At 39.5% G+C, this 72,089-nt stretch overlaps 1 protein-coding gene across 1 annotated transcript; it reads right to left on the reverse strand.

Annotated features, from left to right (window-relative positions):
* Positions 1 to 18,726: 18,726 nt before the first annotated feature.
* Positions 18,727 to 21,673, reverse strand: LOC145029804 (uncharacterized). Its single transcript, XM_078978263.1, has 7 exons — positions 21,168 to 21,673; positions 20,706 to 21,073; positions 20,557 to 20,651; positions 19,142 to 20,302; positions 19,052 to 19,071; positions 18,852 to 18,996; positions 18,727 to 18,759 (listed from the first exon to the last, which is right to left on the reverse strand). Exons 1-7 carry the CDS (start codon positions 21,671 to 21,673, stop codon positions 18,727 to 18,729), a joined length of 2,328 nt encoding a protein of 775 aa, XP_078834389.1.
* Between the last annotated feature and the right edge of the window lie 50,416 nt (positions 21,674 to 72,089).

Here is a 72,089-nt window from a genome sequence, read left to right on the forward strand (position 1 = left end):
TAATGATATTTACATAGGGTGTACTCTCACTCTAGACAACCATTTGTTCAAAATTGACCTTATGCCGGTCACCATAAAAAGTTTCGACATAATCATTGGTATGGATTGGTTAAGCCTTCATCGTGCCGACATTCTATGTTACGAAAGGGCCGTCTGCCTCAATCTGTCGAATGGCAACATTCTCACCGTTTATGGCAATAAACCTAGTGCGAACCTACAAATCATCTCTTGTGTTAAAACCCAAAAGTACCTCCGAAAGCAATACCATGCATTCTTAGCCCACGTCGTAGACAAGAAACAGGATGTGAAGGACATCAAAGAAATTCCAGAAGTATGCAATTTCCCTGATGTTTTCCCAGACGATCTGCCAGGTGTACCACTCGCACGACAAGTCGAATTTCGGATCGACTTAATCCCAGGAGCTACCCCTGTCGCCAGGGCTCCATATCACTTAGCACCGGCAGAAATGCAAGAACTATCCAGCCAGTTGAATGAACTATCGAGCAAAGGATTCATCAGGCCAAGCTTCTCGCCCTGGGGAGCACCAGTCTTATTTGTAAAGAAGAAGGATGGGACTTTTCGCATGTGCATAGACTACTGAGAACTAAACAAACTCACTATCAAGAACCGTTATCCCCTACCCCGAATCGATGACCTCTTCGACCAGCTCCAAGGAGCCAGCTACTTTTCAAAAATCGACCTGAGGTCGGGCTATCATCAACTACGAGTTCAGGAAGAGGATATCCCCAAGACGGCATTCAGAACTCGCTATGGGCACTATGAATTCGTGGTGATGCCATTCGGGTTAACAAACGCGCCTGCGGTGTTCATGGATTTGATGAATCGAGTGTGTCGACCCTTCTTGGATAAATTCGTCATCGTATTCATCGATGATATCTTGGTCTATTCGAGGAGCGAAGAAGAGCACAGACAACACCTACGACTAGTTCTGGAGATTTTAAGAACCGAGAAGCTTTACGCCAAATTCTCAAAGTGTGAATTTTGGCTCCGTGAAGTAGGATTCCTTGGCCACGTAGTAAGGAAGGAAGGAATACATGTGGATCCCTCAAAGATCAAAGCAATCGAAGATTGGTCAACACCTACAACGCCAACAGAAATCCGACAGTTTTTGGGACTCGCAGGCTACTATCGAAGATTCATACAAAACTTCTCCAAGATCGCTAAGCCTCTCACCACCTTGACTCAGAAAGGTGTGGTGTTCGAATGGGAAGATAAACAAGAAGCCGCCTTCCAGACACTAAAGCAAGCCCTATGCAGCGCACCAGTCTTGTCTCTTCCAGAAGGAACCGATGATTTTATGGTGTATTGCGATGCTTCGAATCAAGGCCTTGGCTGTGTGCTCATGCAAAGGGGAAAAGTCATCGCTTATGCATCAAGGCAACTGAAGACACATGAAGTTAATTATACAACCCACGACCTTGAACTGGGAGCGGTGGTGTTCGCCCTGAAGATTTGGAGGCACTACCTTTACGGCACCAAGTGCACCATCTTCACTGATCACAAAAGTCTTCAGCACATTCTCAATTAGAAAGAACTTAACATGTGCCAAAGAAGATGGGTGGAATTACTGAATGACTACGAATGTGAAATTCGCTACCACCTGGGCAAGGCCAATGTAGTAGCCGATACCTTAAGCAGGAAAAAATACTCGGGTCGCCGAGTAAAATCCCTAGCCATGACCATCCACTCCCAACTGGCCACCCAGATCAAGGATGCCCAATTAGAAGCCTTGAAACCAGAAAACGTGGCAAGCGAAGCACTAAGGGGGATGGACAAGAACTTGGAAGTCAAAGGGGATGGAACTCGTTATCTCATGAATCGAATCTGAACACCGAAGTTCGGTGGGTACGGAGACGTTGTAATGAACGAGGCCCACAAGACTCGATACTCCATTCACCCTGGGTCAGATAAGATGTATCTAGACCTCAAAAGGTTATACTGGTGGCCAAACATGAAGGCTGAAATTGCTACTTATGTGAGCAAGTGCCTCACTTGCTCCAAGGTCAAGGTGGAATATCAGAAGCCATCAGGACTACTTCAACAACCGGATATACCCGAGTGGAAGTGGGAGCGAATAACCATGGACTTCATAACCAAACTGCCTAAGACATCAGGTGGGATGGATACCATATGGGTGGTTGTGGACAGATTGACCAAGTCTACGTACTTTCTGCCAATAAAGGAAACAGACAAGATGGAGAAGTTAACCAGGACGTACATTAAAGAGATCGTGCGACTACATGGTGTACCAACATCCATTATCTCTGATTGAGATAGTAGATTCACCTCGCGATTCTGGCAATCCCTACAGAAGTCTATAGGAACTAGGCTTGACATGAGTACGGCCTACCATCCACAAACTGACAGACAAAGCGAGAGAACCATCCAGACATTGGAAGACATGTTGAGAGCCTAAGGCATGGGATACCCATCTACCGCTTATCGAATTCTCTTATAATAACAGCTATCACACTAGCATTGGAGTCGCTTCATTCGAAGCTCTCTACGGTCGCAAGTGTAGATCACCACTGTGTTGGGCCGAAGTTGGGGATACTCAGCTAGCCAGAGGGCAAGTCCCTGATACCACCCTTACTGGGCCTGAAATCATAAGGGAAACCACAGAAAAGATCATTCAAATTCGGGAAAGACTGAAAGCATCTCGTGATCGACAAAAGAGTTACGCGGATAAGCGACGCAAACCTTTAGAATTCCAGGTCGGAGACCGGGTACTACTAAAAGTTTCCCCCTGGAAGGGGATGATACGTTTCGGTAAACGAGGGAAACTAAACCCAAGGTACATCGGTCCGTTCGAAATCCTTGCTAGGATTGGTCCTGTGGCGTACAAACTCCGACTACCACAAGAACATAGTAATGTACACCCTACCTTCCACGTATCCAACTTAAAGAAGTGTCTGTCTGATGAGACACTCGTAATACCGCTCGAAGAAATCGAAGTTAATGAAAATCTCCACTTTGTGGAGGAACCCGTCGAGATCATGGATCGAGAGATCAAGAGAACAAAACATCGTCGCATTCCCATAGTGAAGGTTCGTTGGAACACGAAACGAGGGCCTGAGTTTACCTGGGAACGTGAAGATCAAATGAAGCAAAAGTATCCGCATCTTTTCCCAAACCCTTGCAGTCCCAGCCGAATTTAAATTTCGAGACGAAATTCCCTCTAACGGGGGGATGATGTGACAATCGTCAATCTTGAGTCAAGTCAAGTCATCAAGTCTAGCCGGTCAACTCAATTAAACCTTGTGTATTAGGGTTTGTGTTATGTTCATACTGTATAACTTGCTATATTAATGGGAAAACATCACTTGAGAGAAGTCTTGTGTTAAAATTTCCTAAGCCCTAGTGCTAATCAATGAACTAAACTGATAAAAACCATGTTGCATACTCATCGGGAGTGTGTGGGATCCTTAATCATGACTTAACGGGGCTCAAGAAACTTGCATTGCGGAGCCAAACACTCACAAATGCCACACTTGAAATCTCTCTCAAATATCACTTTGTATGAGAAATCTCTCCAAGAATGTCGGATCTCTCCCAAATCTCTCCAAGTATGTGAAATCTCTCTCAAATATCTCTTTGTATGAGAAATCTCTCCAAGAATGTCAAATCTCTCTCAAATCTCTCCAAGTATGTGAAATCTCTATCAAATATCTCTTTGTATGAGAAATCTTTCCAAGAATGTCAAATCTCTCCCAAATCTCTCCAAGAATGTGAAATCTCTCTCAAATATCTCTTTGTATGAGAAATCTCTCCAAGAATGTCAAATCTCTCCCAAATCTCTCCAAGTATGTGAAATCTCTCCCAAATCTCTCAAAAAAGTTCCCGTAACTTTTTGGAATCATTCGGGTCACACGAACCCTTAACCGGGTCAAAAACGGCTTAAAACGGGGCGAAAACGAGATAAATAGGCTTTAGGAACCGAAACCAGGAAGAGAGGCCTCTAGGACCAGAACCGAGCGTCTGTTGGCTGAGGCATGCGAGACCGAGCCATACCTCCCCACCTTACCTATGTCACTTCAATGTCCCTTACACTCAAACTACACTCACTCCCACATTTTTTTTGAGCTGGAACAAACACCCACTCTCCTCATTTTCTCTTATTGCTCACATTCCACTAAGTAACAAACACCACTTTTCTCTCAAACTTTTTCTACACAAATTTCGAGATTCAAGGCTGATTTCAAGTGTTCTTCCACTCTTAGTAAGTAAAAATTCATCCTCCCTAGTATTATTTCACTTCATTCTACTCAAATCTTTGATTTCTTACACAAACTCCATAACTATAATGTTAGATTCTCGAAAATCTTCAAGGAATCTCCAAGTGTTCTTGAATTAAACACTTCCATTCTTCAACAATCATCTACTAAAATCACTTAAGGTGAGTTCATACCCCTACATTTTCATGTTTTCTCAAGTTTTCAGGGGGGAATACAAGCTAAAACACTAAGAATATAACTAAATTTTTCTAACAGCCTTCATCAGAAAAGTTCAACTCCATTCACGGACTGTTTTGGGCATCTTAAACATTTTTGTTTTCAAAACTGTACAAGGTGCAAATAGTTCAAGTTCATAGCTTTAAAATGGCTACTTGCACATCTCCATACGATTTTTCTACAATTTATGATGATTTTTACAAAACTGCCTATCATTTCAAACAACAATCCGGACCAGTCTATGCTTTTGGACTTATTCACCCAGGTTGGAGGTCATTAAAAATCGTGATAAAAATTATGAGTAAACTAGACACATTTTGTGAACTCTCAGAATTTACGGATCTAGTTTTCGACTTCGTATGATTTTTCTATGATTTTTCCAAAACAGGGCAGAATGTCTAAAGTTAGCCAACAACATGTAAATATCATAACACTTTGTATTATGTTGAGCAAAGTGTATAATCATGAGTTCTAATTATTGAATGTGTTTCCTTGTTAATTTGTCATCATGAACTGAAACTAAGTAATTCATAATAAATATTATTCATTCATTTAGAACGCGTATATTAAACAATAAAAAGTATAGTTTGATAAATTCATAACACTAATACATATCTATAAAAGAGTTCATACATATTACATACATTTTAGATAAACTATAATAGGTATAGTTCATGATACATCACTCAACACACTCGTACAAAAAGGGTACATTCATACAAGAAAGATTTATATTCACACACATTTCACGTAAACTTGTTAACCTATGTTGTAAGACTCTCTCTCTCTCTCCCCGTACGTCCGAGTGCGGGATATAATTCATGGTAGTTATAATCAGATACTCCTTGAGGGAGAACGTGATACTTGTATATAGATCTATATTGGGTTTGACACCCCACACCTTGCTGCTAGCTACAATGGGACCTGCAGGTCTACGGGTGACAAATGTAATTTCATTTTCACGACGCCTGAGAAACGTTGTGGCAGGTTCACATAGTCACAGTATGATTATAGCGACTCACCTAGGGAGATAACAATTCATAAAGTTGACGGGATTTCATAAAACCGAAGTAGGTTTTAGGTTGATTTAAAAATTTACTTTCCATATCATTTCAAACTCACGACATTTCTACTAAGTAAGGATGATTTCTTATACATTTTGGTCTTTGGTTATAAGGCTACATTATACGGATTTTAAGGAAAATATCGGATTTTTCTGAAACAAACGCGACATTTATATGTGAAAGACTTCTACTAAGTTTTATAATAAAAGCTTATGAACTCACCAACGTTTGTGCTGACACTTTTCAAACAACTTGTATTCTCAGGAAAACACTAACCATGTAATCAAGTGCTTTTGAGGATGGGACGTTAAGGCGTCAAACTTTTCATATTTTGTCAACATATTGTAATTGATTTCGAATCATGTAATTCATACAAGTGATGTAACTTTTTCAATTATATATATGTTGGTTGTGTTTGCTTAAATTACTATTGAAATTGTGGTTATGATACTATACATGAAGTCCTCCACCCCCGGACGTTTCTGCCATCCTTGGTTTGGGGGTGTGACAGATATGGTTTAAACTTAGCATCCTAGCCGGGACATTTCTCGTCTGGTGAGTTTATACCCCTACACTTTTTTCGAGTTTTCAATGTTTTCAGGGGGGGGGGGGGATGAACTATCTAGATAATTATTTAGAAAACCTTCATTAGTTACATTGCTATTTGTGAAGTGCATACCAGCTATGTGTAATCTAAACAGGATAGACCTTCGAATAAGTGACCTTATTTCCAAATTCACACAGAATAGGGGTAAGGCAAAATTATCACTGATTCTAAGTCTATATCATCCTAATTACATGTAGCCTTAGTGTATCCACTTAGCAACTATCAACTTAGAAATGAAGATCCCGTTTTAGTTCTCAAGTATAAAGTACTTATAGTAACAACAAATACTCATATAGTATTTTAATTTTAATGTTATGTTCTATTGTTCTCATTGTGGTAGGGTTGGTGAGATTTTTGCATTGTTGCAACCACACACTTAAACTTAGGCACATGCTAGTCAACTCTTGGATAATATAGGTGATCAGGCTATATCTTCCCAGTTTTGACCATATGTCTCTAAGCCCACTTGTGTTGTCCAACAATCGTAATTCTTTTGTACTGTCCTAGTGACACTGATTTTAGTATGAATGCAATACGTATACTTACTTAAATATTTTATTATTTAAAGTATAAACTCTTAGTCAGAATATTTTTAATCCCTTATGTATTTATAGTTAGTATATCTTTTATGGGTTGATATACTATATTCACTATAAACAATGCTCTGATACCAATCTATCGCACCCCAATACCAGGAACGGCGGAAATGTTCTGGGGCGGAGGACGTCATGTACAGTATCACAACAGTGTAATATAAGTAAACAAGCAACAACATCATCCATTGCATTATAAGTAAAGTTTTGATACATGTGTGTTCTTTCATTGTAGTAAGACACCAAAATATACAATCAAAATAAAAGACGAGACTTGTCTGCTCCGTCTTCTCAAAAACCTGGCCTCCGTACCTGTTTACTGATGACCTGAGAATACAAGTTATTTTGAAAGCGAGTATCAGCTTTAAAGCTGGTGAATTCATAAGTATATAAGTGTCATTGCTTTATTTGTGAAAATCTGTTATAAAGGCCATGTAAATCGTTAAATGAAAATGTTGTTGTACGTCTGAAAACCCTAGAAAAACCCTTATTTTCTATAAGTATGAAATGTAGTCTTCTACCAAGACCCGAATGTTCTGTACGTATGAAATGTAGTCTTCTACCAAGACCCGAATGTTTTGTAAGTAAAATGATAGCTTTTCCTTTCTATTGACTAGTACTAGAGTACTTAGTCTAACTCCTCATTTATGTTAAATAATCACAAAATAAAGTAAATAGGAAAAATATAATCATGTAAGTGTTAACCCTAGGTGACCAGGATTATCACGACATCGCCGAAGCGAAAGGTATACCCAATGAACATCCGAAGATTGTCCACTCACCCTCTGTAGCAGCAGCAGGGTGGAGGGGGGGTTAATCCCATAAAAACGTTAACCTAATGATCGTCCGAAGAGTTTAATCTCATCCTCTGTTGCAACAGGGGATGGAGGAATGGTTAGTTCCGTAACTGCCCTCTAATATTAGAAACAACCTTAGACATCCGTAGATGTTCATCACCCAGTGTTGCTAACAGCTGGGTTCCGGAATGGTTAGTCCCGTATAGACATCCCATTGAAGTGAGATAGGCAGGAAAATTTACACAGAAAGTACGAATAAATCTTCCTAATAACTCTAGGTACAAGTATCCACGTAAGTGAGTACAGGATAATGCATCTAAGTAACAGTATTCATGTATGGTATTCATGTATCATGTAAGTATATGTAAATGTACGCATGTATCATGTAATCAAATGTAAAGGTACTCATGTATCAGGTAATGTACTGGTATAGACTCATGAATGAACTGACTCTTGTGTGATTCCTTGTAATAGGAATTATGTTTGATATCTCCGTATTATCCCTATGATAGTTTGTTGGAAGGTAATTGGTTGTTCAAGTATGTTTATACACTCTTACTACTCAAGGGTGTGAGAAACTTAATGAAAACTATAAACTATAACATCAATACATATATAAGAACATAAGTGTACACGCATAGTTTAGTTTAATAATGTAAAATGGTTTTATAAGACATCTTATGGGTTTTGAAACAATAAGTAACAATGACTTGATGTCATTTTTGATATACATTTCAAAGGTAAAACAATTGATAACAATGCATTTTTAAGATTTAAAACCATTTCATGCATCACATTTTGTAGCATGTGAAATCTATTAAATGACAAACACAGTTAGAAAATACATAACAATGATTTAATAACATGTTTTTTTCTACTTGTGTTCCCCCCTTTAAAGCATTTAAAATCATTTAAAACATTGATTAGGGGTATGAACTCACCTGTAGTTGGTGATTGGGATGAAATGAACGGTATCGGATTGCTAGGTGTCAAGCGAGAACTTGTGAACACACTACGATCCTAATGAACATATAATCACACATATATGCACTCAATTAGACATAATTGACTAATTGATAATGTTTAAGACATCCTAGGCATATAAACACTTTATATAAGTATTTTAGGCCATAAGGATTGCATCTAAGCTATTGTGGGACAGGGTATTTGTGTTTAGGGTTTCCAAAGGACCCTATAATTGAGTTTACTCTCTATAAACAATCACACATGGAGTTTACGGTTGTAAACTCTTGAGTTTACGGACGTAAACTCCCAAACATGTGTGTTTGGTGTGTTTTGAAGTCCCAAATGCTTTCTAGAATTGTTCTAACTTAGTGGTTAAGTCCTTGGAAGGGTTTAAGGTCTAGAAGTACTCCAATTAGGAGTTTACGGCCTCAAGGCTATTACCCTTAGAGTTTACGACCGTAAACTCTAAGAAATGTGGGTTCTAGTTGCTTTCAAGCCTCTTGCACTTGTGGGATATGTTCTAGACAATTGTTTAAAGCTAATGAGAACCCTAGGCACACTTTGGTGCCATCCTTTTGAGTTTACGGCCCAAAAACATTCTCTTGGCCGTAAACTCACTTTGATGAGTGATTTTTATGAATTTAGGTTCCTCATTTTTGTAGGAAACAATTCCATGAAGGGGTCTAGGGCTTTAGGTGTCTTGAAACCACACTTTTGTCCATTCTTATGGAGTTTACGGCCTAAGCTTCTCTTGGGCCGTAAACTCACTTTGATTTGTGTCATTTGATGTGTTTAAGACCTTATTCTACTTGGGGAATTAGCCTAGATAAAAGCCTTTAAGTCTTATAGTCCTTAAATCACCATTTAGGGTTTGAATTTGGAGTTTACGGCCTATGATAATCTAGGGCCGTAAACTCCCAAACTTGGGTGGATTTTGGTTGTTTTCTTGTCCCTAACATGCATACACATGAGTCTAAGGCTTTATCATAACGCAAAGGTCGGTTTTGGCTTCGTTTCGGGAGTTTACCGCCCAAGAACACCTTGGGGTGTAAACTCCTAGATCTCATGATTTAGCCTTCTAAATCATGTTATAAACACATATAAAGCTTTCTAACATTACTATAAAGAGTTACTCACGTTTTGGTATAAAAACCCAAAGATCCGTCAGAGAGAAAATGGCTTTTCTCTAGTTGGAAATGTGAATAATGAATAAATTTGGTTCAGAAAACTATTTATAGTCCTGAAATATTTTGGCAGAAAATATTTTTATTCCTGGAATGAACTCTAATGTCCTAGAGTGATGGAATAACAGTGTTGCACAAAACCCTAGTGCACCCACTCTCCTGATATTTCCTGAAGTGAAAACCCTTATTTACTCAAACTTACGCAAAAAGTCCGAAAATCAACTTTGACTGCTATAACTTCTATTGAAGTGATATTGTTTGTACAGAATGGAAATTTCGGGTTGTCACAGTCTCTGAAGCCAATGTGTTTCGGTGTCCAGATCCGATCCATGAGGTATAAGGCTCCGCCAGCCTTGACTTCTAAATTCTTATCCATTCCTCTCAGGGATTCACCTGTCACATTTTCAGGTTTCAAAGCGTCGAGCTGAGCCTCTTTAATTTGCGTGGACAAGTGTGAATGGATAGTTATAGTCAAAGATTTGACTCTACGAACAGAATATTCCTTCCGACTTCGGGCGTCAGCTACTACGTTGGCTTTCCCCGGATGATAACGAATTTCACATTCGTAATCACTGAGTAGCTCGACCCACCGTCGTTGTCTCATGTTGAGCTCTTTCTGGTCAAATATATGTTGTAGACTTTTGTGGTCTGTAAAGATCGTGCTTTTTGTACCATACAGGTAGTGTCTCCAGATTTTCAGAGCAAATACAACTGCTCCAAGTTCCAGGTTGTAGGTGGTGTAGTTAACTTCATTTGTCTTCAGCTGTCTCGAGGCATAGGCGATGACTTTACCTCGTTGCATCAAAACACATCCGAGTCCTTGATTTGATGCATCGCAATAGACAATGAAGTCTTCTATCCCTTCGGGAAGGGATAGTATTGGTGCGGTGCACAAGGCTTGCTTGAGCGTTTGGAATGCTCTCTCCTGTCTCTCTTCCCAGTCAAAGGCCACGCCTTTCTGGGTCAGTGTTGTAAGAGGTTTCGCTATGCGGGAGAAGTTCTGAATGAACCTGTGATAGTAGCCAGCGAGGCCTAGAAATTGACGAATTTTTGTAGGTGTCTTTGGTGCTGACCAGTTCTCAATGGCCTTGATTTTGGAAGGGTCCATGTGTATTCCCTCTTTGCTAAAACGTAACCCAAGAATTTGACTCATCGGATCCAAAATTCGCATTTAGAGAACTTCACATAGAGCTTCTTCGATCATAATCTTTCTAAGACTCTGCGGAGATGTTGACTATGTTCCTCCTTACTTCGAGAGTAGATGAGTATGTCATCAATGAGGACGATGACGAATTGATCCAAGTAAGGACGACACACCCTATTCATCAGATCCATGAATATTGCGGGTGCATTAGTTAATCCGAATGGCATCACTAAAAACTCGTAGTGTCCATAACGAGTTCGGAAGGCTGTCTTGGGAACATCTTCCTCTAGCACTCGTAGTTGGTGATATCCGGATCGTAGATCTATCTTCGAGAAGTAGTTGGCTCCTTGAAGTTAATCAAATAAATCATCTATGTGGGGCAAAGGATAACAATTTTTAATGGTAAGCTTGTTGAGTTCCGTGTAGTCCATGCACATGTGAAAGGATCCATCTTTCTTCTTGATGAACAAGACTGGTGCTCCCCATAGCGAGAAGCTTGGCCTTATCAATCCCTTATTGAGAAGTTCGTTAAGTTGACTGGAAAGTTCCTGCATCTCTGTCGGTGCCAGACGATAAGGAGACCTAGCTATGGGAGTAGCCCCTAGCACTAAGTCGATTCTGAACTAGACTTGGCGTTGTGGTGGTAATCCTGGGAGTTCCTCTGGAAAAATGTCGGGAAAGTCGCGCACCTCTGGGATGTTCTGAATGTCCTTTACTTCTTGACTCGTATCGACGACATGTGCGAGGAATGCATGAAATTCCTTTCGTAAGCACTTCTAAGCTTGGATGCACGAGATGATGTGAAGGCTTGTACTCAGTTTGTCACCGTAGATAACAAAGGTTTCGTTGTTAGGAAGGTTAAGACGAACTACTTTCTCAAAGCACATGATGTCGGTGTGAAGAAGACTCAACCAATCCATGCCGATGATAACATCGAAACATTTAATCAAGACCGGCATGAGGTCTATCTTGGAAGTATGGCCATCTAAAGTTAGAGTACAACCTACGTATATGCAGTTAGTACCTTCCGTTTTCCCATTTTCCATCTCTACAATGAATGATTTATCTAAGGCACAAGGTTTTTGTTTAAGTAGGTGTGCAAATTTATGGCTTACAAAACTTTTCTCTAATCCACTATCGAAAAGTATGCAACCATATGAGTTATCAAAGAGAAACATACCAGTAACTATCGTAGGATCAGCTACTGCTTCCTCGTGGTCCATGGCCATAACTCTTCCTACTCCGCCAGCCATCCCCGCCTTAGGGCAGTTCCTCTTGTAGTGGCCTACCTCGCCACAACCATAGCAAGCTTGGCCCACACCAGCGTTAGGAACTTAGGCGGTCAGCACTGCTGGAGTCTTGCAGAAACGGGCAGTATGCCCCTTCCTGTTGCAGTTAGAGCACTGCATTTCATTGCAAGGTCCATGGTGATGGATGGTGATGGAAGTTGCATTTCTTTGCAAGTATGCCCACTTCCGTTAATAAAATTTAATTTAATTTACTTTTATTTAAAAAATTTTATTTCCGTTAACTTCTTGAGTTAAGTAATTCCATTTGGGTTATTGTCGTAATTTTATGTGTGACGGAAAACAAAATGAAAAATCACGCGAAAAACCCCGTTTGCGGTTAGTGTTGGGTGGACCTCCACCCTAGAAGTGAGCTCAACCCTATATAAGGGTTGAGTGGTCTTCACTTCCAACCTTTCCACACACTAGAACTTTCTCTCTCTACTCTCTCTCTTCAAAAATTGCAACTTAATCAAGGAAACACTCCTTCAAGCCTCTTATAAGTAAGTAAACCCTCCTAACTCATTGTTTTGCTTAGTATACATACAAATCTCGTGTTTAAACTCTCAAAAGCCCTAAGAATATGAGTTTACGGTTTGGGGAGCATTCCAAAACCGTAAACACCCAACAAAGGGGTTTTGGATGCCCCAAAACCCTCCCAATGCTTGGATTATGACCTAGAAACTTGCATAAATGACCTAAGGAACCCAAATCACGAAATGGATGGAGTAACCATGAGTTTACTATCGTAAACTCATGGGTTTACGGTAGTAAACTCCCAAGAAACATTCAAGAACCCTAAACACCCCAAAAAGGGTGTTTTGATGACCCAACTCCCTATCTAGCATGACTTATGGACTAGGAACTTGCTTAGATGATCTAGGAACCCCAAAATTCGAAGTGGATGGATAAACCATGAGTTTACTACCGTAAACTCATGGGTTTACGGCAGTAAACTCCCCAAAAATGGTCCAAGGACCGTAAACTCCAAAAAGTGGGCAATTCATGCCCTAACCACTTCCTAAACCCTTGAAATCAACCCTAGAACCTTCCTTGGTGAGGCATGAAGCTTAAAAGCACACAAATACACCCCTACCATGAGTTTACAACCGTAAACTCATGGGGGGAAATGGTCCCTAAACCGTAAACTCACCTAAGGTGAGTATTTGAGGAGTAAACTCCATAGTGAGGTCATATGATCCTTAGATGCAACCCTTGGCACCCCTACCAGCTAAAACAAAGTGTTTTCATGCATTAGGGTGTAATTACTTACTTATTTAGTGATTAAATAACTAATTAGACACCATTATGTGTCACTACATTTAGACACCATTGTCTGAATGTTCAAATCCTCATTTGACACCTAGCATCCTACCCGGCATTTTCATCCACTCAACTCACTACAGGTGAGTTCATACCCCTTAATTAACCTTTCAAATGTTTTTTAGATATTTTAAGGGGGGGGGGGATACAAGTTAAATAGAACAAGTTATAGTATCAAATCATATGTGATTTATAACTTGCAATTAAAAAGGATTTCTATACTTTTAGCTACTTGTCAACAAAACTGTTTTAAATAATTATCAAACACATTTTTCTATGTTAAATTGTTATTAAACTATTTTCAAAATGTACTTAAACTGCTTCTCTTTTAAACTATATCTATACCAATATATTTATATAAGTAAGACTTGAAGGACTTAGGACCGATAGCTCGCCTTATTTCCTGTTCTTGTTTGATTGTGGTCTTAGGGTATACTGTTATCCGTCTGACTGTCTTTGAATTCTTAGTTATATATCATATATATTTGTGTTAGATTTGAAAGTCTTCACCTTATTTAATACCTTTGTAGATCAAAGGCATGCAATCCCACACCGTATTTAACTATAATAGGTATAGTTAAGATTACTGCTCATTACCTCTATTACTATGGTACTCACTATAATTACTACTATTACAAGTTAATGCATGTTAAGGAGAACACTCTATATACTATACTAAAAGTTCACTATACTATAATACAAGAAAATACACTAATCCAGAATGTGACACACTATCCCTCTATACGGCACTCTACTGTGCAAATACCATGTAACCAGAGCTTCCCGGAAGGAAAGCAACACTACATGTATAGATCTATACAAGACGGATGCTATTACATCCCGACTGCTAACTACAGTCTGAGCCGACTAGGCCCAAGGGTGACAAAACATCGCTACACTACGTATGACCGGGAAGGTCATCGGACTCTCTATTACGCAATTTTATGATACTGTAGGTGTCTATCAAATTGTATAGAACACGCTTGTATTTACAATATATTAATGTAATGGTTGTTGTCACTTGTTTTTACTATTACGCAATTTTATGATACTGTACATGACGTCCTCCACCCCAGAATGTATTCCGCCGTTCTCGGTTTTGGGGTGTGACAGATTGGTATCAGAGCATTGTTTAAAGTGAATCAGGTATACCAACCCATAAAAGATATACGAACTATAAACACTTCGGGACTAAAACACTCTAACCAAGAATATATACTGTTAAATAATAAAATATTTAATTAAGTATATAGACATTCATAAATACAAAGGGTCAGTACCATACTAGAACAGAACAAAAGTATTAAGATTGTTGAACAACACAATTAGGCTTAGAGACATATAGTCACATCTGGGAGGATGTAGCCTAATCAACTACATTTTTCTAGGAGTGACTAGCATGTGCCTAAGAGTGATTGTGGTGTTGCAACAAGTCTATATACTTACCAACACTACGAGAAGAAGGTTAGAACAAGAATATTGTAGGAGTATTATGCATTCTATTAACTACATATGTGATAACTAAAAGGGTCGTTACCAGTAGGGTAATAGTTGCTAAGTGGATACAACACAGTTACATGTGACTAAGGCGCTATAGACTTAGAAACTGTGACCTTTGCTTCATTTCCTGTTCTTGTTTGATTGTGGATTTAGAGTTAGGGTCGCTTATTCGAAGGTCTATCTTGCTTCGGTTACATGTAATTGGTATGCACTATGCAAGTATTGGGTCCGCTAGTAACGATCATCTTATAAGTATCCTAGATTAAGTATGTATATTAACCTTTCTTTCCCCATTCTCGCGTAGATAGCATGGCTGGCTTCCACCTTCCCGGTGACCCGTATTATCCGAACCAAGGCAATGGAGGATGGCTCAATAAGGAGCCAGAAGATGATCACTCGATCCCTTTGGATGATCACCGTGCTGAAGGCTTTTTGGATAGCTCCAACAACGAACCAGAAGTCAACAACCTGCCCCCAGTAGCTCCAAACCCTAATCCCCATCCGGCATTTCAAGGTCCCACCCCCATGTGGGCAATAACCTTGAACCGATGGAGCGATGAGCAGGGTCAGCCTTTACCTTTCAACGGAGACCGAAGCTTCTACAACATAAGCGAAGGAGGATCAGCGGACCGAGTCTTGCCCATCATGGTCCGTAGGATTGCCAGGAACACCGAACAAGGTCAAGCAGCCATTGGCAGAGTCGTGGAAATTGATGCAAACTCCAGCCTTAACACTATCCGTATCCGCCAATTGGAAGAAGCCATGAATAGGACTAGGAGGACCAATGAGGCTCTGCAGCAACAACTAGCTGCATCCCGAGCCGAAGTTAGGGAACTCCGAGCGCGTCAGAGGGTTCAGGAGAGACTTCTTCAGGAAGTTGTACGCCAACTTGCTGAACTTAGGGTTCGCCCAATGAGTACCCGTCGCTAGTAAAAGATATCTACTTATCTTTCCCTTTTGTTTAAGGAATAGCCTTCCTCTTTCTCTTCTCGGGTAGAGAACTTGTCTATAAACTTTCCTCTTTTAAAAACCCTGGTTAGACCTAGAGAAAACGGTCATGAACTAAGTCCTGACGGTATTATTAGTAATACTCTCCAGTAATCTATCGGTTATTACTTTGAGGTTAGTTAATTTGATTCATTATTACAAAAGTAAATCTCTGATACCTATGTTTTGAGTTTCATGACCATAACTGATTGGATATAGCCCGCAACGGCCTGTATCCTTAATTACTTTGTCACCTACAGACCTGTCGTTCCGATTGTAGCTAGCAGTGAGGTGCAGGATTGTCAGTCCCGTATAGATCTATACACAACAGTCACGCTCTCCCTACAAGAGACTCTGGTCACAAGTGCTAGTCCTACACTCTGATTCTGTGGGCGTGTTACCAAGGACGTGTCTCAAACTTAGCCTAACAAATTTACAAGTAATAATACAAAAAATCTTGTTTATGATTTGCATGTATCCTTTATAAAATAATACATATTACTACATGATTCAGAAGTTTATTGTTCTAGTTTTGAAAAGTGTTTCTACGTGTTGATTTCTTAATCGGTTGGTAAAAATATTTTCTGTGTTTAAAAGCATACTAAAAATATAATTATCTTAAACAAAATAATATATTTGAGCACAAGTTTCCTTGTACTTTTGCTTGTATTCTGTGACAATCCGAAAACTTTCCGTCACTGTAACCCGTTTGTATTTCAATTTTTTCGATAACTTTTGGATTAAGTTAATTAAATTGAGACTTTTATTATGACCTCATGACTGTCCAAATGCATTAGAAAACACGAAAAACACCCTCGATATTCAGTTGGAAAATTTTTAGTTACGACCACATCGGGTGACGACAACTTAATCGGGTACGACCATAAGCCCCGTTTAACGTCAGTATCAGGTAGATTTCCACCGGGCCTCAAACTCAAACCATATATAAAGTTGAGAGGACTTCATTTGAAGCTTTTTCACTCTCTTTCAGTGCTCTCTCTCTCTACAATCCAAGTTTTGATCCAAAATCACCCATTTCAAGCTCCAAATTGGTAAGTATTCCATCCTAGCTGATAGTGTAGCTTGATTAACATTCAAATCCGTGTATAAATCATCCAAAAGGACCAAAGACTTGTGTTTACGGCCCAGGAACAATCCCAAACCGCAAACACCCATAAATGGGGTTTTGAAGCCCCAAAACCCTTCCAAATCACTTCTGGTGCTTAGCTATGACTTAGGGCTTACATGTACGAACTTAGAACACAAAAATCTTGACATTTGAGGAGTAAACATGATTTTATGGCCCAAGATCATGCTTGGACCATAAACACCCCTTCTAAGGCCGTAAACACCATTTAAGGTGTTAAAATGCCCCTTAAACATCTCCTATGCCTTGGAATAATGTCTAGAACTAACCACCATTGTGTTAAGGACCTTAAACATGAAAGCAACCACCTCCTTAGGAGATTACGGTCGTAAACCCCCCAAGGAATGGTTCATGGGCCGTAAACTCCTCTAAAGTGGTCAAATGGTGCCCTAACTTCCTTCCATGGCTTGTACTTTGGACTAGAATCACTTATTCTTAACCCAGGACCATCAAAACACAAAAGGAAAGGTTATATAAGAGTTTACTGCTGTAAACTCCTTGTTTACAGCCGTAAACTCCATAAAATGGTCCATATCTTGATCAAATCACTTCCATTGCCTTAGAACAAAACCTTGCATAAATCCACAAATGTTGTAAGACCTTTAAGCAACCAAGAACACACCACCCATGAATTTATGGCCTCATGGGGATATGGTCATTGGGCCGGAAACTCCCTTAGGAGTTTACTCTTGAAGAGCAAACTCCATATCTAGGCCTTACACACCCTTAGATGCAACCCGGATCACTCCTAACAGTTGAAATGAAGTGTTTCCGCGCCTCGGAGTATATATTCTTATTTAATTAGTAGTTCAAAGTCTAACTAGATACAATTATGTATCTCTTCATATTACATAGGAACCTCGCGTGTATTCAAGCCCCAAACTGACACTTAGCATCCTAACCGACACATTTCTCGTCTGGTGAATTCATACCCCTACACTTTTTCCATGTTTTCAATGTTTTTGGGCGGGGGGGGGGGGGGAATACAAGCAAAAGTATGAGAATATCTTGTACTCAAACTTATTATTTCATATGAAATGTTTCATATTCCGTATGCTTTTAACACTGGAAATCGTATTAACTAACCGTTTGACTTGCAAATTTTTTTTTTTTTTTTTTGAAAAGAGCCAAAGCTCAACAAACTTTATTAAAAAGAATAAAAGAATACAAACAAAAGAAATTATCCAGAACTAGCTAAAAACATCCAACCTATCCATAATCAACTTCCTAACCATTTTCTCAACACCATAACTAAAATCCTTTTACTCCAATAAACCCTATAATCCATTAGACTAACCCAAGGACTTACTGAATTTGGGAAAAAAAGGTAACTTTAGCCCCTTGCAAAATCCGTACCACCCATTAACCTCTAAACAAATGCAAGGGGTAAGGCCCTTAAAAAAACCCACAGTCCAAGAACTAAGTCTAATGACATACACCCATAAATCCATCATTTTCAAAAAACCAAATTGAAATTTACAAATAAAACAAATAACTCTCATCAAATTCCATGGCAAGTGTCTTAAAGACATAATCCGAAGACTCCTACTACATTTCAGCAAATCAATCCAGCAGCTCATCATGATACGCATCTGCACAGCAACCAATAATAATATCCTACTATTCTTCACTTTCCATTTGTTCAGCCTCAGCCCATTATGCACAGGAATATTCCACTAAAAAGAATTCCTGCAAAAAATGAACAAAACTCCACTGATCCACCAAACTTTCAATTCAAGTTGCATAATAGACATGGCATCAATCACATGTACAGGACTCACCATTTGAATAATCTCAAGAAAGATCATATCCAAATAGGAAGTCTCAAAGGTACCAGTTACATGGTTCAAGAGCAAGCTCTCAAACCAGTAACTTAAACCGTCGATTCCTTTAGTGAAACATTTATTCCAAAACTGTCCCCACCAACTGAAACAGAAAAGAACGGTGGCACTGGACAAAGAATTAAACCATCCCCAATTACCAAATTTGACCTTCAACCATCTAAAACACCACAAAAAGAAATCCATGATTACAGGTTATGCATTCCATGAATATCCCAAGCCTTACACACCTTGTCACTGAAACCCACAACCTTTTTCCTCAGACCCAATATCTTTAACTGTATCTCATTCTCAATACAGGAAATCAGACCAATTTGCGAATTCCTTAATCTACTAAAAAGTCTGGCATTTCTTTCCTTCCATATATGAGCAACACAGCTAGCTAAAACCCATTTATCAATTAGTATCTTAACAGGTTTTCCTTTAAGGAGACCAACCAACTTTTGAATTAAATCATTCCAATCATCACAAGAAACATTTAGATCCATCTTTTTACAAAAATGATTCAAAATAAAGCAAGAAAAATCACGTTTGAAAAAAAGATGGTCATGGGAATCCGGAATCATAGAACAAAAAGGACAAAGAAGGTTACCTGATTTCTCCCAACAATTGACTCTGTCTTGGGTCTGCAACTTATTCAGGATAGCAAGCCACAACAGGAAGGAGTTCCGATGAATGCAATTACCATACCACACAATGTCAAACCAATAAATTTTATCACCAAAATTATTTATATCTTTCCAAACTTGTTTACTGGAAAATTGTCTTTTCATTCCTTTTTTATCTCTCCACATCACAACATCTAACTGATCAGCCATATTGCAGATCATAGGAGCATCCATCAATCCAGGAAATTTATTAACCCAATCAAATGGCCAATTATAAGAATCATTAATCATAACATCACTGACCAAGGATTTGTCATTAAAACCTTCTCTAGCCCAATCCCTTCTAGGTATAATAGTACTTAAAATACCAATTGGGTGCCACCAGTCATGCCAAAGAGAAGTGTTCCTTCCATTTCCAATACAGGACACAACATGGGGTCTAATTATTTTCCTTTTCTCCAAAAACCTTTTCCAAGTCCAATTCATGCTTCTCCTTTGCCAAATATCCCAAAAATTCTTGTCACCAATATAATTCTCTTTCACCCATTGAACCCAAAGAGAATTCTTATTATTGACCACATTCCATACATGTTTAGCTAACAAAGCATCATTCCATATCCTTAAATTTTTAATTCCAAGTCCCCCATTGATCTTTGGTTTGCAAACATCACTCCATTTGACTTTGGCTTTACCTCTAACTAACTCACCATTTGCCCACAAAAAACTTCTACAGATCTTCTCTATCTCTTTAATAGTAGCAATAGGAATTTTGAAAATAGAAGCCTAGTACACATGAAGTTAAGTCAAGATTGAATTGATGAGTTGTAATCTCCCAGCAAAGGATAGCATCTTATTTTTCCAGTTAAGCACTTTCACCTTTATCTTATCGACAAGCACTTTACAATCACTTTTAAACAACATATTAATACACATAGGAATTCCAAGGTATTTAAAAGGAATTTTACCAATGTCAAAAGGTAAAATACCCAAAATAATCCTTCTCATATTAGGGTTGACACAACTGAAAAAGATTTGACTTTTTCCATACTAGCTTTCAGCCCAGACACAGATTTGAATTCTTCAAGAGCACATTTAATCACTCTAGCAGAATTCCCATTTCCATGAGAAAAAACTAACAAATCATCAGCAAAACACAAATGAGTAATTTTTTGAGATTCACACTTACAGTGGTATTTGAAATTTTGACTTTCTTCAATTTTCTTCAAAAGAATTAAATTGAATACTTCCATAACCACAGTAAACAGGTAGGGAGAAAGAGGATCTCCCTGCCTAAGTCCTCTTTTGCCTTCAAAAAATCCATGATCTTTACCATTAAAGTTCAACATAAACCAAGGAGATGTAGTGCAAGCCATTATCCAATTGACCATAATAGGGTGAAAACCAAACCCCAAAAGAATTCTATTTAAGAATTTCCAATCCAAAGTGTCATATGCCTTTTGAATATCAACTTTTAAAGTATACTTAGGCACACCATTTTTACGTTTATACCCCACCATCAGCTCTTGAGCAAGCAATATGCTGTCTAAAATTGATCTTCATGGGATAAAAACAGATTGCTTATGACTAACAATATCACCCCAAGCTATTCCTGATTCGATTAACAATTATCTTACTGATACACTTATACAAAGTATTACAACAAGCAATAGGATGAAAATCAGTGGCTTTCCTTGGGCATTCCAGTTTAGGGACTAAAACAATTCTCGTGGCATTCATACCCTTCAACAGTTTCCCAGTCCAAAAGAACTCTCTAAGAGCTTTACAAATCTCAGGCCCCACAATGTTCCAAGCACTCTTAAAAAACTTAGAAGAGAATCCATCAGGACCAGGGGCATGATTATCATCAATATCAAACTTAGCAGCCTTAACTTCTTCATTTGTGACCACCCGAATCATACTTAAAGCCACTCTTCTATCTAATTTTTTCTGAAAGAAATCATCATTAAGAATAGATAAATCAGTAATATTTTCACAACCCAAGAAATTGTTAAAATGATTAACAAGTTTCTCTTTCATAGCATTTCCCCTTATCCATCTTCCATCCTCATCAAGAATCATCAAAATTTGATTCCTGTTATTTCTACTTTTCAAACAGCTGTGAAAAAACTTGGTATTATTATCTGATCCATGCATGGATCATGAAAGCCAAAAATGTGATGGAGTAGTGATTACTAGTAGGCTAGAAGGTGGTTTGGGCTCGATGGTTGGGTTGTGCATGGTAACCCACAAATTGAATTAGGGTTGCATGAAGACTAAGGCAACATATTTAAGGCTTCATAAGTGCTAAAACCGTTACTTTTTACTTCATAAAGCCTCCTAGCCGTTATAAAGCCTCCTAGCCGTTATAAATCCTCCTAGCCGTTTTTATCACTCTTTGGTGGAGTAAGGTTACACTTTAATGCTTCTAATGGCTCATTAATGCTTCTTATGGCTCCTTAATGAAGCATAGATGTTTTTTTTTCTTCATCCTCAAGTGTCTTGGACGTTTTTTTGTGTTATTTCAAGAGTTTCCTTAATTTTCATTTACTAGATTTATTGCATAATTGGTTGGTTGGCTTGTAACCACCAAATTTGTAATAAAGGCTTCATATAAAGCCAAGTTCATGCATGGGAAAGATAATGGACGAATTTTAATAAAAAGAACCCTTTTGTTCACTTTGAATTATTGTCATAGTTCACAAATTATCATTTTTTGGACGTGATCCTTGAGTTGATCGAATTCAAACTAATAGGTCTTAGTTTGTCTTCAGATTTACAAGCTATAGGTCTAGTTTGTTTATCAAATCTATCCTTTTCATTCCATATAGTTGTGGTTGTTATTCTAGCTTAATTTACCTAAACACTACCCCACTCACTAAATCAAGCCTATACACGCATCATAAGTGGCATCAGAGCACATAATGGATTTTGATGATCCGGAGTTCCTACAAAATCTTCGAGAAGCATTGAGAAACATCCAAGAAGGTGGGAATCAAAGGCAACCCTGCCATGGTGAACATAGGGTTGTGGAAGAATTCAAGGTGTCTGAATTGCCTGAATTTTTTGGTGGAACCGATCCTGAACGCTACTTGGAGTGGGAAAGGAAGATTGAAAGAATGTTTGAGTTCAAGGAAGTGGATGACGAAAAAAGCTGCAAGTATGGCATTCTCAAGCTAAGTGGTGGTGCTTCACTATGGTTTGAAGGGGTTAAGGCCAAGAGAACCCGTGAAGGCAAAGAAAAAAAATTTGTTCTTGGCTTTCTCTAAAACGAAAGCTAAGAAAGAGATATGTTCCTTCTACTCATAGAATTACCACTTACAAGAAGATTGCTGATTTGAGGTAAGGAAAAATGAGTGTTGGAGAATACATTGATGAATTTGAGAAGTTGTCCTTGATGGGGGATATTGAAGAAATTGAAGAACAAAAAATGACTCGTTTTCTAAAAGGGTTGAACTACAACATTGCCAATGTTGTGGAGTTGTATCCTTATGTTGATTTTGGAACTCTTTGTGGTTTGTGTTTGAAGTTGGAGGGGCAAGCCAAAGCACGTTATGGTGGAAGTTCAAGTTCAAGTCTCGAAAGTCCCAAGTCAAAGTTGTGGTCCAAGCCCGAGTTTAGCAATAGACAAAATTCTGTTTCTACTCCTTCTGGTTCTAGTAATGTTCCCGTTGCTCCGAAACCTACTAGTGGTACCAAAGAAACTAGTTTGGTGAAAATTATATGTTTCAAGTGTCAACATTTTGGTCATTACCAAAATGCTTATCCAAACAAAAGGGTGGTGACTTTAAGGGAGGCCACTGAATGTTGTGAAGAGTTGGAGGAAGAAGAGAGGTTGGCGGGTATTTTTCATGATATACAAAAAGAAGAGGAAGAAGAGGAGGTAGAGTCTGAAACACCGATGTATGATACAGTTTTGGTGCTTAGAACCCTTAAAACTCAAGGGGTTCAAACTGTGGCTGATATGGATCAACGAGACCAATTGTTTCACACCAAATGTTTGGTTAGAGATAAGTGGTGTAGTTTGATTATTGATGGTGGAAGTTGTACTAATGTTGCTTCTAATGAAGTGGTGACCAAATTGGGTTTGTCTATTACAAACCATCCAAAACCATATGTTCTTCATTGGTTGGATGATGGAAGCAAAATAAAGGTGACAAAACAGGTTAGAGCTGGTCTAACTATGGGGTCTTATGAAGATGAAGTGTTGTGTGATGTTATTCCTATGGATGCATGTCATATTTTGTTGGGTGTCCTTGGCAATTTGATAGGGACGTGTTACATATAGGGAGGAGCAATGAATATGAGTTGAAACACAACAATAAAAAAATTGTGTTAAAACCCATGTCCCTAACGACGATAAGGTCCATGAATTCTAAACAAGTAAAAAAACCTAATCTTTCTGTGTTTGCTAGTGAAAGGTAGGTGGAGCAAGTTCTTGACAAAGGTGATGTGATTTACATGCTTGTGCCCAAAGAGATGGTGCATGGAGAAAACGCTACTGCTGATTTGCTTTTAGAGTTTCTAAATGTGTTTCCAAGCGAATTACCACCGGGTTTGCCTCCAATCTGTGGTATCGAACACCAAATTGACCTTATGCCGGGTGCCCCTTTGCCTAATAAAGCTGTGTATAGATGTAATCTCCGGAGGTGAAAAAGGAGTTGCAAAAACAAATCGATGAACTCATGAAAATGGGTTATGTTCGTGAAAGCCTAAGTCCTTGTGTTGTTCCAGTTTTATTGGTTCCAAAAAAGATGGTTCTTGGAGGATGTGTGTTGATAGTAGGGCTATTAATAACATCACCATAAAATACCGATTTCCTATTCCTAGAGTTGATGATTTGTTAGATGAGTTACATGGTTCTATTGTGTTCTCAAAAATTGATTTGAGAAGTGGTTACCATCAAATTTGTATGCGTGAAGGGGATGAATGGAAAACAACCTTTAAAACTAAACATGGCTTGTATGAATCGACCGTGATGCCTTTTGGTCTAACTAAGCCCCTAGCACTTTCATGCGACTGATGAATGAAGTGCTAAAATCTTTTTTGGGAAGGTTTGTGGTGGTGTACCTTGATGATATCTTGGTATATAGCAAGAGCTTGGAGGATCATTTGGTGCACTTAAAACAGGTTTTCGAGACGCTTAGAGCTCAAAAACTCTATGGGAAGCAAGAAAAATGTTCGTTTTTGGTGGAAGAAGTGGGATTTTTGGGTTTTGTGGTGTCAAGAAATGGTGTGTTCGTAGACCCATCCAAAACTGAAGTAATCAAGTCATGGCCTATTCCTACTAACATTTATGAAGCTAGATCACTTCATGGTCTTGCTTCTTTCTATAGAAGATTTGTTCGTGATTTTAGTACCATTGCAAGTCCCATAACAGGTTGTTTGAAGAAAAGAGTCTTTGCATGGGGAGAAGAAGCTCAAAAGGCGTTTGAGAAACTCAAGGAATTGTTGTGTGATGCTCCTATTTTGGCTCTTCCAGATTTTTCTCAACCATTTGAAGTAGAGTGTGATGCAAGTGGAGTTGGTATTGGGGCTGTTTTGATCCAATCCAAACGTCCTATTGCTTATTTTTCTACAAAGTTGGGTGGTGCTCGTTTGAATTGTTGTACTTATGATAAGGAATTTTATGCTATTGTTCGTGCTTTAGATCATTGGAGTCATTATTTGCGTGCAAATCATTTTATTTTGCATTCTGATCATGAATCCTTGAAGTACATCAATGGGAAACAAAAGTTGAGCACAAGACATACAAAGTGGGTTGAGTTCTTGCAATCCTTTCATTTTTCATGCAAATACAAGGATGGCAAAAGCAATGTGGTGGCTGATGCACTCTGGAGGTGTTACTCATTATTCGTGACTTTGGATGTTCGTTTCTTGGGATTTGAAACTCTAAAGGACCATTATCAATCTGATATGGACTTTGGAGATATGTTTTTGAAATGTGCAGGTGGTCCTAATGGTGAATTTGTGATTCAAGATGGCTTTCTATTCAAAGGCAATCGCCTTTGTGTCCCAAAACATGTAATATGGGAGTTGCTGATTCGTGAAGCTCATGGCGGTGGTTTGGCTGGTCATTTTGGCATTACCAAAACTTTGGAGGTGCTTAAAGAACATTTCTTTTGGCCAAAAATGTTGGGGGATGTAACCAACATAGTGGGCAAGTGTGTTACATGTCACATGGCAAAAACAACTTTCAAGCATGGTGTTTACACTCCTTTGCCGATTCCTATTCGTCCTTGGGAAGATGTGTCCATGGATTTCATTATGGCTTTGCCTAGAGCTCAAAGGGGGAAGGATTCCATTATGGTGGTGGTGGATAGGTTCTAAAAAATGGCTCACTTTATGCCATGTCATAAAGCCAATGATGCATCTAATGTGGCTGATTTGTACTTTAAAGAGGTGGTTCGTTTGCATGGTATTTCTAAAATAATTGTTTCTGATAGGGATTCCAAGTTTCTACGTTACTTTTGGAACACTTTATGGAAGAAAGTGGGTATTAAGTTATTTTTTAGTACATCCCATCATCCACAAACGGATGGGCAAACGGAGGTGACTAATAGAGCTTTGGGTACTTTGTTGAGAGGGTTGGTTAGCAAAACTCAAAAAGATTGGGACATCAAACTTTCACATGCTGAATTTGCCTATAATCGTTCTCCTACTTATGCAATAGGTTATTCTCCTTTTGAGGTTTTGTATGGTGTGAATCCTTATATGCCTTTGGATTTGATTCCATTTCCAAAGAATGAATTGGTTCACAAGGATGCTAACGACAAGTTGAAGGCCATGATGAAACTACACCAACAAGTTCGTGAGAAGATTGAAACTGTGAATGAGTTGTACAAAAAGAAGTCAAACAAGCATAGGAAACCACGTGTCTTTCAAGATGGTGACTTGGTGTGGGTGCATATGAGGAAAGAACGTTTTCCTAACAAAAGTAAAAACAAGTTAATGCCAAGAGTCGAAGGTCCTTATAAAGTGGTGTCACGTGACAATGATAATGCTTATAAGGTAGATTTAGGAGGAGACCATGGAGTGCATGCTACCTTTAATGTGGGAGATCTTTCACCTTATCTTGATGATGATGGACTTGATGAAAAAAGGTCAATTCCTTTCAAGGGGGGGGGGGGGGGGATGATCCATGCATGGATCATGAAAGCCAAAAATGTGATGGAGTAGTGATTACTAGTGGGCTAGAAGGTGGTTTGGGCTCAATGGTTGGGTTGTGCATGGTAACCCACAAATTGAATTAGGGTTGCATGAAGGCTAGGGCAACATTTTCAAGGCTTCATAAGTGCTAAAACCGTTACTTTTTACTTCATAAAGCCTCCTAGCCGTTTTCATCGCTCATTAATGCTTCTTATGGCCCCTTAATGAAGCATAGACGTTTTTTTCTTCATCCACAAGTGTCTTGGATGTTTTTTTGTGTTATTTCAAGAGTTTCCTTAATTTTCATTTACTAGATTTAATGAATAATTGGTTGGTTGACTTGTAACCACCAAATTTGTAATAAAGGCTTCATATAAAACCATGTTTATGCATGGGAAAGATAATGGACGAATTTTAATAAAAATAACCCTTTTGTTCACTTTGAATTATTGTCATAGCTCACAAATTATAATCTTTTGGACGTGATCCTTGAGTTGATCGAATTCAAACTAATAGGTCTTAGTTTGTCTTCAGATTTACAAGCTATAGGTCTAGTTTGTTTATCAAATCTATCCTTTTCATTCCATATATTTGTGGTTGTTATTCTAGCTTAATTTACCTAAACACTACCCCACTCACTAAATCAAGCCCATACACGCATCATTATCCCCTTCCGTTAACCACTTGATCTTGGCCCTTTGCGAAAGCATCTTTTCTTCATCATTACAAGCAACATTATATTCATAAAGAATATTAGCATGCTCCTTCCTATAATTCTCATTATGAGGGTTCAGATCAATTTCCATGTGTTTATTCCCCAATTCCTTCCTTAATCCTTAATTTTCTTCCCTAAACCTCTGTAATTATTACATAGGTCCCTACAGTGTTTTTTTTAATAACTTCAGCTTTTGAAATACCTTGAACATAAAAAAACCCATCAATTTTAGAGAGCCATATATCTTTAACCAGGGGTAAAAATTGTTCCTTATCTGTAATGAAATTAGCAAACCTAAAAGAAGGTTTCCAACTCATTTTACAAATAGCAGGGCAATGATCAGAAGATAGATATGGTTTAAACACAGCATGAGTAAGGGGTTGATCAGATATTGTGACAATCATCAATCTTGAGTCAAGTCAAGTCATCAAGTCTAGCCGGTCAACTCGATTAAACCTTGTGTATTAGGGTTTTTGTTATGTTCATACTGTATAACTTGCTATATTAATGGGAAAACATCACTTGAGAGAAGTCTTGTGTTAAAATTTCCTAAGCCCTAGTGCTAATCAATGAACTAAACTGATAAAAACCATGTTGCATACTCATCGGGAGTGTGTGGGATCCTTAATCATGACTTAACGGGGCTCAAGAAACTTGCATTGCGGAGCCAAACACTCACAAATGCCACACTTGAAATCTCTCTCAAATATCACTTTGTATGAGAAATCTCTCCAAGAATGTCAAATCTCTCCCAAATCTCTCCAAGTATGTGAAATCTCTCTCAAATATCTCTTTGTATGAGAAATCTCTCCAAGAATGTCAAATCTCTCCCAAATCTCTCCAAGTATGTGAAATCTCTCTCAAATATCTCTTTGTATGAGAAATCTTTCCAAGAATGTCAAATCTCTCCCAAATCTCTCCAAGTATGCGAAATCTATCTCAAATATCTCTTTGTATGAGAAATCTCTCCAAGAATGTCAAATCTCTCCCAAATCTCTCCAAGTATGTGAAATCTCTCCCAAATCTCTCAAAAAAGTTCCCGTAACTTTTTGGAATCATTCGGGTCATACCGACCCTTAACTGGGTCAAAAACGGCTTAAAACGGGGCGAAAACGAGAAAAATAAGCTTTAGGAACCGAAACCAGGAAGAGAGGCCTCTTAGGACCAAAACCGAGCCTCTGTTGGCTGAGGCATGCGAGACCGAGCCTCGGTCTCTGCCTCTCTCGGTCTCTCTTTTGGTCGCTCGGTCTCTGCCTTCTCACTCTCTGCCTCTCTCGGTCTCTCTTCTGGTCGCTCGGTCTCTGCCTTCTCACTCTCTGCCTCTCTCGGTCTCTCTTCTGGTCGCTCGGTCTCTGCCCCTTCTCTCCCCTCTGTCTCTTCGCGCCCCTCTGTTCTCTCCTCCCCCCTCTCGGTTCCTACCCTCTCTCTTCTCCCCTCTCGGTTTCTACCCTCCCTCCTCTCGGTTTCAGCATCAGAAGGCCGAACCTCGGCCAGATTTCGGAAATTTGTCACTTTTAGCCCATTTTTGATATTTTTAACATTTTAAGCCCGTTTTTCGTGATTTTAAAGCGGGATTTTCTCCAGAAATTATATTTTAACATAATAAACTCTAAATATTCATAATTTAAACATATTTTTATGAAAATCATTATCTAAATAATAAAGATCTAATGGGGGATTTATTTAAGGTGGAGTGTTGACTTTGCCTTAACTTATGACACAAGCAACCACCCCACACCCACTCTATGACCAGCCATACCTCCCCACCTTACCTATGTCACTTCAATGTCCCTTACACTCAAACTACACTCACTCCCACGTTTTTTTTGAGCTGGAACAAACACCCACTCTCCTCATTTTCTCTTATTGCTCACATTCCACTAAGTAACAAACACCACTTTTCTCTCAAACTTTTTCTACACAAATTTTGAGATTCAAGGCTGATTTCAAGTGTTCTTCCACTCTTAGTAAGTAAAAATTCATCCTCCCTATTATTATTTCACTTCATTCTACTCAAATCTTTGATTTCTTACACAAACTCCATAACTATAATGTTAGATTCTCGAAAATCTTCAAGGCATCTCCAAGTGTTCTTGAATTAAACACTTCCATTCTTCAACAATCATCTACTGAAATCACTTAAGGTGAGTTAATACCCCTACATTTTCATGTTTTCTCAAGTTTTCAGGGGGGGGGGGGGGGGGAATACAAGCTAAAACACTAAGAATATAACTAAAATTTTCTAACAGCCTTCATCAGAAACGTTCAACTCCATTCACGGACTGTTTTGGGAATCTTAAACATTTTTGTTTTCAAAACTGTACAAGGTGCAAATAGTTCAAGTTCATAGCTTTAAAATGGCTACTTGCACATCTCCATACGATTTTTCTACAATTTATGGTGATTTTTACAAAACTGCCTATCATTTCAAACAACAATCCGGACCAGTCTGTGATTTTGGACTTATTCACCCAGGTTGGAGGTCATTAAAAATCATGATAAAAATTATTAGTAAACTAGACACATTTTGTGAACTCTCAGAATTTACGGATCTAGTTTTCGACTTCGTATGATTTTTCTATGATGTTTCCAAAACAGGGCAGAATGGCTAAAGTTAGCCAACAGCATGTAAATATCATAACACTTTGTATTATGTTGAGCAAAGTGTATAATCATGAGTTCTAATTATTGAATGTGTTTCCTTGTTAGTTTGTGATCATGAACTGAAACTAAGTAATTCATAATAAATATTATTCATTCATTTAGAACGCGTATATTAAACTATAAAAAGTATAGTTTGATAAATTCATAACACTAATACATATCTATAAAAGAGTTCATACATATTACATACATTTTAGATAAACTATAATAGGTATAGTTTATGATACATCGCTCAACACACTCGTACAAAAAGGGTACATTCATACAAGAAAGATTTATATTCACACACATTTCACGTAAACTTGTTAACCTATGTTGTGAGACTCTCTCTCCCCGTATGTCCGAGTGCGGGATATAATTCCTGGTAGTTATAATCAGAATCTCCTTGAGGGAGAACGTGATACTTGTATATAGATCTATATTGGGTTTGACACCCCACACCTTGCTACTAGCTACAGTGGGACCTGCAGGTCTACGGGTGACAAATGTTATTTCATTTTCACGACGCCTGAGAAACGTTGTGGCAGGTTCACATAGTCACAGTATGATTATAGCGACTCACCTAGGGAGATAACAATTCATAAAGTTTACAGGATTTCATAAAACCGAAGTAGGTTTTAGGTTGATTTAAAAATTTACTTTCCATATCATTTCAAACTCACGACATTTCTACTAAGTAAGGATGATTTCTTATACATTTTGGTCTTTGGTTATAAGGCTACATTATACGGATTTTAAGGAAAATATCGGATTTTTCTGAAACAAACGCGACATTTATATGTGAAAGACTTCTACTAAGTTTTATAATAAAAGCTTATGAACTCACCAACCTTTGTGTTGACACTTTTCAAACAACTTGTATTCTCAGGAAAACACTAACCAAGTAATCAAGTGCTTTTGAGGATGGGACGTTAAGGCGTCAAACTTTTCATATTTTGTCTACATATTATAATTGATTTCGAATAATGTAATTCATACAAGTGATGTAACTTTTTCAATTATATATATATGTTGGTTGTGTTTGCTTAAATTACTATTGAAATTGTGGTTAAGATACTATACATGAAGTCTTCCACCCCCGGACGTTTCCACCATCCTTGGTTTGGGGGTGTGACAGATTGGTATCAGAGCGCGGTTTATAGTGAATTAAGTATGTCAAACCACATAAGATATACAAACTATAAACACATTTGGGGCTAAAAGTCTCTGATTCTTAAAATGCTTTAACGAGTTGTACTTTTAGAAAACAAATAATTTCTTGTTTTAAAGTATACTTACATGCATTCTATACTAGCATGGTGTCATAACTTAGGAGAACATAAATTGAAAGAGGAGGAGTCGAACATTATTAGTATGCCTTAGCATGTGTAATCAGTTCTGGGAGGGATATAGCCTGATCAACTATATCCGTCCAAGAAGTAACTTACGCACACTAAGGAATAGTCGTAATGAGCAACAAATCTGATAACCTAATTACACTCCATAAAGAACACGCTAAGAATCAAATATAAACATTTAAAAATACTATAGGAGTATTTGTACGTTTCTATAGCGCCAGTTTATTATTTTCCGATATGTGCTTCTTAACCCCGTTTCTCGTGCAGACGACATGGCAGGATTTCACATACCCGGGGACCCCTATTTTCCCAATCAAGGAAACGCGGGATGGATCGATGATGAGCCCGAGGAGGATCCTGAAGAGGATCCCGAGGAGGATCCCGAAGAGGATCCCGAGGAGGAGCCCAAGGGGAAGACGAACAAGAAGAAGAAGAGGAAGACGACCAAGAAGAAGAGGAAGACGAAGAGGAAGAAGAGGAAGGTGATGAGATAGTCATGTTTGGGAATGAAGCGGAGGAACCACCAGAAGTATTCAACCCTCCCTACATCGCGAGGGTACCCGCGCACCGTTTTGGATACAACGGACCTGAACCCCCTTGGGTAACAACGATCGAAAGATGGAGCCGACAACAACGCCAGCGGTCACCATATGGCTACCAACGAGGTTACTATGATCTCACTCATGGTGGACCGGCTGACAGAGCTCTCCCCGTCACGATACAATGAATAGCAAGTATGGATGATCGTGGTAGGACGACGACCGATCAGGTCCGGGAGTTAAGCGCCATCGTACAGTCTACTACTGATCGCACCAGAGACCTGGAACGAGACTCCCACAACAGAGACCAACCCATTCAAGACCTTCTCGCAGCTTAAGCAGAAACAAGAGAGTATCGGGAAAGATACATGGCACTCGAAGAGAGAATGGTTGCAGCCGAACGCAGATTGGCGGAACTACAGGGCGCATCGACATCATCGCAGCCTCCGTCAAAGAAGGGTCGCAGTGATTAGAACTCGTTACTATTCTCACGTCTTGGTAGTAAAATTTTATGAGTACGCGTTGGTGCTACTTTTTGTATGTAGGTCGACCCTGCGACTAAGTGATTACACTATTCAAAGGGCTTTTGTAATGCCAAAACTATCTTTTGTAACGATGTAATGTAGACCCTTATGAGGTCAAACTTTTCCCTCTAAATGTTATGTACTAAAAGTTATCAATGAAATTTAGCATGCGTTTTATTTATTGAATGTTTGGCACTATACATCATAACCTGATCACACAAACAGTTTACGAATAATAAAGTTTTGATAAAATACAAGAGGGATGAAACCAGTAACACTCGACTCGTTATCACTATTGAAGTCTTACCGACTGGTCATTTTTTTTATGACAGAACCATGCCACCAAGGAAAAGACCAAGGCCTTCCAACAACACAGTGCCGCCTCCACCACCACCTCTGCAGTTTGATCCTGCGATGTTCCAAGCTGCAGTAACGGCAGCCATGGCGGCAGCAATGTCGCAAATGGGAACCAATGGTTCTGGCAGTTCTGGATCCGGAGCTACCAATTCCATTAATGGGGACAACACGAGGCGTACGAGGGAGTGCTCTTACAAAGACTTCACGAATGGCAAACCCGACCCTTTCAATGGAAGCGGGGGTGTTATCACGCTGGTGCAATGGCTCGAAAGGACCGAGGCAGTTTTTGAAATCTGCGCTTGTCCCGAAGCGAGCAAGGTCAAGTATGCGGCATTCACTTTCACTGGAAAAGCACTTACTTGGTGGAATGGCCGAGTTAAATCACTTACTCCTGCAGTAGCTAACGTAATCAGCTGGGAGGATTTGAAAGCCTTAATGTTAAAGGAATACTGCCCGAGGGGCGAAATACAGAAACTTGAAGAAGAACTTTGGAACCTCAGAATGACAGGCACTGATCTTGAAGCATATACTGCCCGTTTCAACGACCTAGCACTTCTCTGTCCAACAATGGTCACTCCAGAAGAGAAGAAGGTGGAACGATACCTCTGGGGGCTGTCATCTCAGATTCAAGATAGTGTATTGGCCTCGAAACCCACTACCTTTGAAAGTGCCAAGGAATTGGCACAACAACTCATAGATCACAGGACTAGCCGTGGTACCGTGATAACCACCACCAACCGAACAAAAGGAGGAAACAATAAGAGGAAGTTCTGGGGCAATAAAAAGAAACAACCAATGCAGGACCCCGCCAAAAAGCAATAGATTGTTGCTGTCCGTGCCGCCACTACTGCTGTCACTTCAGCGCCGCCGAAACAGTACACGGGAACTCTTCCCAAGTGCAACAAGTGTAACTACCACCATAACGGTGCTTGTCGAGAGTTACACTGCAATAAATGCAACAAGAAGGGACACACCGCACGATTCTGTAGAACGACTACCCAACCCGCCGCACAAGTCGCTACGACCGCCAACACCGGAGCAAGCCAAACCTACTATGGATGTCGTGAAACGGGACACTTCAGGAGGAACTGCCCCAAGGCATGAGCCCCTAATGCTGGGGGTGTAGGGAGAGTCCTAACTTTAGGGCAGGGAGAAGCAGTCAAGGATCCCTCTGTGGTTACTGGTACGTTCCTCCTCAATAACTCTTATGCATGCGTACTTTTCGATAGTGGGGCAGAAAGAAGTTTCATAAGTCACCAATTCAAACATATACTTAAGCAAAATTCTCAACCACTAGAAGATTCTTACATCGTAGAAATGGCAAATGGAAAGGTTGAGCGCGCTAATGATATTTACATAGGGTGTACTCTCACTCTAGATAACCATTTGTTCAAAATTGACCTTATGCCGGTCACCATAAAAAGTTTCGACATAATCATTGGTATGGATTGGTTAAGCCTTCATCGTGCCGACATTCTATGTTACGAAAGGGCCGTCTGCCTCAATCTGTCGAATGGCAACATTCTCACCGTTTATGGCAATAAACCTAGTGCGAACCTACAAATCATCTCTTGTGTTAAAACCCAAAAGTACCTCCGAAAGCAATACCATGCATTCTTAGCCCACATCGTAGACAAGAAACAGGAGGTGAAGGACATCAAAGAAATTCCAGAAGTATGCAATTTCCCTGATGTTTTCCCAGACGATCTGCCAGGTGTACCACTCGCACGACAAGTCGAATTTCGGATCGACTTAATCCCAGGAGCTACCCCCGTCGCCAGGGCTCCATATCACTTAGCACCGGCAGAAATGCAAGAACTATCCAGCCAGTTGAATGAACTATCGAGCAAAGGATTCATCAGGCCAAGCTTCTCGCCCTGGGGAGCACCAGTCTTATTTGTAAAGAAGAAGGATGGGACTTTTCGCATGTGCATAGACTACTGAGAACTAAACAAACTCACTATCAAGAACCGTTATCCCCTACCCCGAATCGATGACCTCTTCGACCAGCTCCAAGGAGCCAGCTACTTTTCAAAAATCGACCTGAGGTCGGGCTATCATCAACTACGAGTTCAGGAAGAGGATATCCCCAAGACGGCATTCAGAACTCGCTATGGGCACTATGAATTCGTGGTGATGCCATTCGGGTTAACAAACGCGCCTGCGGTGTTCATGGATTTGATGAATCGAGTGTGTCGACCCTTCTTGGATAAATTCGTCATTGTATTCATCGACGATATCTTGGTCTATTCGAGGAGCGAAGAAGAGCACAGACAACACCTACGACTAGTTCTGGAGATTTTAAGAACCGAGAAGCTTTACGCCAAATTCTCAAAGTGTGAATTTTGGCTCCGTGAAGTAGGATTCCTTGGCCACGTAGTAAGCAAGGAAGGAATACATGTGGATCCCTCAAAGATCAAAGCAATCGAAGATTGGTCAACACCTACAACGCCAACAGAAATCCGACAGTTTTTGGGACTCGCAGGCTACTATCGAAGATTCATACAAAACTTCTCCAAGATCGCTAAGCCTCTCACCACCTTGACTCAGAAAGGTGTGGTGTTCGAATGGGAAGATAAACAAGAAGCCGCCTTCCAGACACTAAAGCAAGCCCTATGCAGCGCACCAGTCTTGTCTCTTCCAGAAGGAACCGATGATTTTATGGTGTATTGCGATGCTTCGAATCAAGGCCTCGGCTGTGTGCTCATGCAAAGGGGAAAAGTCATCGCTTATGCATCAAGGCAACTGAAGACACATGAAGTTAATTATACAACCCACGACCTTGAACTGGGAGCGGTGGTGTTCGCCCTGAAGATTTGGAGGCACTACCTTTACGGCACCAAGTGCACCATCTTCACTGATCACAAAAGTCTTCAGCACATTCTCAATCAGAAAGAACTTAACATGTGCCAAAGAAGATGGGTGGAATTACTGAATGACTACGAATGTGAAATTCGCTACCACCTGGGCAAGGCCAATGTAGTAGCCGATACCTTAAGCAGGAAAAAATACTCGGGTCGCCGAGTAAAATCCCTAGCCATGACCATCCACTCCCAACTGGCCACCCAGATCAAGGATGCCCAATTAGAAGCCTTGAAACCAGAAAACGTGGCAAGCGAAGCACTAAGGGGGATGGACAAGAACTTGGAAGTCAAAGGGGATGGAACTCGTTATCTCATGAATCGAATCTGAACACCGAAGTTCGGTGGGTACCGAGATGTTGTAATGAACGAGGCCCACAAGACTCGATACTCCATTCACCCTGGGTCAGATAAGATGTATCTAGACCTCAAAAGGTTATACTGGTGGCCAAACATGAAGGCTGAAATTGCTACTTATGTGAGCAAGTGCCTCACTTGCTCCAAGGTCAAGGTGGAATATCAGAAGCCATCAGGACTACTTCAACAACCGGATATACCCGAGTGGAAGTGGGAGCGAATAACCATGGACTTCATAACCAAACTACCTAAGACATCAGGTGGGATGGATACCATATGGGTGGTTGTGGACAGATTGACCAAGTCTACGTACTTTCTGCCAATAAAGGAAACAGACAAGATGGAGAAGTTAACCAGGACGTACATTAAAGAGATCGTGCGACTACATGGTGTACCAACATCCATTATCTCTGATTGAGATAGTAGATTCACCTCGCGATTCTGGCAATCCCTACAGAAGTCTATAGGAACTAGGCTTGACATGAGTACGGCCTACCATCCACAAACTGACAGACAAAGCGAGAGAACCATCCAGACATTGGAAGACATGTTGAGAGCCTGTGTGATAGATTTTGGTAAGGCATGGGATACCCATCTGCCGCTTATCGAATTCTCTTATAATAACAGCTATCACACTAGCATTGGAGTCGCTTCATTCGAAGCTCTCTACGGTCGCAAGTGTAGATCACCACTGTGTTGGGCCGAAGTTGGGGATACTTAGCTAGCCAGAGGCCAAGTCCCTGATACCACCCTTACTGGGCCTGAAATCATAAGGGAAACCACAGAAAAGATCATTCAAATTCGGGAAAGACTGAAAGCATCTCGTGATCGACAAAAGAGTTACGCGGATAAGCGATGCAAACCTTTAGAATTCCAGGTCGGAGACCGGGTACTACTAAAAGTTTCCCCCTGGAAGGGGATGATACGTTTCGGTAAACGAGGGAAACTAAACCTAAGGTACATCGGTCCGTTCGAAATCCTTGCTAGGATTGGTCCTGTGGCGTACAAACTCCGACTACCACAAGAACATAGTAATGTACACCCTACCTTCCACGTATCCAACTTAAAGAAGTGTCTGTCTGATGAGACACTCGTAATACCGCTCGAAGAAATCGAAGTTAATGAAAATCTCCACTTTGTGGAGGAACCCGTCGAGATCATGGATCGAGAGATCAAGAGAACAAAACATCGTCGCATTCCCATAGTGAAGGTTCGTTGGAACACGAAACGAGGGCCTGAGTTTACCTGGGAACGTGAAGATCAAATGAAGCAAAAGTATCCGCATCTTTTCCCAAACCCTTGCAGTCCCAGCCGAATTTAAATTTCGAGACGAAATTCCCTCTAACGGGGGGATGATGTAATAATCGTCAATCTTGAGTCAAGTCAAGTCATCAAGTCTAGCCGGTCAACTCGATTAAACCTTGTGTATTAGGGTTTGTGTTATGTTCATACTGTATAACTTGCTATATTAATGGGAAAACATCACTTGAGAGAAGTCTTGTGTTAAAATTTCCTAAGCCCTAGTGCTAATCAATGAACTAAACTGATAAAAACCATGTTGCATACTCATCGGGAGTGTGTGGGATCCTTAATCATGACTTAACGGGGCTCAAGAAACTTGCATTGCGGAGCCAAACACTCACAAATGCCACACTTGAAATCTCTCTCAAATATCACTTTGTATGAGAAATCTCTCCAAGAATGTCGGATCTCTCCCAAATCTCTCCAAGTATGTGAAATCTCTCTCAAATATCTCTTTGTATGAGAAATCTCTCCAAGAATGTCAAATCTCTCTCAAATCTCTCCAAGTATGTGAAATCTCTATCAAATATCTCTTTGTATGAGAAATCTCTCCAAGAATGTCAAATCTCTCCCAAATCTCTCCAAGTATGTGAAATCTCTCCCAAATCTCTCAAAAAAGTTCCCGTAACTTTTTGGAATCATTCGGGTCACACCGACCCTTAACCGGGTCAAAAACGGCTTAAAACGGGGCGAAAACGAGATAAATAGGATTTAGGAACCGAAACCAGGAAAAGAGGCCTCTTAGGACCAGAACCGAGCGTCTGTTGGCTGAGGCATGCGAGACCGAGCCTCGGTCTCTGCCTCTCTCAGTCTCTCTTCTGGTCGCTCGGTCTCTGCCTTCTCACTCTCTGCCTCTCTCGGTCTCTCTTCTGGTCGCCCGATCTCTGCTTTCTCACTCTCTGCCTCTTTCGGTCTCTCTTCTGGTCGCTCGGTCTCTGCCTTCTCACTCTCTGCCTCTCTCGGTCTCTCTTCTGGTCGCTCGGTCTCTGCCTTCTCACTCTCTGCCTCTCTCGGTCTCTCTTCTGGTCGCTCGGTCTCTGCCCCTTCTCTCCTCTCTGTCTCTTCGCGCCCCTCTGTTCTCTCCTCCCCTCTCTCGGTTCCTACCCTCTCTCTTCTCCCCTCTCGGTTTCTACCCTCCCTCCTCTCGGTTTCAGCATCAGAAGGCCGAACCTCGGCCAGATTTCGGAAATTTGTCACTTTTAGCCCATTTTTGAGATTTTTAACATTTTAAGCCCGTTTTTCGTGATTTTAAAGCGGGATTTTCTCCAGAGATTATATTTTAACATAATAAACTCTAAATATTCATAAATTATACATATTTTTATGAAAATCATTATCTAAATAATAAAGATCTAATGGGGGATTTATTTAAGGTGGAGTGTTGACTTTGCCTTAACTTATGACACAAGCAACCACCCCACACCCACTCTATGACCAGCCATACCTCCCCACCTTACCTATGTCACTTCAATGTCCCTTACACTCAAACTACACTCACTCCCACGTTTTTTTTGAGCTGGAACAAACACCCACTCTCCTCATTTTCTCTTATTGCTCACATTCCACTAAGTAACAAACACCACTTTTCTCTCAAACTTTTTCTACACAAATTTCGAGATTCAAGGCTGATTTCAAGTGTTCTTCCACTCTTAGTAAGTAAAAATTCATCCTCCCTAGTATTATTTCACTTCATTCTACTCAAATCTTTGATTTCTTACACAAACTCCATAACTATAATGTTAGATTCTCGAAAATCTTCAAGGAATCTCCAAGTGTTCTTGAATTAAACACTTCCATTCTTCAACAATCATCTACTAAAATCACTTAAGGTGAGTTCATACCCCTACAATTTCATGTTTTCTCAAGTTTTCAGGGGGGAATACAAGCTAAAACACTAAGAATATAACTAAATTTTTCTAACAGCCTTCATCAGAAAAGTTCAACTCCATTCACGGACTGTTTTGGGCATCTTAAACATTTTTGTTTTCAAAACTGTACAAGGTGCAAATAGTTCAAGTTCTTAGCTTTAAAATGGCTACTTGCACATCTCCATACGATTTTTCTACAATTTATGATGATTTTTACAAAACTGCCTATCATTTCAAACAACAATCCGGACCAGTCTATGATTTTGGACTTATTCACCCAGGTTGGAGGTCATTAAAAATCGTGATAAAAATTATGAGTAAACTAGACACATTTTGTGAACTCTCAGAATTTACGGATCTAGTTTTTGACTTCGTATGATTTTTCTATGATTTTTCCAAAACAGGGCAGAATGGCTAAAGTTAGCCAACAACATGTAAATATCATAACACTTTGTATTATGTTGAGCAAAGTGTATAATCATGAGTTCTAATTATTGAATGTGTTTCCTTGTTAATTTGTCATCATGAACTGAAACTAAGTAATTCATAATAAATATTATTCATTCATTTATAACGCGTATATTAAACAATAAAAAGTATAGTTTGATAAATTCATAACACTAATACATATCTATAAAAGAGTTCATACATATTACATACGTTTTAGATAAACTATAATAGGTATAGTTCATGATACATCACTCAACACACTCGTACAAAAAGGGTACATTCATACAAGAAAGATTTATATTCACACACATTTCACGTAAACTTGTTAACCTATGTTGTGAGACTCTCTCTCTCTCTCCCCGTACGTCCGAGTGCGGGATATAATTCATGGTAGTTATAATCAGATACTCCTTGAGGGAGAACGTGATACTTGTATATAGATCTATATTGGGTTTGACACCCCACACCTTGCTGCTAGCTACAATGGGACCTGCAGGTCTACGGGTGACAAATGTCATTTCATTTTCACGACGCCTGAGAAACGTTGTGGCAGGTTCACATAGTCACAGTATGATTATAGCGACTCACCTAGGGAGATAACAATTCATAAAGTTGACGGGATTTCATAAAACCGAAGTAGGTTTTAGGTTGATTTAAAAATTTACTTTCCATATCATTTCAAACTCACGACATTTCTACTAAGTAAGGATGATTTCTTATACATTTTGGTCTTTGGTTATAAGGCTACATTATACGGATTTTAAGGAAAATATCGGATTTTTCTGAAACAAACGCGACATTTATATGTGAAAGACTTCTACTAAGTTTTATAATAAAAGCTTATGAACTCACCAACCTTTGTGTTGACACTTTTCAAACAACTTGTATTCTCAGGAAAACACTAACCATGTAATCAAGTGCTTTTGAGGATGGGACGTTAAGGCGTCAAACTTTTCATATTTTGTCAACATATTGTAATTGATTTCGAATCATGTAATTCATACAAGTGATGTAACTTTTTCAATTATATATATGTTGGTTGTGTTTGCTTAAATTACTATTGAAATTGTGGTTATGATACTATACATGAAGTCCTCCACCCCCGGACGTTTCTGCCATCCTTGGTTTGGGGGTGTGACAGATATGGTTTAAACTTAGCATCCTAGCCGGGACATTTCTCGTCTGGTGAGTTCATACCCCTACACTTTTTTCGAGTTTTCAATGTTTTCAGGGGGGGGGGGGGATACAAGCAAAAGTACAAGAATATCTTGTACTCAAACTTATTATTTCATATGAAATGTTTCATATTCCGTATGCTTTTAACACTGGAAACCGTATTAACTAACCATTTGACTTGCAGAGTTAGTTTTCAAACTAATTGCGAAACTCATTATAAAATGTTATAATTTTTGTTATATTTTATAATTTACGAAGGAATCATGCTAATCATAAAACAGGATTATTACTAACATTATACGCCTTTGGATGTCACCAGATCTTCGAAAATACAGCTAATGTGCTTCTTTGAGTGTTACCAGAGCTTCGAAAAATACATCTAATATACACCTTTGGATGTCATCAGAGATTCGAAAATACAACTAATGTGCTTCTTTGAGTGTCACCAGAGTTTCGAAAAATACGTCTAATATATGCCTTTGGATGTCACCAGAGCTTCGAAAATACAGCTAATGTATTTCTTTGAGTGTCACCAGAGCTTTGAAATTTCGTCTAATATCCTCCTCTGAGTAAAATCAGAGTTTCGAAAATACATCTATTAATATACTCCTCTAAGCGAAATTAGAGTTTCGAAAATAAAATTCTTGTTAAGTATAGTAGATATTTGTGTATGGATAATAAATCACAAACTTTAAGGAAAATAAGGGTTTTTCCTAGGATAACTGAACTATTCCTAACCAAATTGTGTAACAAACGGATAACTAAACTTTTCTTATAAGAAAATATAGGATTTTCTTGGATAACAACTTTACAGAAAACCAAAGGAAACTTGTTCTTTTACATAAACAAACTGCTTATGAACTCACCAGCTTTATGCTGATATTTTTAAAACTGCTTGTATTCTCAGGTCAACATTAGACAGGTATCCCACAATCTTTTAAAGAAGACGGAGCATATTAGCAGTCTCGTTTTTGCTTTTGTTCATTTTGGATGTATATATATATATATATATATATATATATATATATATATATATATATATATATATATATATATATAATCATGTGTAACCTTGCCTTCAAACAAATGTAAATATTTCTATGTAAAGTAATGTTTTTTGTTTACTATGCTTACTATGTACATTAGTTGTGATACTTTACATGATGTCCGCCGCCCCGGAACGTTTCCACCATCAGTTTCGGGGTGTGACAGATTGGTATCAGAGCCCTTGTTTATAGCGAACTAAGTATACCGAACCTTACATGGTATAAGACTATAAACACTAAGGGGCTGAAGTGCTCTGAACTAAAAGTATACTTTAAAATATAAGTATTTTTCAAAAGTTTACAAGAATACCTAACTCCCAGAAACCGTAACCCCGAGTAGAACAAAACATAAGTTATTGGGTGTTGTGCGCTACGGTTAATGTAGTCGTGTCTAGGGTCATTATAGCCTAATCAACTATATTCATTCGAGACACAGCCAACATGTGCTTAGGAGTGACTGTGGTGTGCAACATGCCTAAAACTTACCAAATATCCAAACAACGAGTCATCATCACAGCAAACCATAAAATACTACAAGAGTATTTTAGCCAAAGCCAAATACGTTGTAGAAGTTCATTCTGAGTGTTGCTACTCATTCCTACCTTAGCGATAGTTTGCATGCTTTGATAACTTCTTCCTGTTTTATCGCTTAGTTGAACATTATATCTGCCATAATGAGATATCTCTTGTTCCATATCTCTTGATTCAATTTAGAGGACTTATTATCCTCTCTTTCTTGGCTATTTTAGATCAAGATGCCTCCAAAGAAAAGACCCAACTCAAAGAACAACAATCCTCCTCCACCACCACCTCCCTCTCCATTTGATCCCACCATGTTCCAAGCGGCTGTTACAGCTGCAGTGGCTGCTGCTATATCACAAATGAACCTCGGTGGTTCAGGCGGGCCACGAGGTGGCACTCAGCCCCAAAACCACGAAAGTAGTCAGGGACAACGGAAGGAGTGTTCCTACAAAGACTTTATGAACGCGAAACCCACACCCTTGAATGACACTGGAGGTGCCATTGCCCTAACTCGATGATTCGAGAAAATCGAATCTATTTTCGAAATCTGTGCCTACTCTGAAACTGATAAGGTGAGGTTTGCCGCATGCACTTTCACCGATAAAGCCCTGACTTGGTGGAATGGCCGAGTCAAATCCTTAACCCTACCTGTAGCCAATGCTATGGGTTGGGAGATCATGAAGGAGCTTCTGCTTGCGGAGTACTGCCCTCGGGGCGAAATGCAGAAGCTGGAGCATGAACTCTGGAACCTAAAGATGAAGGGTTCCGATATCGCCGCTTACACTTGTAGATTTGTTGACTTGGCGCTTCTCTGTCCGGGAATGGTTACCCTGGAGAGGAAAAAGATTGAGAGATTCATCTGGGGGTTGACCCAGCCAACCAAGGGTAATGTTTTGGCTGCGAAGCCAGACACCTACGACAGCGTCAAATGCCTAGTGCAAACTCTGATTGACCATAGTGATGACCTTGAGGAAGCGGCCACCAATCCTGAACCAACAAAAAGGAGTGGTGAGAAAAGAAAATTTTGGAAGCAAAAGAAGAGTCAATCTTGGTAGGAGTCCTCGAAGAAGCAGCAAATTATGGCAGTCCACGCTGCTACTACCCCTGTTGTTGTTTCTGTCGTCGGTTCTGTCACACCCCGAGAACCGAAGGCAGAAACATTTCCGGGGCAGACTCCACATTGAGTATCAAATCCAATGTACATAGTAACACAGTAAACACAAAACATTACATTACATAGAATTGTTTACATCTGTTTGAAAGAAAAGTTATACAAGTGTTATATACATATATCATATGAACAAAAATAAAGACGAGTCTTCTAACGCTCCGTCTTCTCCAAAAGGTGGCGGTGTACCTGTCTAATGCTGACCTGAGAATACAAGCATTTTGAAAATCAGCATAAAGCTGGTGAGTTCATAAGCGGTTTTGTTTTGAAAAGAATGATTTCCCTTTTTGGTTTCTGAAAAAGTTGTTATCCAAGAAAATCCCATATTTTCTTATGGAAAAACAGTTTAGTTATCGTTTTGTTACTTAATTTGTTTACGAGTTGTTACGTTATTCCAGGAAAATCCCATATTTTCGTAAGTGTTTAACTGTCCTTTTGATACTTAATTAGTAGTTTAGATTTCGATGTACTAGTAACTACCTTACTTATAGTATTAGTTAAGTATCTTGATATCTTAGTTATCCTACATTCGATTGTTGATTATCTGCTATACTTAGAGGTATTTTCGAATATTAGGATTCACTCAGAAGCGTACATTAACGATATTTTCGAAGTTCTGGTGATTTCCAAAAGAGTACCTTAGACGTATTTTCGAAGCTCTGTCGACATCCTAAGGCGTATGTATTCGAAACTCAGTCGATGTCAAGAGGCGTATTGTCAAATAAATTTCGAAACTCTGGTGACACCCAAGGGGTACGCTAGTTGTATATTCGAAGTCTTGGCGTCATCCAAAGGCATGCATTCGTATTCGTATACGTATTCCTATTTGCATTCGTATTCGTATTCGTATTCGTATTCGTATTCGTATACCTATTTCTATTTCTATTCGTATCCGTATCCATATTCGTATTCGTATTTGTATTCGTTCTATCCTATTAGTTATATTTGTATTCATATTCGTTCTATCCTATTAGTTATATTTGTATTTGTATTCGTATTCGTATTCGTTCTATCCTATTAGTTATATTCGTATTCGTATTCATATTCGTTCTATCCTATTAGTATATTCGTATTCGTATTCGTATTCGTATTCGTATTCGTTCTATCCTATTAGTATATTCGTATTCATATTTGTATTCGTATTTGTTCTATCCTATTAGTATATTCGTATTCATATTTGTATTCGTATTTGTTCTATCCTATTAGTATATTCGTATTCGTATTCGTATTCATTCTATCCTATTAGTATTAATCTTAGTTTATGATTAGTATGATTCCTTATACAAAACATAATATGAAACTTAGATTATAACATCTATTAAAGGAATCTACATTAAGTTTAACAATTCACTCTGCAATTCAAACAAATGGTTAGTATGATTTTTGGTATTAAAAGTATTCAAAATATGAAACATTTGAACAGAAAATAATAAGTTTAAGTACAAGATTTCCTTATACTTTTTCTTGTATTCCCCCCCCCCCCCCCCCCTTGAAAACATTTGAAAATGGGTAGGGGTATGAACTCACCGGTTGAGGAACGTGTCGGTTTGGATCCTAAACGTCAGTTATGGGTTTGCAAATGCACAAGATTCCTATGTATTATGAAAAGATACACATTTGTATCTAATTAGGACTTGAATTATTTATTAGTTAGGGACAAACACTTCTAATCGCGAAAACACTCCATGACAAGCGTTTGGAGGGACCCGGGTGGCATTTAAGGACACATATGGCTTGGATAATGTGTTTACTCTTCAAGAGCAAACCCCCTTATGGAATTTTCGGCCCTAAGACCAACTCCACATGAGTTCACAGCCGTGAACTCATGGGTGTGGGTTTTATGGTGCTAAATGGCCTTATATGACTTGGGGAAATTTGCTAGGATCAAATCTAGGGCACATGAATGGATTTAACCCACATATTGACCATTTAATGGAGTTTACCGCAGTAAAATAGGAGTTTACGGCCGTAAACTCCCTCATACCCATTCCTTATGTGTTTTGGTGGTGTTAGGACAATCACATGTGATTTAAACTCATTTTACAAGCCTTGGATGGAATTGAAGGTGTCATTTGGCCATGATTTGGGAGTTTACGGCCCAGGAACCCCTTTTGGGAGGGTTTACGCCCGTGAACTCCTAAGGGAGGTGTTTTAATGGAGTTTAAGGCTTCTAATATGTTTGTGGTTGATTCTAGAGTTTATTCCAAGGCTATTGGTGTGTTTAAATAGCAATTTAACACCTTAGAAGGAGTTTACTCTCCATGATAATGAGTTTACGGCCCAAGCATGTGCTTGGGCAGTAAACTCATGTTTACTCCTCTAAATTGATGTTCAAGGTTTTCCAAGTCCATTTCCATAATTCTATAAGTCATATCTAAGCCTCAATTGTGTTTTGGAAGGGTTTTAAGGCATGAAAACCCCCTTTATGTGTCTTTACAGACCAAGCATGCTCTAGGTCTATAAACACATAAACATGGTCCTAAATCATATATAATTCACGAATTTGAAGGCTAAGGATGATATACTAGGAGTTGGGGAAGATACCTTGATGATTTGAAGCCTTAAATTGATGTTTTTGGACCCTAAGATTTGATTTGAGGAGAGATGTTAGAGAGAGAGAGAGTAGTGAGAGAGAGGAAAGGCTTCAAATGAAGTCTTTTGAACTTTAAATAGTTCCTAAGTTCGGGACACGGTGGAATTCTACCCGATACCAACGTTAAACGGGGCTTTTGGTCGCACCCGATTAAGTTATTGTAATCCGGCGGGATAGAATTTGGAAAATTTCAATTTAATGATTTTGGGCCATTTTCATGAGTTTCAAATGGAGTTGAGCACTCATAAGATTAAAACAAACTTATAAGTTTAAATAACTTAGCCTAAAAACAGAAATTGGAATGAAACGCTATAGACGGGTTCTTCTGACAAAATGGATTTAGGTGACGGACAACTTCAGGTTGTTACATTATGTCACAACTAGAAATTTTGTTCCTTGTAATCACAATACTCAAGTAAAATGTTGAATCAAAAACTTAAGAGCATGTAAGATGCTTACTTCATGGCAATAAAAGTTTCAATCAAGTACACCATACAAGCATTTCAAATAGTCAACAAGCAATTGGAAACCCTAAAATTTCTTGTTTAGGTCCATTTTGGACTAGGACTTCCTTATTGGGCCTAATGGACCAATAAACTTCCAATTTGACTATCTTGGGCTTAGGACTCTTAAATGGACTCTAATTGGACCTACTTATAATTATTTCAATGTTTTGGGCCATATTGGGCCTAGAATTAAATAAATCAATCATAGGAACTATTATGGCCCATAATTAACCTAATCTAGCCTAATAAAGCATAAAAATCACACTTATATTTTATAAGGTCAACAATCATTCATCCTAACTCCTATATGGGCTTAGGGGCATTAAAGCCCAATAATCTCCTTTTTCTTTCCAAATCTCGGCCCAAAGCCCAAATCCAAGGAGTGAAGAGTTGACATGAGAAGTGCCACCTCACAATTATTCAAGGGTCTTCCATGCATCTTATCCCATGTTTCCATGCATCTTATCCCATGTTTCCATGCATACATCACTTCAAGGTCTCTCTCTTTCCCTCCTTCTCACTCTCGGCCGAACACAACAGACACACACTCATAAAAATTCATTCCATTCTCTCTAAGTCTTGAAGAACATCTCCTCCCTCCTTCTTCAAAAATTTTGAGAATTAAGAGCTTTTCAAGGAGGTTTTTCCCACAAACACATCATCTAAGGTAAGTTGATGACTAATCCATGATCTAGCTACTTCATTTCATCAAAAATCTCTTCTAAATCTATTCCAACTTGTGATCATGCACCTTAGAAGTCACTAAACTCGAGATCTACCAAGGAGACTTGCTAGGATCCAAATTTTCTTCTTTTCTCTCTTCAAAACGGAAACAACAACTCAAGGTGAGCTTCATACTCCCTATTTTCGGTTTTACAAGTTTTATGGGGGGGGGGGGGGAATACAAGCAAATGTGTAGATCTATGTGTATATGTATGCTTTGTGTTATTTCTATGTTTATATTTGTGTTTTTATGTGATTGTGATGTTGAATCTAGTCAAAAAGCCCTTAAAACCGAGAATTGCATCAAGTTATATGATACTAGTATAAATTATTAATACATACAAATCATTTCTAGAAAAATAACCAAGTTGGTTAATATGAACTTCTTTGGGCTAAAAAACCCATTTTTGGACTCAAAATGTCAAAAATAAAAAACATAAGGGCCCAAAATGACAAAATAGCAATTCTGATGGTTGAAGTGAGTCAAAACGGTTTCAATAATGTATTTTCTGGAAATACACTCTTTTGAAGGACTAAAATGTAAAAATTTAAGTATAATGGGCCAAAAATGAATTTTTCGGCCCAATAAGGCCCAATATGCGAGACTTTCAAATTTGAAGGGCTGAAATTGTATTTTTCTGTAAAACAGGGGACTACTAGTGCTCCAAGTCCATTTCAAGGGTTAAAAACACTTTTCATATTTAAAACGGACCAAAGATGCAAAAATTTTCTATTTTGGGCCAAAAGTGTAAAAGTTGCGAAAAATGAGGATTTAACTTAGAAAACTTCATTTTGAGGGACTAAAACTGTTGTCAAATAAATATGAGCTGAAAAATACCATTTTCAACAAGTTTTGATATTAAAATGTCAAGAAAAACGGTCTAAGGACTAAATTGGAAATTTTTTTATTCAAAGGGTTAAAAGTGTAAACTCATAAAAGAAAGGGGCTGCAAACAGAAAAACTCCAAAGTTGAAACAATAAATCCGTTGAGATAAAATACTGGTACCGCGACTATCGACAAAACCTAATACAACATCAATACCAAAAATCGTTACTAAACGAATTGATTTGGTCTTGAATCAATAACGAATCCGAAACTACTAACACGATGATATTCAATACACATGCGGAAATTTTGGGAAGTCAATACATACGTGGGATTACACAGACGTCGATACACCATCTTTGGGCCCAAAAGTGTCAAATCTTGCTTGTTGGGCCTAGCTTGCCCATTGACCTGATCTTTAGGCCCGAAGACAACTTACTTACATGATTGTTGGGTCTTACATGACCTAACTCCGTGTAAAAGGACTTTCAATGGCTTTTAGGCTATTGGGCCCCAAGGGTCCTTTGGTATGGCTAGTAAAGTCGAGAATTCACAGAAATGCGGGTCGTGCCAAGGGCCCTTCGCATTCACTATAGCCTTGAACGACTTATGGAATTATTGAGGTCTTCGTGCCCTCTTTTCTCCTCGGTTGTGGGGCTACGAGAAGTCAGGGTGGTTGGATTGAGTGAATAGTACGGACGACGCCTAATGGATCGTTAGTATGGTTGTAAACTAGTCATTTCTATTAACGTGTGTTTATAACTATTCACAATACACATTTAATTCAATGTCACCTGGAATCATTGACTTCACATGTCGCAACGATACAACACCACACAAAAAGCGTAATTCAAAGAATTAGGAAAACATCGGGTTTTCCTAGGGTTTTTTCAATTCATACAACTACGAGATGCATACCAAGTCAACAAATTCTTCTTACATTTATAAAAACAAACAAGCATACTTACGGATCTTCACACTTTTTATACAATACTCTTTTCAGAAAATATCGGATTTTCTGGTGGTTTTCAAAACAATACAAAACGTTTTATTTCAAACATTACTTATGAACTCACCAACATTTCATATGTTGACGTTTTTCAAAATACTTGTATTCTCATGTAACAGGTAAACCGAGGGAAAAATATACTCAATGATGACTTGCTGTTTGTTTAACTATTATCGAACAATTTACTTTTGGGGATGTAATGTTTGAAACAATGTACTAAGTGTAAACTCTATCAGTTGTACTATCTCAATGCATGGTGATGAATGATGTTATGTTTCATGTATATTCAATGTAATGGTATTCAATTGAGTCACAACAGCACTCGGACGTTTCCGCCGTCTGGTTTGGGGGTGTGATAGGTTGGTATCAGAGTTTTGTTTATAGTGAACTAGCATATCTAACCACACATTGATATGCAACTATAAACCAAAAGAGGGACTAACACATCTCTGAACGAAACAAGTAAACACACAATAAAAACACCCTTGCTTGCATTAGGAATAAGAACATAACGCCAAACCAAACAAGATAATGCTAGTATCCCGGTTAATTCATGACTGTTTTAGCGATATCAAGAAGTGAATGTAGCCTGATCAACTACATTCCCTCCAAGGTATAATTAACACATGTTCCGATGAGATTGCGATAGCTAGGGAATCTAAAACTATACCCCTTTAGCACCAAAAAGAGAACGTTTGTTTAGCCTATGCAATAGTGGTAGGGTCATAGGATAATGATAGTTTATTCGTATACCTTCTCCCAGTCTACATGGAAGGAGAGCAGCAGGGCATTCAGTTTCATCAAGTCCTAATAGCACACGGGATACTCGAAGATGAACCAAAAGGGAATCAAGAGGGAGCCCATGCTGTCGGACCTGACGAGTACATGGACACCGACTATGAGTTCGAGGAGACCGATGATGACATGGAGGAAGAACAAGACCTGGGCAAAGATCACTCCGCATTCCCTGTTAGCGAAGTGCAGTAGGACCACCCCGCCCCACCAGTGAACCCCCCAAGGGAAAATCGCTCCCCCGAAGCTGAGATCGCCGCTCTGCGGCAACAGTTGTACGCCATGGAAGGACGTGCAGTGCAAGCTGAGCACGAGAGGGATGAGGTTATTGGAGACATGACTGAGATGGCTCAGTTGCTGGCCCAACACTTCGACATATGACCCCGCCCTTATATAGGACGCACCACAGAGTGTTAGGGATGGACTTACCTTACTAGATCATTAGGAACTATGCTATGTACTGCGACTCTATTTTTAAGTGACTACACTACTCATAGAGTCGTTATGCTGTCAAACTAGTGTCACTCATGTATGCTCTTACGAGCAAAATTTTCATGTATCAAATGCGGATAATATTAATGAACTTTTGCGTGTTTATTATGACAATACAAATTGCTATGTGTTGAGAATCTATGATTGTATGCTAAATGGTAGAAGTGTTTAAGTTCGTACCACGTACTTAGTCAGTAGGATCACAACCTCACGGAAACCACGTACACTCAACATCTTTCCATTTCATGACAGAAAGATGCCTCTCCGACCTACTTGCGAAAACCCAGGACCAATCCCACCCGAAGTTGACTCGGTCGCGTTCCAGACAGCTGTATCTGTTGTAGTCACTGCAGTAATGGCGCAAATTCATCAAGGGAACAATGGAGGAGTCAATGGGCAAGGGGCCAGAAGTTCGAACAACGGAATGAATCAAGGACCCACCAAAACATGTACCTACAAGGACTTCACAAATGCCAAACCACGAACTTTTAATGGCACTGGAGGAGTGATCCCTTTGAAGCGATGGATCGAGAAGGTGGAATCGGTATTCGAGATATGTGATTGTCCCGAGGGAATGAAGGTGAAGTTCGTAGCCTGCACTTTTGTTGATCAAGCGCTCACTTGGTAGAACGGACACGTGGAAGCCATGACACTCCCGGTAGCCAACTCCATGCCGTGGGCGGAAATGAAAGAAATGCTGATGGCCGAATACTGCCCACGAGGTGAAATTCAGAAAATGGAGCAAGAGCTATGGAACCTCACTGTGCAGAATGCGAATATCGATGCCTACATATCGAGATTTAGTGAACTATCTCTGTTATGCTCGGTTATGATCACCTTGGAAGGAAAGAAGATTGAGCGATTCATCTGGGGACTAACCTCACCGATCCAGGGAAATGTGATAGCTGCAAACCCCGAAATTTTTGATAGTGCAAAAAGATTGGCGAAGAAGCTGTATGACCACAACAACAAGAAGGGTGAGAAGCCAGCGGAGGTTGAAGGCAAGAAGGAAGGTGATGGCAAGAAAGGGAAGAACAACAAGAGGAAGGGGCGTTAGGGCCCCGAGACCTCTAAAAAGCAGCAGACAGTGGCAGTTAATGCTGCCAGTGCACAAGTTCCGACCACACCACATGCTCTAGCCTCAACTGCTTCGAATGCTCCCAGACCTTATTCCGGTAATCTTCCCAAGTGCAACAAGTGCGGTTTCCATCACAATGGAGAATGCAAGGAGTTTCAGTGCACCAGTTGCAATCGAAGGGGACACACGGCGAGGTACTGCAGGACTTACCCTGCGCAGAACCAACAATAGTGAAACAACAACAACAACAACAACGCCCGCAACAACAACAACATCAACACTGGCGGCAACAATGCAGGGCTTAGCCACACCTGCTATGGGTGTGGGAGGACTGGGCATTTCCGCCGAGATTTCCCTAACAACAACAATCCCGGAAATGGAGGAATAGGAAGGATGCTGACCATGGGTCAGGGAGAAGCGATTCAGGATCCCGCTGTTGTTACCGGTACGTTTCTCCTAAACCACACTTATGCATGCATCCTATTTGACAGCGGAGCAGAGCGAAGTTTCGTAAGCAATAAATTTAGGCATTTATTAAAACAACAGCCCCAAAAGCTCAATGAAACCTTTACGGTGGAAATAGCCAATGGGAAAACTGAATCTACTGGGGAAATCTACACCGGATGTACCCTAACCTTAAATCAACACGTCTTTCGAATAGACTTAATGCCGGTTTCCATTAGGAGTTTTGATGTGATTATCGGCATGGACTGGTTAAGCCCCCACCATGCCAAAATTATGTGTCACGAGAAGGCCGTTCGCCTTCACCTTCCCATTCACGAAACCCTAGTAATTTACGGAGACAAACCTAGCACGAACCTCCGCATCATCTCGTGCATCCAGGCACAGAAACATCTACGAAAGAACAATTTGGCGTTCCTGGCTCACATAGTGGATAAAACCAAGGAAGAGGTTAACGTTCAAGACATTCCTGTAGCACGTGAGTTCCCAGACGTGTTTCCTGAAGATCTTCCTGGAGTACCCCCAGAGAGACAAGTGGAGTTCCGAATTGACCTCGTTCCAGGAGCAACTCGTCTTGCTAAATCACCCTACCGGCTAGCTCCTGCTGAAATGCAGGAATTGTCCAGCCAACTTAGTGAACTCTTGGACAAGGGATTCATCCGACCTAGTTACTCGCCATGGGGAGCTCCAATCCTCTTTGTCAAAAAGAAGGATGGATCTTTTAGAATGTGCATCGATTACAGAGAGTTAAATAAACTCACTGTCAAAAATCGCTATCCACTCCCACGAATCGACGATCTATTTGACCAGCTCCAAGGAGCTAGTTATTTTTCTAAGATAGATCTACGGTCCGGATACCATCAACTCAAAGTCCGGGAAGAGGATATTCCAAAAACCGCTTTCCGAACTTGTTACGGACATTATGAATTTATCGTAATGCCCTTTGGTCTAACAAATGCCCCTGCCGCATTTATGGATCTGATGAACCGAATCTGTCGACCATTCCTCGACAACTTTGTCATTGTCTTCATTGATGATATTCTCATCTATTCCCGAAGCGAGGAAGAGCATGGTCAACATCTCCGATAAATTCTAGAAACTCTGCGATCGGAAAAGATGTACGCAAAACTCTCCAATTGTGAGTTTTGGCTCCGCAGTGTGAACTTCATAGGGCATGTTGTTAGTCAAGAAGGAATTCATGTGGATCCTTCCAAGGTCAAAGCCGTCGAAGGATGGGCCGTCCCGACAACACCCACGGAAATTCATCAATTCTTACGTCTAGCGGGCTACTACAGGAGGTTCATTCAAAACTTCTCTAAGATCTCCAAGCCACTTACCTCACTTACACAAAAAGGCGTACCATTCAAATGGACAGACAAACAAGAGATTGCGTTTCGAACCCTAAAGCAAGCCCTCTGTAGTGCCCCGGTACTATCTCTACCGGAGGGAACGGAAGACTTTGTAGTCTACTGTGATGCATCAAATCAGGGTTTAGGTTGCGTTCTCATGCAGCATGGAAGGGTGATAGCTTACGCATCCCGCCACTAAAGACGCACGAAGCGAATTATACAACCCATGACCTGGAATTAGGAGCAGTGGTCTTTGCTCTGAAGATTTGGAGGCATTACCTTTATGGTACAAAGTGAACCATCTTCACGGACCACAAAAGTCTTCAGCACATCTTGAACCAGAAAGAGTTGAACATGAGGCAACGAAGATGGGTTGAATTATTAAACGATTACAAGTGTGAAATCAAGTACCACCCAGGCAAGGCCAACGTGGTAGCTGATGCATTAAGCCGGAAGGAGTACCCTAATCGTCGTGCGGAAACTCTCTCAATAACCATCCAATCCCATTTAACCACTCAGATTGGAGTAGCCCAGTCGGAGGCCATGAAGACGGAAAACAGAGCAAGCGAAGCACTACGCGGAATGGAGAAGAATCTAGAGGTAAAAGAAGACGGAGTATACTACTTCATGAACCGTATTTGGGTCCCTAAACTCGGGGGATTTAGGGAGATAGTCATGAAGGAAGCTCACAAGACGCGATACTCCATCCATCCCGGCTCAGACAATATGTATTTGGATATTAAACAACACTATTGGTGGCCTAACATGAAGGCAGAAATCGCCACCTATGTTAGTAAGTGCCTTACTTGTGCCAAGGTAAAGGTGGAGTACCAGAAGCCCTCAGGGTTATTGCAGCAACTGATAATCCCTGAGTGGAAATGGGAAGGGATTTCTATGGATTTCGTGACCAAGCTACCCAAGACGTCGGATGGACTAGACACCATATGGGTAATAGTCGACCGACTGACGAAATCTGCCCATTTCCTGCCAATAAAAGAATCCTACAAGATGGAGAGATTGACACGCTTATACATTCGAGAAATCGTGAGACTCCACGGAGTACCAATGTCTATTATCTCGGATAGAGACAATAGGTTCACTTCACGGTTTTGGCAATCACTCCAGAAAGCACTTGGAACTCACCTCGACATGAGCACCGCTTATCATCCACAAACGGATGGTCAAAGTGAACGAACCATTCAAACGCTCGAAGACATGCTTCGCGCATGTGTGATAGACTTTGGGAAGTCTTGGGATACCCATTTACCTTTAGTCGAATTCTCGTATAACAATAGTTACCTTTCGAGCATCAAGGTTGCTCCTTTCGAAGCACTATACGAGCGTAAGTGTAGATCACCGTTATGTTGGGCTGAGGTGGGCGATACCCAGCTAGCAAAAACACTCGCATCAGACAAGGCTCTAATGGGACCGAAGATCATTCGTGAAACTACAGAAAATATCATTCAAATCAGAGCTCGATTACAAGCATCGGGCGACCGACAAAAGAGCTACGCGATAAACGACGAAAGCCGTTAGAATTTCAGGTCGGGGATCGAGTACTGTTAAAAGTCTCACCCTGGAAAGTAGTTATTCATTTTGGGAAGCGGGGAAAACTGAACCCACGATACATTGGACCTTTCGAAATCGTTGCTCGAATAGGTCCAGTGGCATACAAACTGCAACTACCTGCAGAGCTAAACAGTGTCAACCCCGTGTTCCATGTCTCCAATCTAAAGAAGTGTCTATCGGATGAAACACTCGTCATTCCCCTTGACGAAATCGAAATCAACGAGAATCTCTTGTTCGTTGAAGAACCGGTTGAAATCATGGACACGGAGGTGAAGCATACTAAGCAAAGACGCATCCCGATCGTGAAAGTACGGTGGAACGCAAAGCGTGGGCCAGAATTCACGTGGGAACGCGAAGACCAAATGAAGCAAAAGTACCCTCACCTATTCTAGCATTCTCAAATCTAGCTTTCAAACAGAATTTCGGGACGAAATTCCCTCTAACGGGGGGATGATGTCACAACTAGAAATTTGTGCCTTGTAATCACAACACTCAAGTAAAGTGTTGAATCAAAAACTTAAGAGCATGTAAGATGCTTACTTCATGGCAACAAAAGTTTCAATCAAGTACACCATACAAGCATTTCAAATAGTCAACAAGCAATTGGAAACCCTAAAAGTTCTTGTTTAGGTCCATTTTGGACTAGGACTTCCTTATTGGGCCTAATGGACCAATAAACTTCCAATTTGACTATCTTGGGCTTAGAACTCTTAAATGGGCTCTAATTGGACCCACTTACAATTATTTCAATGTTTTGGGCCATATTGGGCCTAGAATGAAATAAATCAATTATAGGAACTATTGTGGACCATAATTAACCTAATCTAGCCTAATAAAGCATAAAAATCACACTTATATTTTATAAGGTCAACAATCATTCAACCTAACTCCTATATGGGCTTAGGGGCATTAAAGCCCAATAATCTCCTTCTTCTTTCCAAATCTCGGCCCAAAGCTCAAATCCAAGGAGTGAAGAGTTGACTTGAGATGTGCCACCTCACAATTATTCAAGGGTCTTCCATGCATCTTATCCCAGGTTTCCATGCATCTTATCCCATGTTTCCATGCATACATCACTTCAAGATCTCTCTCTTTCCCTCCTTCTCACTCTCGACCGAACACAACACACACACACTCATAAAAATTCATTCCATTCTTACTAAGTCTTGTAGAACATCTCCTCCCTCCTTCTTCAAAAATTTCGAGAATCAAGAGCTTTTCAAGGAGGTTTTTCCCACAAACACATCATCTAAGGTAAGTTGATGACTAATCCATGATCTAGCTACTTCATTTCATCAAAAATCTCTTCTAAATCTATTCCAACTTGTGATCATGCACCTTAGAAGTCACTAAACTCGAGATCTACCAAGGAGACTTGCTAGGATCCAAATTTTCTTCTTTTCTCTCTTCAAAACGGAAACTACAACTCAAGGTGAGCTTCATACTCCCTATTTTTCGGTTTTACAAATTTTATGGGGGGGGGGGGGGGGAATACAAGCAAATGTGTAGATCTATGTGTATATGTATGCTTTGTGTTATTTCTATGTTTATATTTGTGTTTTTATGTGATTGTGATGTTGAATCTAGTCAAAAAGCCCTTAAAACCTAGAATTGCATCAAGTTATATGATATTAGTATAAATTATATTAATACATACAAATCATTTCTAGAAAAATAACCAAGTTGGTTAATATGAACTTCTTTGGGCTAAAAAACCCATTTTTGGACTCAAAATGTCAAAAATATAAAACATAAGGGCCCAAAATGACAAAATAGCAATTCTGATGGTTGAAGTGAGTCAAAACGGTTTCAATAATGTATTTTCTGGAAATACACTCTTTTGAAGGACTAAAATGTAAAAATTTAAGTATAATGGGCCAAAAATGAATTTTTCGGCCCAATAAGGCCCAATATGTGAGACTTTCAAATTTGAAGGGCTGAAACTGTATTTTTCTGTAAAACAGGGGACTACTAGTGCTCCAAGTCCATTTCAAGGGTTAAAAACACTTTTCATATTTAAAAAGGACCAAAGATGCAAAAAGTTTCTATTTTGGGCCAAAAGTGTAAAAGTTGCGAAAAATGAGGATTTAACTTAGAAAACTTCATTTTGAGGGACTAAATCTGTTTTCAATTAAATATGAGCTGAAAAATACCATTTTCAACAAGTTTTGATATTAAAATGTCAAGAAAAACGGTCTAAGGACTAAATTGGAAATTCTTTTATTCGAAGGGTTAAAAGTGTAATCTCATAAAAGAAAAGGGCTGCAAACAGAAAAACTCCAAAGTTTAAACAATAAATCCGTTGAGATAAAATACTGGTACCGCGACTACCGACAAAACCTAATACAACATCTATACCAAAAATCGTTACTAAACGAATTGATTCAGTCTCGAATCAATAACGAATCCGAAACTACTAACATGACGATATTCAATACAGACGCGGAAATTTCGGGAAGTCAATACATACGTGGGATTACACAGACATCGATACACCATCTTTGGGCCAAAAAGTGTCTAATCTTGCGTGTTGGGCCTAGCTAGCCCAATGACCTGATCTTTAGGCCCGAAGACAACTTACTTACATGATTGTTGGGTCTTACATGACCTAACTCCGTGTAAAAGGACTTTCAATGGCTTTTAGGCAATTGGGCCCCAAGGGTCCTTTGGTACGGCTAGTAAAGTCGAGAATTCACAAAAATGCGGGTCGGGCCAAGGGCCCTTCGCATTCACTATAGCCTTGAACGACTTATGAAATTATTGAGGTCTTCGTGCCCTCTTTTCTCCTCGGTTGTAGGGCTACGAGAAGTCAGGGTGGTTGGATTAAGTGAATAGTACGGACGACGCCTAATGGATCGTTAGTACAGTTGTAAACTAGTCATTTCTATTAACGTGTGTTTATAACAATTCACAATACACATTTAATTCAATGTCACCTGGAATCATTGACTTCACATGTCGCAACGATACAACACCACACAAAAAGCGTAATTCAAAGAATTAGGAAAACATCGGGTTTTCCTAGGGTTTTTCAATTCATACAACTACGAGATGCATACCAAGTACAACAAATTCTTTTGACATTTATAAAAACAAACAAGCATACTTACAGATCTTCACACTTTTTATACGATACTCTTTTTAGAAAATATCGGATTTTCTGGTGGTTTTCAAAACAATACAAAACGTTTTATTTCAAACATTACTTATGAACTCACCAACATTTCATATGTTGACGTTTTTCAAAATACTTGTATTCTCATGTAACAGGTAAACCGAGGGAAAAATATACTCAGTAATGACTTGCTATTTGTTTAACTATTATCGAACAATTTACTTTTGGGGATGTAATGTTTGAAACAATGTACTAAGTGTAAACTCTATCAGTTGTACTATCTCAATGCATGGTGATGAATGATGTTATGTTTCATGTATATTCAATGTAATGGTATTCAATTGAGTTACAACAGCCCTCGGACATTTCCGCCGTCTGGTTCGGGGGTGTGACACATTTTCCCCACGTTAGAGGGAATTTCATCCTAAAATTCAAAGATTAAGATACATATCATAAAATGAAAAGAGATGCGGATGAATCTACTGCTTCGGGTCTTCACACTCCCAAGTGGAATCGGGTCTCCGCTTGACACTCCAGCGAACCCTCACTATCGGGATGCGGTTTTGTTTCGTACATTTGATCTCTCCGTCCATGATTTCAACTTATTCTTCCATGGAGGCTCAACTTTCATTGACTTCAATCTCATCAAAGGACTAAGGTATCATTGGGTAAGCATTTCTAAGTATTCGAGACGTGGATGATAGAATGGATACTACTATGCCCTTGAGATAGTCGAAGTCTGTAGTTCACGGTTTCGATTCTGGCAGGGATTTCGAAAAGTCCGGTGTATCACGGGAGAAGTATTTCGCGCTTCCCAAGGAATATCATGCTCTTCTGGGATAAGGCCTTCAACAGGGCACAAGCTCTAACACGAAGGTACATCTTCACGTAGCGGAGTAGCTAAGGGTCTGATGGTTCTAGAAGAAATTTCTGGGTGGGTTTGCGATAATAGTCGATGGGACCCAAGAATTGACGGGCTTCTATGGGTATCTCCGGTGCCAACTAATTCTCTATCACCTTAGTTTTTGTAAAGGTCCATGGGTATGACTGCTTTGCTCCTCTACATGACTAGGGGAAATGGTTTGACCGAAGGGCGTCACTACTAACTCGTAGTGATCATATCAAGTCTTGGTCGTTGTCTTGAATACATCTTCCTCACGGAGGTCTGGTTACGAGGTAGTTCCTGGGATTAGGTCGATGCAAGACTTGACTAGACATTCAGAAGGAATTCTCGAGAAATTCTCGGGAAGGATATTAAGGAAAGAGTTGCAGACTTCCCGTTTCCCGATGACCACACGTACGAGGAATGCATGGGAAACTTTTTAAGCCTTGATGCACGAAATGATGCGATGGTTGGATTCAGGTTTGATGCAGAAGATCATGAGAGTCGAGTCAGAGGGAAGATTCAAACGGATGATCCTAGAATAACAGCATGAATGAGACTCATTTATTCCATGCCAATGATCGCATCAAAGCCTTTCATGAAAAGTTTACCATTTAATCGAATAGAATAGAATAATCGTACGGATTGAGGATACGATCTATAGGTATGACGTTAGCGTTCTCTTCTCAATTGCTAAACACTCAACGGTACACGTTTTTGATTTTTAGTGAAGGACTAAGTTTAGAAAGGTGTTTGAATGGATAGTTAGCAATTTTCTTTCAGCATTAGAATCGAAAAGGATCTCAGGCCTAAAATTCACTAAGGGGAAATATACCTGTGGCAACGGTGGGGTCGATGACTATCCTTTCTTGTCCCATAGTTAAGGCTCTCCCAATGTTGCCAGATGTTACTGTCTTAGGGAAGTTTCGTTTGTAATGCCCAACTTCTCCACAACTGTAACAGGTCTGACCGATACCAGCTCCAGAAGCTTGACTAGTTGATTGAGTTGGTGCTCTGAAGTTTCGCGCGAGGTGACCTTCCTGGCCACAGATTTTACAAAACTTTGCACGACAAGGACCAGGGATAGGATGGTGGTAACTGCACTGGTTACACCACGGGAGGATACTGGCATACCCAGGGATAGGTCCTTGGGCTGAGGAATTGACAACAGAAACAGCAACAGGGGTAGTGGCAGCGTGGACTGCCACTATCTGTTGTTTCTTCGAGGGCTTCGGGGAAGACTGACTCTTCTTCTTCTTCTTCTTCCAAAACTTTCTTTTCTCTCCACTCTTCTCTGTTGGCTCAGGAGTGGTGGCTGATTCTTCTTATTCATCATTGTGGTCGATTAGGGTTTGCACTAGACATTTGGCACTATCATAGGTATCCGGCTTCGCAGCTAAAACGTTCCCTTTGGTTGGCTGGGTCAAGCCCTAGATAAACCTCTCAATCTTTTTACTCTCCGGGGTAACCAATCCCGGACAGAGAAGCGCTAAGTCGTCAAACCTTGAGGTGTAAGCGGCGATATCGGAACCTTTCATCTTCAGGTTCCAGAGTTCATGCTCCAGCTTCTGAATTTCACCCCGAGGGTAATACTCTACATCTAGAAGTTCCTTCATAACTTCCCAACCCATAGCATTGGCTACAGGTAGAGTTAGGGATTTGACTCGGCCGGTTCACCAAGTTAGAGCTTTATTGGTGAGAGTGCAGGCGGCAAATTTCACCTTGTCAGATTCTGAATAGGCATAGATCTCGAAGATAGATTCGATCTTCTCTAACCACCGAGTTAGAGCAATGACACCTCCTATGCCATCGAAGAATGTGGGTTTTGTGTTCATAAAGTCTTTATAGGAACACTCATTTCGGTGTCCCTGGCTACCTTCCTGGTTTTGAGGCTGGGGACCACCTCCTGAACTACCGGGGTTCGTTTGTGACATGGCCGTTGTCAATGCGGCAGTAAAAATTGTATGAAGGGTTACCAGATCGATTTGAAGAGAAGGTGGTGGCAGAGGAGGGTTGTTCTTTGAGCTGGGTCTCTTTCTAGGAGGCATCTTGATCTAATAAGATCAGGAAAGAGAGGATGGTAAGTCCTCGAATTTAATCAAGAGATATGAAACAAGGGATATCTCTTTACGATAGGCATAGAATTCTATTAAGAGATAAAGCATGAAAGAATTATCAATACAGATAAATTATCGCTAAAGGAATGATTGAGGAGCAACGCTGGGATAAAGATTTATACAAAGGATTGGTTCAAGAAATACTCCCATAGTATTTCATGTCTCGCTGCAACGATGACTCATTGTTTGGGTATTGGGTAAGGTTTAGCCATGCCGCACACTACGGTCACTCCCAAGCACATGTTGGTCGTGTCTCGAATGAATATAGTTGGCCAGGCTATTTTGATCCTATACACAACTACATAACCACCCAGGTTTAACCGCAGCATACAACACCCATTTACTTATGTTTTGTTCTACTTGTAGTTACAGATCTCGATGGTTAGGTATACTTCTATACTTTCGAAAATACTTATATTTTAGGGTATACTTTTAGTTCGGAGCACTTAGGCCCCTTGATGTTTATAGACACAGTAAACACAAAACATTACATTACATATAATTGTTTACATTTGTTTGAAAGAAAAGTTATACAAGTGTTATATACATATATCATATGAACAAAAACAAAGACGAGTCTTCTAACGCTCCGTCTTCTCCAAAAGGTGGCGGTGTACCTGTCTAATGTTGACCTGAGAATACAAGCATTTTGAAAATCAGCATAAAGCTGGTGAGTTCATAAGTGGTTTTGTTTTGAAAAGAATGAGTTCCCTTTTTGGTTTTTGAAAAAGTTGTTATCCAAGAAAATCCCATATTTTCTTATGTAAAAACAGTTTAGTTATCGTTTCGTTACTTAATTCGTTTACGAGTTGTTACGTTATTCCAAGAAAATCCCATATTTTCCTAAGTGTTTAGCTGTCCTTTTGATACTTAATTAGTAGTTTAGATTTCGATGTATTAGTAACTACCTAACTTATAGTATTAGTTAAGTATCCTGATATCTTAGTTATCCTACATTCGATTGTTGATTATCTGCTATACTTAGAGTTATTTTCGAATATTTGGATTCACTCAGAAGCGTACATTAACGGTATTTTCGAAGTTTTGGTGATTTCCAAAAGAGTACCTTAGACGTATTTTTGAAGCTCTGTCGACATCCTAAGGCGTATGTATTCGAAACTCAGTCGATGTCCAGAGGCGTACTGTCAAATAAATTTCGAAACTCTGGTGACACCCAAGGGGTACACTAGTTGTATATTCGAAGTCTTGGGATCATCCAAAGGCGTGCATTCATATTCGTATTCGTATACCTATTCTTATTCGTATTCATATTCGTATTCATATTCGTATACCTATTCCTATTTCTATTCGTATTCGTATTCGTATTTGTTCTATCCTATTAGTTATATTCGTATTCATATTCGTAGTTGTATTCGTATTCATATTCGTTCTATCCTATTAGTTATATTCGTATTTGTATTCGTATTCGTATTCATTCTATCCTATTAGTTATATTCGTATTCATATTCGTTCTACCCTATTTGTTATATTCATATTCGTATTCATATTCATTCTATCCTATTAGTTATATTCGTATTTGTATTTGTATTCGTATTCGTTCTATCCTATTAGTATTAGTCTTAGTTTATGATTAGTATGATTCCTTATACAAAACATAATATGAAACTTAGATTATAACATCTATTAAAGGAATCTACATTGAGTTTAACAATTCACTCTGCAATTCGAACAAATGGTTAGTATGATTTTCGGTATTAAAAGTATTCAAAATATGAAACATTTGAACAGAAAGTAATAAGTTTAAGTACAAGATTTCCTTGTACTTTTGCTTGTATTCCCTTCTGAAAACATTTGAAAATGGGTAGGGATATGAACTCACCGGTTGAGGAACGCGTCGGTTTGGATCCTAAACGTCAGTTCTGGGATTGCAAACGCACAAGATTCCTATGTATTACGAAAAGATACACATTTGTATCTAATTAGGACTTGAATTATTTATTAGTTAGGGACAAACACTTCTAATCACGGAAACACTCCATTACAAGCATTTGGAGGGACCCGGGTGGCATTTAAGGACACGTATGGCTTGGATAATGTGTTTACTCTTCGAGAGCAAACCTCCTTATGGAGTTCTCGGCCCTAAGACCAACTCCACATGAGTTCACAGCTGTGAACTCATGGGTGTGGGTTTTATGGTGCTAAATGGCCTTATATGACTTGGGGAAATTTGCTAGGATCAAATCTAGGGCACATGAATGGATTTAACCCACATATTGACCATTTAATGGAGTTTACGGCAGTAAACTAGGAGTTTACGGCCATAAACTCCCTCATACCCATTCCTTATGTGTTTTGGTGGTGTTAGGACAATCACATGTGATTTAAACTCATTTTACAAGCCTTGGATGGAATTGAAGGTGTCATTTGGCCATGATTTGGGAGTTTACAGCCCAGGAACCCCTTTTGGGAGGGTTTACGGCCGTGAACTCCTAAGGGAGGTGTTTTCATGGAGTTTAAGGCTTCCAATATGTTTGTGGTTGATTCTAGAATTTATTCCAAGGCTATTGGTGTGTTTAAATGACAATTTAAAACCTTAGAAAGAGTTTACTCTCCATGATAATGAGTTTACGACCCAAGCATGTTCTTGGGTAGTAAACTCATTTTTACTCCTCTAAATTGATGTTGAAGGTGTTCCAAGTCCAATTCCATAATTCTATAAGTTATATCTAAGCCTCAATGGTGTTTTGGAAGGGTTTTAAGGCATGAAAACCCCCTTATGTGTGTTTATAGCCCAAGCATGATCCAGGGCTATAAACACATAAACATGGTCCTAAATCATAGATAATTCACGAATTTGAAGGCTAAGGATGATATACTAGGAGTTGGGGAAGATACCTTGATGATTTGAAGCCTTAAATTAATGTTTTTGGACCCTAAGATTTGATTTGAGGAGAGAGGTTAGAGAGAGTAGTGAGAGAGAGGAAAGGCTTCAAATGAAGTATTTTGAACTTTAAATAGGTCCTAAGTTTGAGACACTGTGGAATTCTACCCGATACCGACGTTAAACGGGGCTTTTGGTCGCACCCGATTAAGTTATTGTAATCCGGCGGGATAGAATTTGGAAATTTTCAATTTAATGATTTTGGGCCATTTTCATGAGTTTCCAAGGGATTTGAGCACTCATAAGATTAAAACAAACTTATAAGTTTAAATAACTTAGCCCAAAAACGGAAATTGGAACGAATCGCTATAGACGGGTTCTTCGGACGAAATGGGTTTCAGCGATGGACAACCTCAGGTTGTTACCGGTTCCACAGCTCAAGCACCTACCAGTGGATATACTGGTACCCTCTCGTGGTGCAATAGGTGCAGTTACCACCATTGCATCCCTGGCCAATGTCGAGAAATTTTTAGCAAAAACTGTGGCAATAAGGGTCACCTTGCGCGAAACTGTAGAACACCAACCCAATCAACCAATCAAGCTTCTGGAGCAGGTGTCGGTCAGGCCTGCTACGGTTGTGGTGAAGTTGGGCATTTCAAGAGAAACTGTCCCAAGGCAACAATAACTGGCAATACCATTGTCTCGGGTACGTTCCTTCTCGACAACTCTTATGCTAGTATCCTTTTCGATTTTGGTGCTGAAAGAATTTTCGTTAGCCATTCATTCAAACATCTTCTTAAACCTAATCCTCAACCATTAACCAAAACATTTATCATCGAGATGGCTAATGGTGAGAAACAAAAACGCTAATGATATATTCATAGGTTGTACCCTTACCCTGAACGATCAATCTTTTCCCATTGACCTAATGCCAGTTTCCATAAAGAGCTTTGATGTTATTATTGGCATGGATTGGTTGAGTCCCAATCATGCTGATATCCTTTGTTATGAAAAAGCCATCCGTCTCAATCTCCCCTCTAGCCGGACTCTCATGATCTACGGCAATAAACCTAGTTCCAATCTTCACATCATTTCGTGCATCAAAGCTCAAAAACTTCTGCGAAAGGAGTGTCATGCATTCATAGTGTCACACCCTGAAAACCGAAGGCGGAAACGTTTCCGGGGTTGACTCCACGTTGAGTATCAAATCCAATGCACATAGTAAGTAAAGTAAAACAACCATTACATTACATAAAGAAAAGTTTTACAATTGTTTCAAAAGTAAAGTTGTACAGTTGTGATACATAGTATATATATGAACAAAAATGAAACAGGTCTTCTGAGTACTCCGTCTTCTGACAAAAAGGATCTTCGGGTACCTGTTCGAACGCTGACTTGAGAACACAAGCGGTTTGAAAATCAGCATAACGCTGGTGAGTTCATAAGCGGTTTTTGTTTGTGAAAATGTTCAAGTTTCCTTTCTGTTTCTGAAATGTTATGCACACCAAGAAAATCCCATATTTTCTTAAAAAGGTTGGTTATCGTTTGTCAACATGTAAAGTAAAGTTGTACACTGAAAAACATGTTTTCTCTTGTGAAGAAGTATAGTTAGGTTATCTGGATTGACATACTGTTTTGGTTATGTACCAATGTATTCCCAGGAAAGTCCCATACTTTCCTCATTGTGTGTTACCAAATGTGAAAGATATAAAGTTATCCGGTTTGTTACCCTTTTCTGGTTATGAAAACGTTTCCCCAGGAAAGTCCCATACTTTCCTGAATGTTGGTTTCCAATGTGAAAGATGTATACTGGAACTTGGTTATCTTGTGAATTGTATAAAGTTGTTCATTATTACCATAATTAAATCTCTGTTATCCTAATTGTGAGTTCCATAACCATACGATGGACTAAACCTGTGGCAATAAGTAGTCCACATACTTATGACTTTCGTCACCCTTGAACCATTTTGGTTCGGTTGTAGCTAGCAGCCAGGTGTGGGGTAGTCAGCCCCGTATAGATCTATACACTCAAGTCACGCTCTCTAAATCCCAGAGATTCTGGTTACGAGTGCAGTCCTTCACTCGCGTATCTCTGTGGAGTGTTAACCGAGGACGTGTCTCCAATCATACAGGATTAACAAATTTACTAGTAATAATATGATACTCCTCCACTCGCGTATTTATGTGGAGTGTTACCGAGGACAAAATAGTGTATAGGTTTTATGTTCAAACGTTCTAATGTCATACTTTTAACTGATAAAATGTGGAAAAGCCATTTGTGAAATATGTATAAAACATAACAGTTTAAAATCCATTTCACAAATATATGTTTACGTGATCTGCATGTTCAAACGGTTATCAGTTGTAACAATCAGTGTTAAAAGCATATAAAATGTGAAACACATATATGAAAACATGTTTTGAGTACAAGAAATCCCTTGTACTTTGCTTGTGTTCCTCCCCTAAAAACAGTGAAAACAGTGAAAAAGGGTAGGGGTATGAACTCACCAGACTCGGAAATGCGACGGTTTAGGGCACTAGACGTTGGTTCGGGGCTTGATTACTCATGATGTCCCTATGTAAACTGTAATAATGTCCATATATATCTAATTAGATTTACAATCACTAATTTTATGGACCATTACACTCCAACGAGGTTAAACACCTCAAAACGAGCTTTTGGAGTGACCCGGGTGACATCTTCGAACGTGAAATGGCACTAGGGAATTGGGATTTGAGTTTACTCCCCAAGGGTAAACATTTAGGGGAGTTTACAGCCACAAAACACACACATACATGAGTTGCCGTAAACTCATGTTGGTGTGATTTTGAGTGTTTAATGGCTTGTTTGGACATGGGGATTGTTGGAATGAATTTCTAAAATGCCTTGGAATTGATTAAATGAACTTATACCATTTGAAAGGGAGTTCACGGCTGTAAACTTGGAGTTTACGGCCGTAAACTCACCCATGGTCAAGAATAATTAATTTGAGGTATACGGAACAATCACATGTGATTCTAGTTAATTTTCCAAGCCTTGTTATGAATTTAGGGCACCATTTAACACACTTATAGGAGTTTACAGCCTTGGAGCATGTTCTATGGCCGTAAACTCTTGTTTGTGGTGTTTTGTTATGTTTAAGGCCCCCAAACTATTTTTAGATGGTTCTAGGATTTACCACAAGGCTATTGGTTAAGTTATAAGGCATTCTAACATGTTAAAAGGTGTTTACTCCCCATGTTTGAGGTGTTTACGCCCCAAGCACATGCCTTGGTCGTAAACTCTCTTTTGTCTGTCAAAATTCAAGTTTGTAAGCCTCAAGGTCGTATCTAAGTCCCAACAATGATTTGGAAGGGTTTAATGGCTCAAAAACCCCAATATTGTGTGTTTATGGCCCAAGCTTACTCCTCGGCCATAAACACATGTTCCAGGTCCTAAATCTCTTTTTAATCACGGATTTGAAGGCCTAAGAGGTTGAATAACAAGCTAGGAAGGTTACCTCTAAGATTTGGAGCCTTAAATCTTTGATTTTGGACCTTAATCTAGAGTGAGGAGATAGGTTAGAGAGAGAGTAGTGAGATGAAGCCAAAAGCTTCAAATGAAGGCTTAGAACACTTTATATAGTGTCTAAGTTTTGGACATGGTGGAATTCTACCTGATATCGGCATTAGGCGAGGCTTTTGGTCGTACCCGATTAAGTTGCCGTAACCCGATATGGTCGATTTTAGAAATATTTCGATCACTAATATGGGGTGCTAAAATGATTTCTAATTGTATTAAGACACCCATTAAGTCATTTTAGATCAATACAAATTAATGACTTAATTAAACGGCGAAATCGGAAATCGGATTTGAAAATGACAATTGGTTGCTTGAATTGAACTACGAAAAGAGTTGCAAGAAGTGATACAGAAATTTCGGGTTGTTACACATAGCTCATGTAATCAACGAGAAACAGGAACTTAAAGACATCGAGAGCATCCCCGAAGTCTGCAACTTTCCTGATGTCTTTCCCAAAGAGGTCTCGGGAATTCCTCCCGAACGCCAAGTCGAGTTTCGCATCGACCTAATTCCTAGAGCTACCCGCGTATCCAAGTCTCCATATCGCTTAGCTCCAGCTGATATGCAGGAGTTATCCAGCCAGCTCAATGAGCTGCTCGATAAAGGATTCATCAGACCGAGATCCTCACCTTGGGAAGCCCCAATATTATTTGTGAAGAAGAAAGTGATGGGATTTGAGCATTCTAACACTTCCTAAGTGTACATGCAACCCTAATAAACCTTGGATCTATGTTTGTCTAAGATACATGCAAATAATCATTTTTTCAAGCTTCATATCCTATCTAGCATGGCATGGGGAACTTGAATCAAATAAAGCTAGTAGAAATACTTACCTTGTAGTTGTAGTTGATTGCTTGGAGTTTAGAGCCTAGCACCAATAGTGTGGATGCCTCAAATGGAAATCACAAATCACCACAAACTTGGAACTTTGACAGAATAGTCACAACTATCTTGAAATCGGCCCTCTTTCTTTACTCACCTCTACTAGTGTGATTTCAAGAACCAAAGCCTCCTTTATATAGTGTGGTGGATTAGGGTTACATCCATGTAAACCCTAATACCCATGTCTCTTCATTTCCATGAAATCCATGGGTTAAAGCTCCATGGAGTATCCATGGACTTTCCATGCAAGCCTAGCCCATTCCAAATAAGCATTAGCCCACACTATATAAATATAAGAGTCCATATTTAATTAGTAATACTTTTGATCTCTAAATTAATCCTTGATTAATTATAGATCAATACTAATTAAATAATATAATCTTATATTAATATATTAGAACTTAAATATATTAATAAATCATAACTTATACTATTCTCCAAAGATTATCCATGAATTGTTCGGGTGAAGTGCAACCCAAATGGACCATGCCGGGTCGGGTCAAGTACATACCAAATATAGTTATGGACTTAGAAACTATATCTAACAGTCTCCGACTTGGATAAGTCTAATAACTATAGTTGCAAGTCTGACTTCAGGAACCGATCAACAATAGTAGCTCTTTAAACTCTGTTGAACTAGAACACGCCATTTTAGATAAGTGATCATGTAATCCTCTATTCTAGATATCAGCCGGACAAATACATGGAACATGGTCTTACTTATTGTACAGCATTTGTTTCTCGATTTCCGATTTGTTTGACATAGAACTTAACTGAACACATCAATTTAGTTCTGACCGGGCCTGCTACATAGGTTAAATCAAAATCATCGAGGGGCCCAAATATCGCTTCTAATCCTAGAAGGAACAGATAAACTTCGACTCATATGTTTGCTCTACTACTTGTTGAATTACACACAAAGGGACGTTTTATAACATCGAGTTACCAATGCATTTTCGTACAATCAACGCATAACCAACTCATAGGCAACAAATCATATCTCTAGGTTTGAAGACTTATATGATATTACCATCTCACGATCACTCGAGATAAATTCCATGAAGTGATTCCAGTGAGCGTGGGTTGAGTCTAATGCTCAGAACTTATGAGCACTCATGATTGTTGTAGCCATGTCCAACACCTTAGACCTCTGCAACCAATCATGACAGTCTTGATTCATACCTACTTTCGACATATGACCGACTGTGGAGGTTCAAATAATATGATATACCAAACATAATTATTCTGGAAGTCAAAACATGCAAAAGAAATATAGTAAACGATTGACAAGTGATAGCAACACTTTACTGATAAATAACAACTCTTATTTATCATCAAATGTCAATTACATTTTACAAATTTCGAGATTATCTAACTACTAAAACTAATATCATCCTTCAGCCCTATGATCCGAGCATGCTGGAGATGCTTAGCTCGAGTCAGTCCCTTCGTGAGGGGATCTGTTGGGTTCTCATCCGATGATACCCTCTTTGCCACGAGGATTCCTTCTTCTATTCGATGTCTAATGAAGTGATATTTTCTGACAATGTGTCTGGATCTCCCATGATCTTTTGGTTCCTTGGCTAAGGCAACCGCACTATTGCTGTCACAGAAAATCTCCATTGGCTCATTTATAGCTGGTACAACTCCAAGTGTAACAACCCGAAATTTCCGTACCACTTCTTGTAACTCTTTCGTAGTTCAATTCAAGTAACCAATCGTTGTTTCCAAATTCGATTTTCGATTTTCTTGTTAAATTAAGTCATTAACTTGTACGTATCTAAAATGACTTAATGGGTGTCTTAATACATTTAGAAATCATTTTAACACCCCATTTTAGTGATCGGAATATTTCTAGAATTTACCATATCGGGTTACGGCAACCTAATCGGGTACGACCAAAAGCCTCGCCTAACGCCAGTATCGGGTAGAATTCCACCGTGTCGAAAACTTAGAAACTATATAAAGTGTTCTAAGACTTCATTTGAAGCTTTTGGCCATTCTTTCATAAACACTTCCAACCTCTCTCCTCATCCATAATCAAAGGTCCAAAAACAAAGATTTAAGGCTTCAAATCAAAGAGGTAACATCCTTAACTTGTTATCTAACCTCTTTAGCCATCAAATTGATGTTTAAATTAAGTTTTAGGACCTAGAACATGTGTTTACGGCCAAGGATCAAGCTTGGGCCGTAAACACTTAAAAATGGGGTTTTTAAGCCAATTAACCCTTCCAAATCATAGTTGGGACTTAGATATGACCTTGAGGCTTGCAAATCTGGACTTGGAACACATTAAACATACATTTTGAGGGAAAAACAAGAGTTTACGGCCAAGGCATGTGCTTGGGCTGTAAACTCCTCAAAAATGGGGATTTAACACCTTAAATCATGTCTAAATGCCTTGTAACTCAACCAATAGCCTTGTGGTAAATCCTAGATCCTTCTAAAAATAGTTTGGGGGTTTGTAACACATCAAAATACCACATATAGGAGTTACAGCCTAGGAGCATACCCTTGGCCGTAAACTCATGAAACTATGTCAAAAGATGCATCTAATTCACTCCAAAGGCTTGAATAAATTTCTAGAATCACATGTGATTGTTTTAAGTGTCAAAAACTAATTTTTCATGAGCATAGGAGAGTTTACGGCCATAGAACATGCTTCTAGGCCATAAACTCCTATAAATATGTTAAATGGTGCTCTAAATTCATAACAAGGCTTGGAAAATTAACTCGAATCACATGTGATTGCTCCTTGTACCTCAAATCAATTTTCCTTCATCCTATGAGAGTTTACGGCCGTAAACTCCAAGTTTACAGCCGTGAACTCCCTTTTATGTGGTATTAATTCATTCTAATTGTTCCAAGGCATTTTGATTTCAGGCCCAGTAAGGGTGCTATCAGGGACTTGCCCTCTGGCTAGCTGAGTATCTCCAACTTCGGCCCAACACAGTGGTGATCTACACTTGCGACCGTAGAGAGCTTCGAATGGAGCGACTCCAATGCTAGTGTGATAACTGTTATTATAAGAGAATTCGATAAGCGGTAGATGGGTATCCGATGCCTTACCAAAATCTATCACGCAGGCTCTCAGCATGTCTTCCAACTTCTGGATGGTTCTCTCGCTTTGTCCGTCCGTTTATGGATGGTAGGCCGTACTCATGTCTAGCCTGGTTCCCAGAGACTTCTGTAGGGATTGCCAGAAACACGAGGTGAATCTACTATCTCGATCAGAGATAATGGATGTTGGTACACCATGTAGTCGCACGATCTCTTTAATGTACGTCCTGGTTAACTTCTCCATCTTGTCTGTTTCCTTTATTGGCAGGAAGTGCGCGGACTTTGTCAATCTGTCCACAACCACCCATATGGTATCCATCCCACCTGATGTCTTAGGCAGTTTGGTTACGAAGTCCATGGTTATTCGCTCCCACTTCCACTCGGGCATATCCGGTTGTTGAAGTAGTCCTGATGGCTTCTGATATTCCACCTTGACCTTGGCACAAGTGAGGCACTTGCTCACATAAGTAGCAATTTCAGCCTTCATGTTTGGCCACCAGTATAACCTTTTGAGGTCTAGATACATCTTATCTGACCCCGGGTGAATAGAGTATCGAGTCTTGTGGGCCTCGTTCATTACAACGTCTCGGTACCCACCGAACTTCGGTGTCCAGATACGGTTCATGAGATAACGAGTTCCATCCCCTTTGACTTCCAAGTTCTTGTCCATCCCCCTT

The sequence above is a fragment of the Lactuca saligna genome, chromosome 2, assembly GCF_052625555.1.
Source record: "Lactuca saligna cultivar CGN05327 chromosome 2, ASM5262555v1, whole genome shotgun sequence".
Classification (NCBI taxonomy): Eukaryota; Viridiplantae; Streptophyta; class Magnoliopsida; order Asterales; family Asteraceae; genus Lactuca; species Lactuca saligna.

What these genes read in the sequence shown, in the direction of transcription:
- LOC145029804 (XM_078978263.1), bottom strand. Translation starts at nt 21,673, where the DNA reads ATGCATGGATCAGATAATAATACCAAGTTTTTTCACAGCTGTTTGAAA. An exon ending in TGAAAGCTAGTATGGAAAAA is followed by an intron (nt 20,303 to 20,556) that starts GTCAAATCTTTT and finishes CATGTGTACTAG; the next exon opens with GCTTCTATTTTCAAAATTCC. An exon ending in ATGGTTGAAGGTCAAATTTG is followed by an intron (nt 18,997 to 19,051) that starts GTAATTGGGGAT and finishes TTTCTGTTTCAG; the next exon opens with TTGGTGGGGACAGTTTTGGA.